Source organism: Cervus elaphus, chromosome 13 (assembly GCF_910594005.1).
Source record: "Cervus elaphus chromosome 13, mCerEla1.1, whole genome shotgun sequence".
NCBI lineage: Eukaryota > Metazoa > Chordata > Mammalia > Artiodactyla > Cervidae > Cervus > Cervus elaphus.
In genome coordinates this window covers 24,739,390-24,810,328 of record NC_057827.1, presented here as the reverse complement: position 1 = coordinate 24,810,328, position 70,939 = coordinate 24,739,390, and the positions used below count along the sequence as shown (strand labels likewise).

General features: G+C 44.7%; 2 protein-coding genes and 1 non-coding gene across 5 annotated transcripts; 2 read left to right on the top strand and 1 right to left on the bottom strand.

Annotated features, from left to right (window-relative positions):
• Nucleotides 1-3,635: 3,635 nt before the first annotated feature.
• LOC122707285 lies at nucleotides 3,636-3,742 on the bottom strand. Its single transcript, XR_006344797.1, has one exon. It is a non-coding gene; the product is annotated as a U6 spliceosomal RNA (small nuclear RNA).
• A 9,726-nt stretch (nucleotides 3,743-13,468) lies between these two features.
• ARPIN (actin related protein 2/3 complex inhibitor) lies at nucleotides 13,469-21,941 on the top strand. 3 transcript variants are annotated; one of them, XR_006344397.1, is made up of 7 exons: nucleotides 13,469-13,694; nucleotides 14,942-15,017; nucleotides 18,401-18,533; nucleotides 19,528-19,734; nucleotides 20,155-20,274; nucleotides 20,375-20,488; nucleotides 21,156-21,941. XR_006344397.1 is itself a non-coding variant. In XM_043921616.1 (6 exons), exons 1-6 carry the CDS (start codon nucleotides 13,603-13,605, stop codon nucleotides 21,162-21,164), a joined length of 681 nt encoding a protein of 226 aa, XP_043777551.1. In that variant the 5' UTR covers nucleotides 13,472-13,602; the 3' UTR covers nucleotides 21,165-21,941. The 3 variants fall into 3 exon arrangements, 1 of the variants encoding a protein (XP_043777551.1); XR_006344396.1 differs by having other exon boundaries at nucleotides 20,348-20,488; XM_043921616.1 differs by lacking the exon at nucleotides 20,375-20,488 and having other exon boundaries at nucleotides 13,472-13,694; nucleotides 20,155-20,318.
• Nucleotides 21,942-24,612: 2,671 nt separating this feature from the next.
• On the top strand, nucleotides 24,613-64,484 carry AP3S2 (adaptor related protein complex 3 subunit sigma 2). Its single transcript, XM_043921615.1, has 6 exons — nucleotides 24,613-25,607; nucleotides 27,763-27,854; nucleotides 28,264-28,375; nucleotides 34,382-34,453; nucleotides 61,148-61,255; nucleotides 62,845-64,484. The coding sequence occupies exons 1-6, from the start codon at nucleotides 25,428-25,430 to the stop codon at nucleotides 62,971-62,973; spliced, it is 693 nt and encodes a 230-aa protein (XP_043777550.1). The 5' UTR covers nucleotides 24,613-25,427; the 3' UTR covers nucleotides 62,974-64,484.
• Nucleotides 64,485-70,939: the final 6,455 nt, after the last annotated feature.

Below are 70,939 nucleotides of genomic sequence, written 5' to 3'. Positions count from 1 at the left end.
GTATCTGCTTCTCTGGTGGCTCAGTCGATAAAGAATCCGCCTGCAATCCAGGAGAACTGGGTTCAATCCCTGGGTCGGGAAGATCACCTGCAGAAGGAAATGGCAACCCACTCCAGTATTCTTGCCTGGAAAATTCCACAGACAGAGGAACCTGGCGGGCTACAGTCATGGGGTCACAAGAGTCAGACATATCTTAGTGACTAAACCACCACCATCACCATGGGGTATCTAAGACAAATATTTAAATACAATCAAACTGTGACCAGATCCCCAAGCAGATAGCCTGAGAAGAGTTACAATAGGGAACTTACCCTACTTGTTTTTGGAATATTTCATAGGACAACAAAAATTAAAACAGTATTGGTACTACACAGACGGATTAGCGGACCAGAATAAAAAAGCCAAGAACTATTTACACGTAGTTTCCACATTAGAAAAAGAAAAATGATATGACAAAGATGGTATTTCAAATAACCTCTCAGGGATGTATTTAGTTCTGAATCAGGAGGAGCTATTATAGATTCACAAGAATTAGCTCATATTTAATCACTGTGAGCTCATATTTAATCACTGTGGACTCCATGGCTTACATAAATGCTTTCCAAGACCCTACCTGCTTTGGTCTTATGTTCTAGTTTAAAGATTTGGGGGCTCAATTTTTAAAATTTTAGTTATATTTTTGTATTCTCTATTTTTATATTCTTATAAGCACTTCCAAATCTTTTATATAAAAGAACAAGACTTGTGGGGCATAACTAATTAAAAGTCATAAGTTTAAGGGCAACATTGTAAAGCAATCACTCTCCAATTAAAAATAAATTAAAATAAAAAATTCAGTGGAATTCCTTGGTTACATTGTACATTGTACATTCCGGTACAATGGTTAGGACTCCATGCTTCCACTGCAGGAGACACAGGTTCCATCTCTGGTTGGAAAACTAAGATCCCACATGCAAGGGGTTTGGCCAAAGATAAAGTCAAAAGTTCAAAAAGACAGATGTGATAAGTACAAAGTGCTATGAATATTCAAAGGAGGTTAGAATAAGTTTCAGGGGAAAGGTGGCATTCCAGATGAGTCTTGGAGGATAAGCCACATTTTAGGAGATGGAGATGGTGAGGGGATGGTGTTCCACGTAGGAGGAACAGAAAATGCAAAGGCACAGAGACAGAAAAGAACTCGGTTCTACGAGGTGCAGGAAGTGGTCCTGTGTGGTCATGTATTCATTCATTTACTTATTCCAAGACACTTGTCAAGGGCCTAATATGTGCCAGATCCTTGCTTCTAGAGTTGGTTCAGTTGTTCTGTGAATGTCATCAGAGACTTTAGTCCTTCACAGATTTCCAGTTGTCCATCTTCTGTGCATCAACAATGTTCCCCTCTGGGGACACAGTGGCTGCAGCAGCCCCTCGCATCAAATCCTTATATGACAATATGCAAGAAAGCAGTCTCCCCTCACTTGTCAATTATTGTTAAGGGAGAAACCTCAGCAGATTTCCCTGAGGCTCAAGGGCTTTTTCCCATGCCCATCTCTAATTATTGAATTGTCTGTTTCTCACATTCTGCTGAGAAGACACTTGAGAGTCCCTTTGACAGGAAGGAGATCAAACCAGTCAATTCTAAAGAAAATCAACCCTGAATATTCATTGGAAGGACTGATGCTGAAGCTGAAGCTCCAGTACTTTGGCCACCTGATGCGAAGAGGCAACTCATTGAAAAAGACCCTGATGCTGGGGAAGATTGAAGGCAGGAGGAGAAGGGGATGACAGAGGATGAGATGGTTGGCTGGCATCACTGACTCAATGGACATGAATTTGAGAAACTCTGGGAGATGGTGGAGGACAGAGGAGCCTGCTGTGCTGCAGTCCATGGGGTTGCAAAGAGTTGGACACAACTTAATGACTGAATAACAACATTCTGCCTCTGATACTCTGATAAATGGAACTGGACAAATGAATTATCTATATGGGGAAAAAAGTAATAAATTGCATCTCTCCCTCAAATCAATACCAAAAAATCAACTCAGTTTTATAGACCTGAATGCCTGGAGTAAAACTTAAAAACATTTTTTAAAAATATAGGGAATATCTTTCAAATTTTAGAATAGGGAAAGATTTCTTAGACAAGATGCCAAAAAATTCTAACTCTGAAAGAAAAGATTTGTATGTTGCATTTAAATTAAGAGCACTTATTCATCAGCAGACACTGTAAAAGAGAGGAAAAAAGGGAGAAAATATTTATAACATATGTATCCAAACAAAGAATTGCTGCCAAGAATGCATAAAGAATGTCTTCAAATCTATCAAGAAAAAAATAAACAACTTTATCAGAATATGGGCAAAAGACACAAACAGGCATTTTACAAAAAAGAAAATACATATGGTCAATAAGTACATTAATTTCCATATTAATCAGGGAAATGCAAATCAAGACCACAATGAGATAACATTTAACATCCATGACAAAAATTAAGAAATCTGACTATACCCAGTGTTAAGAAGATATGGATTAATATGACCGCATAAATATTGCTGGTGAGTGTGTAAATTGATTTAACTACTTTGAAATAATTTGGAATTATTGTGTACATTTGAGCATTCTTAAATCCTAGGGCCCGGTGACTCCTAGGTGGATAGCTGAGAGGACTCTTATACACATGCACCAAGAGACACATAGGAAGTGTTCACACATGTATTGTGCAGTGTAGAAAAAAACTAGAATTGATGCAATGCATGTTGGTAGAAGAATGAATGAATTAACTTTGGTATATTTACACCATAGACTATTATACAGCTCTGAAAATAAATGAACTATAGCTCTAGGTGTTAGACAATAGGTATGAAGCTGGAGAGCATAATGATGAGGGGGGAAAAGTACTTATCAGATGACCATATAGAATGCAATATACATTTTATAAGACTTTAAAGCAAAGAAAACAATACATTGTTTGAAAGTGAGAGTTGTTCAGTCATGTCCGACTCTTTGCAACCCCATGGACTATACAGTCCATGGAATTCTCCAGGCCAGAATACTGGAGTGGGTAGCCTTTCCCTTCTCCAAGGGATCTTCCCAACTCAGGGATTAAACCCAGGTCTCCTGCACTGCAGGCAGATTCTTTACCAGCTGAGCCACAAGTAGGCACCCATATACATGATAAACCATTTTTAAAAAGCAAGGGCTGTACGGATATGAAACCAGAAGCACAGATAAAAAAATAAATTGAACTACATCAAAATGAAAAACTTTTGTTCATCAAAGGACACAATCAACAGAGTGAAAACGTAACCCATAGATAAGGAGAAAAATTTTGCAAAGCGTTTATTTGATAAAGGATTAATATGAAGACTAGATAAAGAACCTCTACAACTCAACGACAACAACAAAAACCTACCCAATAAAACATGGGCAAATGGGAATTGCCTGGAGGTCCACTAGTTAGGTTAGTGGTTAGGACTCCGTGCTTTCACTGCTGGGGCCTGGATTCAATCCCTGGTCAGGGAACTAGATCCCTCATGCCGCAACTAAGACCTTGGCACAGCCAAATAAATAGTAAAGAAATAAATATTTTTAAAATGGTTAACACATTAAATTTTATGTGATGTGTATTTTACCACAATTTTTTTTTTTTTTTCTTTGTAAAAATATGGAACGCTTCACGAATCTGCGTGTCATCCTTGCGCAGGGGCCATGCTAATCTTCTCTGTATCGTTCCAATTTTAGTATATGTGCTGCCGAAGCGAGCACCACAATTTTTTTTTAAATGGAAAAAAGCAAAGCAATTGTAAGCTTGAAATTCAGGATGGTGTATCCTTTTGGTTTGGATGGGGATGGGAAAGGTGAGGAGCCGACTAGTTATAGGTAATATTCTAGCTCCATGGTGGATTCGTGGGAGTTCATTACAGAAATGCCTACATAAACAAATCAAAGTAAATAAAATGAAAATGATCATGCATGGACTAAACAATGATAGTGTGTTCTTATCTAAGAATTAAAATCTAAATACATGCATTTGAGGTCCAAAAAATAAAAATCATCTTTAAAATGCACTTTAAGCAGAGACTGTAAATCACTCCCTATTTACTATTGGAATATTTTTGCAGCCCTTTTATATGTGTGTGTGTATATACATACATATATTTGTGCTAACACTAGAAAATGGAACACTCTCTTTTGTACTTTTATTTTTGACCTAACGATAAGCTGATAACATATTTCCATGTCATTAAATATTTTGAGTATTTTAAATATAGTCATAAAATTCCATTGTATGGATATACCATAGTCTATTTAAATAAATTAATATTGTTAGAATTTAAATTGCTCCTAAAATTTCCCTATTAGTAACATGCTGGATTTAATATCCTGGTAGTTAATCTTTGTACCTATTTTTTCGTTTGTTTTTTTGGATTTTTTTTTTTTTTTCTTTTTGGCCACGCCAACTGGCTTGGGGCATTTTAGTTCCCCAGCCAGGGACTGAGCCCAGGCCACTGCAGTGAAAGTGCTGAGTCCTGACTACTGGACTGACGGAATTCTCTTTGTACCTGTTCTTAACTCTCTCCTCTGGGGAAATTCATAGACATTAAATAGCTGAGGCAAAGATACAGGAAAAAATTTAAGGACTTTGATATCAAAAAAAGTTCCATGATCCTTCGGAAAGGTTTACCAAGACTCATTCCCACCAATAAAATAAACAATCAATACACAAGTCCATTTTCTCATATCCTCATCAGCTCTGAGCTTTATGAGTTTTTAAATCCTTCCTAAAAAGTCTTATTTCCCTGAAGTTTTAATTTGCAATTCCCTGATTACAACTGACATTGAATATTAAGATGTTTTCATAGCTTAAAAATTAACCAGTTTTTAATTGAAAAAGTAATTCATGTACATGGTAAAAATATCGAACAGCATAAAAAGATATGCTGTGAAACATAAGTCTCCTTCCCACCTTGGACCGCAGTCCCCTCGCTGAGCAGCCACTAAGACCAGTTTCTTGTTTCTCCTTCCCAAAATACAATGTACATAAGCAAGCAAACATGTAAGAAGAAATGCATTTATGTACAACCATATTCTCCTTTCTATAAGCCAATCAGAGGGACTTCCCTGGTGGTCCAATGGCTAAGATTCTGTACTCTCAATATAGGAGGCCTGCATTCGACCCCTGATTGGGGAACTAGATGTCACAACTGAAAGAGGCCAAGAAGCCCTTTCAACTATGTTTCATCACAATCCGAACAGGGAGAGAAAGGAGGAAGAATTTGTCTGCCAGCTGCTGTTCCCCATTGGTCAAAGATTCTCTCCACAGTGTTCGCCCCTCTGCACGTAAGGCTTATACAAGCCCTGGTGCCCAGAGGGCCCCGCTGCCTCGTGCTTCAGCCTCAACAAGGACGCCCCAGGATAAGAGTGGGGACAAGCGACGCAGGAGCATCTGAGGCTCTGTTGGGCTGTACCCACATGAAGTGAGTTGAAGCACTCGTGGTTTGTTGCTATAGCAACAGCTGGAACAGAACAAGAGGCTAAAGTCCCCAGAGACCAGTGGGGCGGAAGGTCCAAGCCTAGCACGGACACTCAGATCTGCTTGGGCTGCCCCCCACCCACCTTGACTGCCACACTGCAACATGGGGTCTCCATTTCTGTTTTTCTTTTGGCCAGATCACATGGCATGTGGGATCTTAGTTTCCTGACCAGGCATCGAACCCATGCTCCCTGCAGTGGAACTGCCCAGGAAAGTTCCAGACATGAGAAAAGATTTCTTAGTCTTAGAGTTGCCTTCAAGGTGGTGGCCAGCTTCAATTCCCTGAAAAGACTTTTACTTCGGAGTCTAGTTTCCTGGTGGTACCCATGTATCTACTCCCATCAACCCCATGGGTCCTCTGAAAGATACTGACTGCTGGCCGTGTTCTTCCTCAGTGTCCCTGGGCCTTCCTGGGCCTAGTCAGATGGTGGGTGCTCAGTCTTACATAGTGAATTCCTTCTGACATTCTCCTCTCCCTGAGCCTTGTAATCACCTTGTCAAGGTGTGTGTCAAGGAGGTTCTGGCATCTCCACCTCATTGTTATGTACAAGTTTTGTAGCCATCTTCACATACAATTAAGACCAGCTCCAGGGCTTCCCTAGTGGCTCAGTGGTAAAGAACCCGTCTGCCAATGCAGGAGACATGAGTTCAATCTCTGGGTCGGGAAGATCTCATATGCCAGGGAGCAACTAAGCCTGTGCTCTGGAGCCCACATGCCCAACAGCTGAAGCCCATGCTCCACAACAAGAGAAGCCACCACAATGAGAGGCCTGCACACCGCAACTAGAGAGTAGCCCCTGCTCGCCACAACTAGAGAAAAGCCCACGCAGCAACCAAGTCCTGGTACAGTCAAAAACAAACAAATAAATTATTAAAAAAAAAAAAAAGACCAGCCAGGTATCTTCTGGAGAAGGCAATGGCACCCCACTCCAGTACTCTTGCCTGGAAAATCCCATGGATGGAGGAGCTTGGTGGGCTGCAGTCCATGGGGTCTTGAAGAATCGGACACGACTGAGTGACTTCACTTTCACTTTTCACTTTCATGCATTGGAGAAGGCAATGGCAACCCACTCCAGTGCTCTTGCCTGGAGAATCCCAGGGATGGCGGAGCCTGGTGGGCTGCTGTCTATGGGGTCGCACAGAGTCAGACACGACTGAAGTGACTTAGCAGCAGCAGCAGCCAGGCATCTTCACTATCATATTGAAGGCCATCTCGCAGGCAAATACCACATGGCAATACATTCTCTTAGGACTTCCCTGGTAGTCCAGTGGTTAGGACTCCACACTTCCAACGCAAGGGGCATGGATTTGGTTCCTGGGAACTAAGATCCTGCATGCTGCATGGCACAGCCAAAAATACACATGTTCTCTCCAACCTAGCTGTATGTTTTACTCCCCCTGGTCGATCACCTCGGATTCACTGCCACACAGCTTCCCTTTGTTCCAGATGGCACATGTGGACCAGGTCCTGTGATTCCTCGGATGAGTCAGCTGAGCCTCTAGGAGGAGGGACTGTGTAACCTCTTGCTCAGGTTGTGGTGAGTCCTGATTCTCATTATGGGCCTGGAGACAGTGAGTGGTGATGGAGGCAGATCGTAAGAAAAGCAAATGACATCTTGCGAGGCATCTGCTTCCAGTGAGGTCTGCACACTGTCTCCAGATTCCGGTGACAGGGGGCTGCTTCTGCTGGTCAGGAACACTCCTGGGAATCTGTGGGATCAAGGTTTCCATTTTCATCCACGCAACACCCCCACCCCAGAGTCCCATGCTTTTCTGAGCGGAGCCTGATTTTGACAGGAGATTTGTCAAAGCTACCCATTCAGCCTCCTTTGGCAGCGTGGGCACCCTTACAATCAGCTGCTGAGCCTGACTTTTAGCAGTTGGCCCTGAAGCTGCAGGAGATGAGAGTCTCCTTAAAAACTGCCATAAAGCTCTAGTGGCTTTTACACAGTCTTAAGTTGGCTGTGAGCTACTCGAAGCCTATCGGGGTTTTTTTTGCAAGGTTTCTTATGCTCTTACTAAAAGCCAGCCTATTCTACGTTTCTTATAATTATCATTGCCGACATACCATCAAATACTGTGTTCTGTTCTCCAGCTCAATCTCACCTTTCACTTGCACCCCACCCCCAATTAACCCCAGACGAAAACCTCAGTCATTCTGATGCCACTTCATGCCAAGGGTTATTACCACCACCCACTTACCGTGATCAATATTGTCCTTACTGCCGTCAGAACAATAGGAAATCCAGTGTCACAATCCTATCCTTTTGTGGGATCTTAGTTCCCTAACCAGGAACTGAACCCTCACTGGCAGCACGGAGCCTTAACTACAGACAACCAGGAAAGTCCCCATAGTCCTATCCTGAAAGTCTTCTTTTCAGGATCACCCTTGGGACCAACTGTCTTTGGGGGCAAGGGGCGCAGTGTGGCCTTGAGGTGATGTATGGGGCATTGTTTCTGCATGAAGTCAGTTGGAGCCCAGGTGGAGCTGGATCACCATGGAGGGGCTAGGACAGGACAGGTCAAAGACGCTGGAGGCTGCGAGGCTCTGATATGGCACTGAGAGATGTCTGCTACAAAGGCTCAGCATAGATTTTCTTTCCAAACTAGGTTTACCCCATTTGCATGTATTGATTCGATGTGATGGATAGGTTTAGTTCTCATTCTGGCATCCTGTTTTACGTTACGCTTTCCTCTCTTGAGTGCTCCCTTTGTTTTGCATCTTTTGCTCTGTGGTGGTGTGTATGTGTGTTTTCTTCAGGCTATTTCACTGCATTGGTGGTAATTTAGCACACTATTTCTTCTGGAACCTCCAGACTTTGTCAGGACAAGATGTGTCAGATATTCTAAAATGTGATCTCAGGCATAAAAGCCAAGAATCCACACACCCTCTGCCTCCTGGTTTGTTTTACTGTTACATATTTGTGCCCAATGGAAACCCTGACAAATTCTATTTTCGCTTTCCAGCAAAGGATAAAAAGAAATTTGGTGTGTTTATGATTACATGCACAGCTTTAGTGAGAACACTCCCCAAAGTGCTTCCATTTTGAGTAGGGTTTTTTGTTGTTGTTGTTTTCCTTTTTTTTTTCCTGGCCACTCTGCACAGCTTGTGGGATCTTAGTTCCTCAACCAGGAACTGAATTGAACCCACCAGGCCCACGGCAGAGAGAGCATGGAATCCTAACCACTGGACCACCAGGGAATTCCCTTGATTAGGGTAAATGAGAACTAAATCCTTTGCTTACAGTTTTACCTGTCTGCTAAGTGGAAGAATTCTCTTCGCAGCAGCTTCTGGCTCCTTAGTTTTACACTTTGTTCCCCGACACTCCCCACAGTCGGAGCATGTTTCCCTGTGATGGGGCCCTTTGACCTTCTCCCCGGTGTCACCCACTTTGTGCCCTATACCAGATGCATCATCACAGAGGGTGGCAGGGCACTCCTACACCAGGACAGCTGTCGAAAGCTGAATTATAGGTGGGAAGGACTACAGACCACATAAATTTATTCTACAAAACCCAAACTAGATGTATCTCATGTCAGCTTTCACTCCATTATCTGACATAAGGCAAATAAAAATTTGGGCAAAAGGAGGTAGTGTTCTTAATTGACTACACCAAAATTGCCTTCTTACCTACGAGAACAAAAGCAGATACCCACGTGAACACCTTGTTAGGGAACTTCAAACCCTCCTTAAAAGAGACCATGGAACTGAGGAAGCTTAAACTATCTCCATGTTGTACCTTGTGTGTGCACAGTTGTGCCCGACTGCTTCTGACCCCATGGACTGTAGCCTGCCAGTGCCTCTGTACACAGAATTATCCATGCAAGAATACTGGAGTGGGTTGCCATTTCCTCCTCCAGGGGATCTTTCCAACCCAGGGATTGAACATGAGTCTCCTGAATTGGCAGGTGCATTCTTTACCACTGAGCTACCTCGGAATCCTTATGCTGTACCTCATGGTTTATAATTTAATATAGAGTCATTGATAACCCACATAGTTGTAAGAAAGTCCAACGAAGCTCTTTTTTCCCCCCATGATGACTGATGCTTTTTTAGGAAACAAATATCAGAACTTAAAAAACATTCTTTTTTTCTTGTTCTTTTTGGTTCCCCGTCTTGCTGGTGCCTGGTCAGCTGACTGCTGATGGGATGAAGTCATAGAGCTCAATAAGCAGATTACCCTTCCTAAGAAAGGATTTCCAGCAGTGCAGTCTAATAGGACTTTCTGCAATGATGGAAAGGTTCTTATCAGAACTGTCCTACATGGTAGTCATTGATCACATGTTGCTAGCTTTTAAGCCCTTGAAATGTGGCTAATGAGACTGAAGAATTGAACTTTACATTTTATTTAGGTTTAATTAACTAAAAAATTCAGATGTTCAAGCTGGATTTAGAAGAGGCAGAGGAACCAGAGATCAAATTACGAACATCCGTTGGAACATAGAAAAACCAACAGAATTCCAGAAAAACATCTACTTCTGCTTTATTGACTACACCAAAGCCTTTGACTGTGTAGATCACAACAAACTGTGGAAAATTCTTAAAGAGATAGGAATACAAGACCTTACCTGCCTCCTCAGAAATCTGTATGCAGATCAAGAAGCAACAGTTAGAACTGGACAGGGAACAACAGACTGGTTCCAAATTGGGAAAGGAGTGTGTCAAGGCTGTATGTTGTCACCTTGCTTACTTAATTTATATGTAGAGTACATAATGCGAAATGCCAGACTGGATGAAGTACAAGCTGGAATCAAGATTGCTAGGAGAAATATCAGTAACCTCAGATATGCAGATAATACCACCCTTACGGCAGAAAGTGAAAAGGAACTAAAGAGCCTCTTGATGAAAGTGAAAGAGGAGAGTGAAAAAGCTGGTTTAAAACTCAACATTCAAAAAACTAAGATCATGGCATCCGGTCCCATCACTTCATGGCAATAAGATGGGGAAACGATGAAAACAGTGAGAGACTTTATTTTCTTGGGCTCCAAAATCATTGTAGATGGTGACTGCAGCCATGAAATTAAAAGATGCTTACTCCTTGGAAGAAAAGCTATGACCAACCTAGACAGCATATTAAAAGGCAGAGACATTACTTTGCCAACAAAGGTCCATCTAGTCAAAGTTATGTATGGTTTTTTCCAGTAGCCATGTATGGATGTGAGAGTTGCTCAGGAAGTATGCTCAGAGTATGCTCAGAAAGCTGAGCGCCGAAAAATTGATGCTTTTGAACTGTGGTGTTGGAGAAGACTCTTGAGAGTCCCTTGGACTGCAAGGAGATCCAACCAGTCCATCCTAAAGGAAATCAGTCCTGAATATTCATTGGAAGGACGGATGTTGAAGCTGAAACTCCAATACTTTGGCCACCTGATGCAAAGAACTGACTCATTTGAAAAGACCCTGATTCTGGGAAAGATTGAGAGCAGGAGGAGAAAGGAACAACAAAGGATGAGATGGTTGGATGGCATCACTGATTCGATGGACATGAGTTTGAGTAGGCTCCGGGAGTTGGTCATGGACAGGGAAGCCTGGCGTGCTACAGTCCATGAGGTTGCAAAGAGTCAGACACGACTGAACGACTGCACTGAACTAAAATTTAAATTTAAATAGCCACATATTTAGTGGCTGCCATAAAAGGTGGTGAAGATTTGGAGCCATTTAAGGAAAAAGATGATACAGAAAGGGGAAGGAGGTGGGGGGGGCGGTATTCTGGCCATGGGGCTGTGACCAACCTGAGAATATTTTGGTTGGTTTGTTTTTTAAATAATTTTATTCAGGTTTGTTTGTTGCCCCTTGGTGCAGCATGTGGTATCTTAATTCCCTGACCAGGGATTGAATCTGAGTCCCCTGCATTGGAAGCACAGGGTCCTAACCACTGGAGCACCAGGAAGTCCCCAGGTATGACTGACATACAAAAAGCTGTACATATTTAAGGTATACACCTCATGAGCTTGGAGATAAGCACACAGTCATGAAACCATCACTACAAGCTATGCTGTAAACATTGTCATCTCCAAGTTTCCTCAAGTCTTCTTATTTTGTAGTGTGTGTGTGTGTTTGTGAGTGTGCAAGAACATTCTATGTAAGATCTACCCTCAGTTAATGTTTAAGTATATAATACAATATTGTTAACTACAGGCATCTTGTAGTTATAGATCTCCAGGTATTACTCATCTTGTACACCTAAAACACTGTGCCCTTTGACTACTACCTGCCTGTTTCTCCCTCCCCCTTTCAGACCCTGACAGCCTCTCCACTCTCTGCTTCTATGAGTCTGATTATTTTAGATTTCCCATGTAAATGAGATCATGCACTACTTGTCTTTTTGTGCCTGGCTTCTTTCATTCCCAGGTTCATCCATTTTGCGGCAAATGGCAGGCTTCCCTGCTTTTTTCCAACCCAAATAATATTCCATAGTATGCATATACCGCATTTTCCTTTTCCATTCATCCACTGATGGACATTTAGGTTGCTTCTACTTTTTGGCTGTTGTGAAAGAAACATGGGCATGTGGACATTCCTTTGATGTCTTGATTTCAGTTTCCTTGTGCATATACCCAGAAGTGAGATTGCTGGATCATTTGGTGGTTTTCTTTTTAATTTCATGAGAAACTTCCATAAATGTCTTCCATAGTGGCTGTACCAATTTACATTCCCATCAATGCCATACAAGGGTTCCCTTTTCTTCATATCCTTGCTAACACTTACCTTTTGTTTTTTTGATAATAGCCATTCTAACAGGTGTGAGGTGATACCTTATTGTGGTTTTGGTTTGCATTTCTCTGATCATTAGTGATACTGAGCTGCTTTTCATACATCTTTTGTCCATCTGTATGTCTTCTTTGGAGAAATATCTATTTAGTTCATTGACCTATTTTTAAAAATCATTTCCCTCGACTTTTCTATTGAGTTATGTGAGTTCCTTACATCAGCCTGGGGAGTTTTTGTTTTTTCGGTTTGAAAACTGATTTTATTTATCACAGCTATGTGATTTTGGTTTAGTGACAAATTTTTATTTTTTAAAAAATTTTTATTGGAGTATAGTTGATTTACAATGTTGTGTTAGTTTCAGGTGTACGGCAAAGTGAATCAGTTCACATACACATATACCCACTCTTTGAGATTCTTTTTCTATGTCGGTCATTAGAGTGTTGCCTAGAGTTCCCTCTGCTCTACAGTAGGTCCTCGCTAGTTATCTAATTTATATATAGCAGTGCACAGCGTGCATGCTTAGTCGCTCAGTAGTGTCAGACAGTTTGCGACCCTGTGCACTGTAGGACCCGCCAGGCTCCTCAGTCCACGGAATTCTCCAGGCCAAAATACTGGAGTGTGTTGCCATTTCCTTCTCCAGGGGATCTTCCCAATTCAGCGATCGAATCTGCGTGTCCCGCATTGGCAGGCAGGGTTCTTTACCACTGAGCCACCAGGGAAGTCATTAAACCCTTACAACCCCTCTGATTTGACCCCGTTTTACAGAGTAAGAAGCTCAGAGAGGTTGAGGCACTTGCCCAAGCTCACACAGCACGGATTCCAGCCTTGGTAGGTCAGCTGATCTGACACCTAAGCCTAGGCTCCTTCGTGACAGATCCCAAGAACCCTTCCCTCGGCCATTATAGACCTCACCTGGGCAAAAAGAGCAGGAAGGCACTCTACAACGAGCCGCCTCAGGGGCCGTTCCCTTTTTCCTATTTCTGCTCTCTGGAAACGCATCCTATCAGAGCTGATCCTATGGGCTCTCTAAGCCTCGATTTGTGCATGTAGGGAGTAGGGGCCTCCCACTAGTAACAAGGACGAGGGAAAGAAAAGAGAAGAGAGTGGCTCTCTCCCTCATCCCACCCCTACCTCCGGGCTAAGGCCCCAGGCCGGTCCTCCCGGAAGCCCACTTCCCACCAAGCAAGGTACTGCGGACAGGAATGGGGCTCGGCCCCTTTAAATCCCGCGCGGGAACGCCCGGGGACGGGCCGCGCAGCCCCAGATCGGCCACCGGGAATTGCCGGCCTCCGCGCGTCCTCCGGAAGCTTCCCCTCGCGCTGCCCCAGCCCCGCGTGCCCGCTCGGTTCGCCAGCCCTCGAGCGCGCCGCGGCCGTGGGGAGGATGAGCCGTATCTACCACGATAGCGCCCTCCACAACAAGGCGGTGCGCAGCGCGCGGCTGCCGGGGGCCTGGGACCCAGCCGCCCACCAGCGGTAGGCTCCGCCCGCGTCTCTCCACCGCCTCCCGGCCCGGCCTCCGTCGGCTCGCGAGCATCTGCTTTGAATCCGGGCTCCCTGATTGCGCGCGGGGGTTGGGGTGGGGGTGGGAGGAAAGGCGGGGCTCGCCGAAGACCTCGAGGGCCTCGGGATCGTCTCTCACAGTGCTCCCCTCGGAACGCACCTCGGAGACACCGATCGGCGTGACGCTCACGGACGGTCGGTCTCGACTCCCAAACGGGTCTCAAAAGGCGGTGCTTACTCACCTCCACCTTTGTCTCTACCCCGCCCCGCTGACTCCACGCGCCACCACTTGCCCTTGCCTTGTCTTCAGGCCTTTGCACAGGCTGCCCCCCAGCTCCAGCAGGACAGTGTCCTCAGGGACGGGGACAGCGGGTGGGAGTCGGCCTGGAAGGGTTGGGGGAGCGCAAGGCCTGCCCGGAGGCGTGTTGTATCAGGAGGGCCCAGCCCTGCCATTATGGACGCGGAGGTTATGAGAAAGAATGGACCATTCCATTTGCAATGACCAAACCCAAAGAAAGGAGTTTGAGCAAACTCGGGGAGATGGTGAAGGACAGGGAAGCCTGGCGTGCTGCAGTCCATGGGGTCGCCAAAGGTCGGACACGACTTTAGCCACTGAACAACCAACAACCACCACCAAAGAATGAAGGGCTTAAGAGGGGTGGGTAGGGACAGGTAAGGTCCAGGGAGGTTTCATTTCATTCCCATCCCTTCAGTTGCCCCCACCCCTCTCCCATTTCCATGGTTCAGAAGGCGGAAGTCCCTAGGTTCTGCTTTTATGAAAACTGGAATTGGGAAGGGAGGGTCGAGTTCCTCTCAGTGAGGGACCCTGTGACCTTGGTCTTCTCAGGAAACTTCTGAGTCTGGGTTTCTCCATTCTAAAAATGGATAAGAACAGAAATATGAAAGTGCTTTAAAACGGGTGTAAAGGGAGGATACTTTATAGCAGCTTAGACCTTAGAACCCCACCCCCAAATTTGGTTAAGTAAAAAAGTAAAGTTCTTTATATTTCGTAAACGCTTAATAGTTTACAAAGCACCTTCACCGTATGTAGTCATATGTCACCTTCATAGAAGCGAGTGAGGTGGTTGTTACTCTTCTTTGGCGGATTTGAAGACTGAGGCTCTGGTTACAGTAATGCCCTGCAGGTGGGGCCGTTGCACTTGTGGTTCTTTCCTGGGGACGACAGAACCAGTGAAGCCCTCATTCTCTCTCATCCTCAGGGGAGATGGCGTCCTGCTGGAGGGAGAATTGCTCGATGTATCCCGGCACAGCATCTCAGATGCCCACGGCAGGAAGGTGAGGATGTTTCCCAGGGGGCACCCTCAGGGCACTGGCTTCAGGGTTCCCACCCACCAGGGTACCTCCCTCTGCTTGGCTCTGCCAGTGCCAAGACTTGGGGTCCAGCTCTTTCCTTGTGGGGCTCACAGGACAGGTAGAGGGTTGACTGGGAGATTGGCAACCAAAAGGGGCCATGGATGGAAGGGATCAGTAGGGCTGTGCTGGGTGGCAGACAGACCAGGGTTGGGGGTGGAGGGTGGGGACTGGATTCTTAATGAGAAGACAGACCAGGCCCTAAACCAAGGGGTGTGTTTGGGGTGGGACTGGGAGGGCTGAGAGCAGGACGGGGTGAGGTCAGTGGTTCAGGACTCAAGTTGTGGGTTCTGAGTGGGCTGGAAGGACGTCTGAAGAGGTCCTGTCTCCTGATGGAACAGAACTAGAATGCGGGGAACTTCTCTGGGTAGGCAGGATGAGTGGCTCTAGGCTGAGGGCCTGGCCCCTCTGCTCTGGTCTGGTGGTTCCCACTGCTTCCAGACCTGATGAACAAGGTCAGAGCAAAGTTACCTGCCTATATACGTGCAAGGTCAACAGTGACCTTCTCCTTTGGGGTACCAGCTGTGTGGCTGGGAAATCATGTGTACCTTGAGTTGTTTGGAGTTGAATTACTTTAAATGTACTGTTGGAGTTTGCTTTCAGAAGGAGCCCTGAAGCAACTCCATTTGCAGAGTGGTGAATATCTTAGCAGGGCTTTCACATCCTTTTTTTTTTTTTTTTTTTGGTCCACGTATAGCTTATTTTGCGGGGATCTTAGTTCCCCGACCAGGGATCAAACCCGGGTTCCCTGCAGTGGAAGCACGGAGTCCTAACCACTGTGCCGCCAGGGAATTCCCTTGCTCACCTTTTAATGTCCCTGTGTGGCTGGGTGTTCTGGAATGTTGGATTTTTATAAAGCAGGTCACCGGTGTGGACCTGGACATTCGCGTGTGCATGAGTGTGGAGCCGTGAGGTGGGAGGAGGGTTGCTGTATTCTGGGCCTCTGTTTCCAGCTCAAATGTGAAGTCTGCCTTGCTGATACCACCTGGGGCTTCAGTCCCACGTCCATGCCCTTCTCTTGTCCTCTCAGCCTCCTGGTGTCACGCCCTTTATCATCCCCCATCTCAGGTATCCATGGACACACCTGGCTGGCATTCACCATTCCCTACTAGCAAGGGTTTCTTTCCTGAGCACTAGTTCTGAAAAGCTCTTTGGAAGAAAAGCTATGAGAAACGTAGACAGCATATTAAAAAGCAAAGACATCACTATGCTGACAAAGGTCCGTATTGTCAAAGCTATGGTTTTTCCAGTAGTCGTGTATGGATGTGGGAGTTGGATCTTAAAGAAGGCTGAGTGCTGAAGAACTGAGGCCTTCAAACTGTGGTGCTGAAGAAGACTCTTGAGAGTCCCTTGGACTGCAAGGAGATCAAACCAGTCAATCCTAAAGGAAATCAACCCTGAATGTTCACTGGAAGGACTGATGTTCAAGCTGAAGCTCCATAACTTTGGCTACCTGATGCAAAGGGCCAACTCACTGGAAAAGACCCTAGTCACTGGAAAAGACCCTGATGCTGGGAAATATTGAGGGCAGGAGTAGAAGGGGGTGACAGTGTGAGATGGTTAGATAGTATCACCAACTCAATGGACATGAGTTTGAGCAAACTCTGGGAGATGGTGAAGGAAGGAAAGCCTGGTGTGCTGCAGTCCATGGGGTTACAAAGAGTCAGACACAACTTAGCAACTGAACAACAAGTTCTGAATCTGTATCCTTCCCCCCTTCCAAATAACCCCACCCAGATGTACTGACCGATTTATCTCCCTGATCTCTAGACCTGAGCTCAGCAAGTTCCAGAGGCCTGCAGCTACCTGGAGCCAGTTTCTCACCCACACCCCTCGTGAACCCTCAGCTTCCAGCTCAGCATTAGTTTCAGGCCAGGAGATGCTTTGCTTCGCCCTCCCTTCCTTAGCATGTGGGTCAGCAGAATGAGCACCCCAGTCTATAACCCCAGCCAGCCTTCCCAGCAGAGCCCAGCAGGAGCTGATGTGGGGCTGGACTGCCCCAGCTGTCCTCTGCAGGCAGGGTGTTCTCCAGTCCCTCTCCAAACCTTCCGCCTCCTCATTCCTTGTTCCTAATGACAATCACTGTATGCCCGCGACCACCAGCCTGCAAGCCTCCAGTCTCCTCCCCCGGTCCCCCAAGTGAGTAATGCTTGGTCCTACCGGTTTCCTACCTTGACCATGTCACACCCTGCCTTCCATGTCCCCACATGGGCCCTTAGGAACTCAGCCTGTCCTGATTAAACCTTGCAGCTCCTCTCCTGCCTTCTGGCTGCACCTGGCTCCCATCCCTGCCCTGCAGCCTGCTGGTCTCCTGAAAGACATTTGTCATAGTCTAGGTGCTGTTCAGAAACCTTTCAGGATTCCCTCTGGTCCGCCATGTAAAACCCAAATTCCAGATGCCAACTCAAGGCCTATCTTACATCATCCCCCATGTGCTTCTGCTGCTCAGACTCCCATGAGGCTTCCAAGGCCCCTCCACTGTTCAGACGTCCACGTGGATGTTTACTTTTGTTTTCTGTACCTGTCCAGGCCTTTAAAATCCTTCCTACACCCTTCCTCGCACAGTTGCAGGTTTCTCCACACCATGAGAACTTGCTCCCTGTTTGTCCCAGGTGGTGGGTTCCTCTTCTTCAATCTCTAGTTTTTGTTTTGGATTATAGTGTTTATTTAAAATTTTCTTGATGTATATTTGACTTACAACGTTGTTGTCTCCTGTTTTGATTAGGACAGCTGGCAGACAGCATGTATCGCACACTTCACGTTTACACTGTGCTTGCTCCTCTCTTCTATCTTGAATCTTTACAACATGTCTGAAAGTAGACCTCATGTTGTCTCCAGGCAACAGGGGAAACTGAGGCTAAGCGTCACATGCTGCTGCAGAGCCCACATTTGTTGGAAGGGAAACAGTGGCAGTCCTCACTCAGAACTCCATTTCAGAGCCCTTTTCGTGGCATCTTGGCTGCTACTACTCCTGCTTCGTGGTATTTGGGGTCCATGGGTTATGGTTTTCTATTCTTTCTGGCTCTGACCGTGTGGAGGCTGTGGGGTTGGGCTCAGAACCTGCCCTCTCATGAACGTGTAGCCATGGTTCATCACGTGTGGCACATGCTCTACTAAACATATGAATGAATGAATGAATGAATATTGGGAGTGGGGGCCCTTTGGCCAACTTGAATACCTTTTGGAGTCAAGGTGGGATTCTAGGGTAGAGAGTGAGGCTGGGGGGTTGCAGCCGGAGCATGTGGGGAGTGTGTGCGTTGTGGGGTGAAGGGAGTGAACAGCCCCTCACTCTCTCTGCTTGGCCCCAGGAGCGCTACTACGTGCTGTATATCCGGCCAAGTCGCATCCATCGCCGTAAGTTCGACTCCAAGGGAAACGAAATTGAGCCCAACTTCAGCGCCACCAGGAAGGTGAACACGGGCTTCCTCATGTCCTCTTACAGTAGGTACCCCCTGCCCTTCCTCCCCTGGGGCCGTCCTATACTGTGGCCTTCCTTTGCCTCCAGAGGTCTCTTAGGTGCCAGAAGTGTCTTCTCAGCATGATTGAAGTCGACGTCTGGTCTGAGGGCCATCTGGCTGAACTCTTCCTGCCCTCCGTTCACTCAGAGGGTCCCCAGTGCCCCACCTCAGTGCTGAGGGCTTGGTGCCTTCCCAGCATCTCCTGTCTCCTGCAGTCTGGTGGGATCATTCTCCCCACCCCCAAGCTGAGATCAGCAGATTTGGGACTTCCAGGGTAGGCAGTGAGAGGCTGTTGGAACCCTGGCTGAGCCCCTGTGCTCTGCCCAGGCCAGGATAAGCAGGCCAGTAGAGAATCTGAGAACCATCCAAGTTTGCTGCTGGTTCCAGCAGACCCCATCCCAGCCAGGGGAGACCTCTGCCTGGTCCCTGGGATGGCAGAATTGTGTGAAGGGCTTGAATCCTGCCTCGTCCGCCGACTAGCTGTGTAACCTTGGGCAAATTACTTAACCTGTCTAAACCCTAGTTTTCTCATTTGTAAATAGGGACAGTAAAAACACTGACGCCTGCTGAGGGTTTGCAGTGCTGGGCCTCATGCTAAGCATTTTATACACACTAGATCTTTCTTTTATACCTCGTGTCAGTCCCATTGGGTTAGTACCATGTTTCACCCTATTTGTCAGGCACAGAGAGGTTAAGTAGCTTGCCTGTGGTCACACAGCATGTAAAGCAGAGGTGCGCCAGGCAGCCTGGCTCCAGAGCCCTTACCCACAATCCTCTGCATGCGCTCCTTAATGAGCAGGGGCAGGATGGGAGTGCGGGTGTTTGTGAGCAGGTACAACAGTCAGCCCTCAGCTGGCTTCTAAAGAGCCCTCCCAGAGTGCTTGCTGTTAAGTGGTAATGACCACCTCGTGCTGGTGGAAGCCCAGGGGGACAGCTGGCAGAGAGTATTTATCGCACACTTCACATTTACACTGCAGAGGTGGAAGCCAAGGGTGACTCGGACAGACTGACGCTCGAGGTGCTGAAGGGGCTGGTGAATAAGCCGGAGCTGCTCGCGCTGACAGACAGCCTCACCCCCGCTGAGACAGTGGCCTTCTGGATGCCCGAGTCAGAGATGGAGGCCATGGAGCTTGAACTCGGGGCTGGGGTACGGCTGAAAACTCGAGGCGACAGCCCCTTCCTGGGTGAGCAGTGCAGCCCTCGCTGTGGCCTGATGCCCCTGTATGGCCTGTGGGGGCTCCTGGCTTCCTGCCTGAGGGTCCCCCACCCCTCCTGCTTAGGGCTCATGGAGCAGGTCAGGTCCGGCCTCCCTGCAGACATGACTTCTTGAGATTGATCCTCAGTTCCCTGGACAAGTGGCCTGGGGGACAACAGCCTGGACGTTCTGGATCCTGGGGTGCTGCTCAATCCTCTGGTTCCTGTGGGTGACCTCTCCTATCTGGGGTCCCCTCCACGGGCTCCCTGAGCAACCTCAAGCCTAGAGGACCCCAGCAGAAGGGCCGGGCCCCGCTAGGTTTCCACCACATGGAGAGAGGCAAGACAGAATGAGGGAATTCTGAGGGAAAGGAGGAGAGTATGAGGGAATTCTGAATTTCTGCTTTCAGATTCATTAGCCAAACTTGAGGCTGGAACAGTGACCAAGTGTAATTTCGCTGGAGACGGGAAGACGGGAGCATCCTGGACGGACAACATCATGGCCCAAAAGTCTTCGGGAGCGGCTGCAAGTGAGACCCGAGAGCAGGGGGATGGCGCAGAGGATGAGGAGTGGGTAGGTCCAGGGAGATGACCGTGGACCAGGCGTTGGTGTGGTTTATCTCTTGGCAGGAGTTTTGTATGGACTGGTTGTGGCTGGGTGGTAGGAGAAAGAGACAGCAACTTAACTTTACTCCCAGCTTTGGTGGAATTCCTGAGTGTGAGCCTGATGAAAAGCCCCTCAAGGTATGAAGGGACCTTTCTTCCTGGTGGGCCTGAACTGTGCCAATCAACAAGAGAGCCCCACAGATTTATAAAAGTAAGGGACAGAAAAAGGGAGCGCAGAGGGGAACCAAGGAGACTTAATGCCAGGAAGGCTCCAAACATTTCCACTTCAAGTGAATACATTAGCCGTGTTGAGCCGCTGAATGAACATTTCCCCCCAACTCTGTTCTGGGCTTCCTGCCCAGAGTGGCTGGAAGATGGCTGACTTGGACCTTAAAAGCTTTTTTGGCTCAAAGGTCAGCCCCCGAGTTGATCCTCAACCGATTCACAGTTGATTTGGTTTTTTGAGCTGTATTTCACCCAAAGATTTGAATTGGTGTCAAAAGACTCCCAAATTGAACATTTAAAACCAAGTCTCAGAAAAACGGGCTATCTAGCTGATGAAGTGAAGACATTAGCCAGAGAAAACAGGGGCAGATAGAGAAAATGGATTCCCTTTTGTCTTAATAAAGTGAGTCTTGGACTATCAAATAATGGGAATTGCCAAGCTGGCTCCTTGGGCCAATGCTAATGAGATGAGGCCAAGGCAGGTAGCCGAGGGCTTGACCAGTACCACTCGATAGAACACTTGTTTGATGACAATAGAAGACGTTTATGAAATATACTGTTCATCTCTCTTTACCTCTAGGATGACTGAGGTCAAGGAGAGATGGGGTACCTCCAGGACCCACTGGCACCATTGAGCATTTCTTCCATCAACTTTCACTCTGGAGCTCAGGGGACCAGGTCCACCAAACCTTACCTGGTTCTTCCCTACAGCCGCCGTGAAATATACTCTTCGAACAAGCTCTGCTAAAATCAAATCTCAGGCCCCGATGTTAACCGTGGGGCGCGAGGCTGTGGCTCGTGTAGGGTCCCTCCCTGGATGTGAATCTAGCCTTCCCCAGACATTTTCATGGTGGCCCTTGCCCTGAGTGGCAGCCTTGTTTGTGGAGGCAGGCACAGGGCGAGCCCCCCTGGGGCAATCAGAAGATCTGGACTTGCTGCAGAACTGGGGGGAATCCCTCATCTGTACGCAGAATGGCTCTGAGAAGTTAGCGGGGCCTCCTCCTTCTGTCCTATCTCCTGCTTTCCTCCTGCAGCTGCCCTCCTCCCAGTCCTCTGTGCTGGGGGCCTCTGCCCTCCTGCTCAGGCCTCCTCTGCCCTCCTGCCGTTCTCGGCCCCCAGCACTGCCAGTTCTTTTTCTTCCTCTGGTTCTCTGCTACCTTGGGGGTTCCTGTCTCCCGACCTCCCTTGGCTGTTTTCCTGGGGATGATCTTTTTACAGAGGCTGAGCTCGTTCATAGGTATGGCCAGCTGGTCTCCTTCTCTCTGACTCCTTCCACCAGGCCACAGGCCACATTTTGGATAACCCCTTTTTTTCTTGTTTTGTACCTTGAGAATTTTTTATGAATGAGTAAAATTTAAGGAAAGGATTCCTCTACACTGACTGTTTTATTATTAGGTATAAACTGAGCAACCTCCCTATAAGACAGCCATATCTTTTTTTTTTTTTGGCCACACCACGTAGCATGTGGGATCTTAGTGCCCCAACCAGGGATCGAACCAGCATCCTCTGCATTGGAAGCTCAGAGTCTTAACCACTGGACCATCAGAGAAGTTCTAAAAGCCATATGCTTTTGATCATGATTATCTTGTGGGGTAATGTGCCCACATCCACATCGATGAAGAGATCAGGTGTTTAAATCTACATATCCTAAGAATGGGTAGGGACTTAGAATGTAGATCCTGCTTGCCTCAGGGAAAAGGGGGTGATGGTAAACTAACGCAGTCCCCTAATGGGTCAAACACAACACTAGATGCTTTCCATGATGATAATTATAGTCACTGACTGCAGAGGGCCTCTTGGTTCTAGTACTTGTGCCAAGCACTTGCAGTGTTTTACTTGTTTTACCATCCCAAGAGGCACAAGTGATTATTATCTCCATTTTTTTTCATATGGTTTTCATGGTTGAGGTCCCAGCATGTATTATCATGGTTCAACCTGTCATTTGCCTTCCTGTGTATCTGAGCCTGGGCTCAACAATATGGCTGTGAGGCTTGGGATTAACACTTCATTTAGACTGACCGAAGTTACAGGTGGCTGGAGCGCTCCTGGGTCTCTTCTGTTCTTGCTGCCCTTGTCTCAGTTCACAGCTTGTTCTCTCATTCCGGCTACTGTAGAAGCTGCTTCCCTAGTGTCCTGTGCCTGAATGGGGCTGGCTCACCGTTGAGCATGCTGAGACCTCAAGCATGCGGTGGCCAGGGAGGGCTTGAACAGGAGGAGGACTGGGGACACTGACTTGGGGAGAGGCACCCAGGGAGGGCATCCTGCTGCCCAAAGGGTAGGGCAAGCTTCTGTGGGCGGGCCACCATCCTAAAGAAGCAGGCACAGTGGGTCAATCGGGGAAGCCGGGGGCAACAGCTAGGCTCCAGGGTCTCAGCAGGTTGGGGACAGGCTCCTGGAAGGAAAAGGCCATCATGGCTGGAGCTCTGAGAGTGATGGGAGTGGAAATGCATTGGAGGAGAGGCTGAAGGTCAGGCATGGCATCTTCAGCATGTTAAGTGTTGATGTTTTGGGACTTTATCCTTAATATCTTGGAAGCCAGTGATCCCAGGGAGAGTAATATAATCTGATTTGTATATTTCAAAGATTGCTTGACTGCAGAGGAACTGAAGGGAATGAGCCCAGATAGGAGTTTGCTGCCATGGCGGGGGTGAGAGCCTAGAGTGATCTGGTCTATAGCAGCAGCAGGGGAGATGGGAAGATATTTAGGCAGGCAGGTGGAAAGGGACTTTGCAGCAAGAGAGGAGGGCCTACAAAGCCATGGAGATAGGGGAGTGGCCTGACCTTCGAATATACAATCTCTGTACATGGTTACTGCACTATTATACCAACACATAAAATTTGATAATCCTTTTTCAACTGATGTTATATAACCATTGTCTATATCTATATTGTTACATAGTCTTCATACCATTGTTTTTAAGATTGATTTCCTTAATGAAGAGCCCCTGGAGGAGGTCATGGCAACCCACTCCAGTATTCTTGCCTGAAGAATCTTATGGACAGAGGAGCCTGGACAGGACTGAAGCAACTAAACAGCAGAAGCAGCCTTAATAGTTCTGTCATTTTCCAAAATTTGGGTAATTAACTGATCCCTATTTGGAGCTGTGTCAAAAACTATTTTAAGCTACATAGTTCTCTCACCTGCCTACCCCTCCCCCGTGACTATATTTTGGGGGTTATTTCCTTAGGGATGGATTCCCAGGAGTTAGATTACTGGAAATCTAGGAATTCTTCGTAAAGATCTTGTCATATTGCCAGATTGCTTTACTAAATTATCTCACCAGCAAGGCAGAAAAGGACTATTTTCATGCTACTCTTGGCAGATTTGGATGTGATAATATTTTAACAATTGATATTGACAAGGTGAAAATAATACTTTAATTTTAAAGTTAATACTTTAATTTTAATTAGCCTTTCCCCCCATTAATAGTGAGCTTAAATATATTTTTCATCTTTGTTTCCTAGATGTATATCCTTGTTTGTTATTCAGTCCCTTTGCCCATTTATTACTGAGGGGGAAGGTCTTTTGGGTTGGTCAGTTATATTTTAAATATAACCATTTTCCATATTTTAAAAACTTTTCTATTAAAAAATTGATTTACAAACATAAAAATTTTATATGTTAATAGCTATGCTGATGCTGCTGTTTAGTTGCTAAGTCATGTCCAACTCTCTTCGACCTCATGGATTGTAGTCTGCCAGGCTCCTCTGTCCATGGAATTTCCCAGGCAAGAATATTGGAGTGGATTGCCATTTTTAGCCCCAGGGGCATCTTCCCCACCCAGGGATCAAACCTGCCTCTCCTGCTTGGCAGGTGGATTCTTAACCATTGAGCCACCAGGCAAGCCCTTTGGGGTATATACTTACAATCTTTTACAAAAAGTACGGTGTCCCTGTATATACTTCGTGTAATCTTTCCACTTACAGCTATAACATGAACATTTCCGTAGACCATAAGCCTTTCACAACATGATTTTTTATAACTTTAATATTTCTCATATGCACGTGGATCAATGCATTTAACCAATTTTTCATTTGAATAATGAGTTGTTGCTTCCCATTTCCCCAGAAATAAGACTGCTGAGATGCACGTTCCTGAGGCTAAATCTTTTCACACATCCACAGTCGTTGTATTATAAATTCTAAGCTGCAAATGCTGGGTCTAATGTTCAATATATTTTAAAGGCTTTTTTATACATATCGTCAACTGTCCTTTGGGCAGGTAATTCCCATTTGCAGCTCTATCTGCAATATAAGGACGTGCTCCACTCACCCCCCACTAAGGTATTAAAATACAAACCCTACCAATTTGGGGTCGCAGGTACCTTTTAAAAGGAATTGCATTAAAGATCCCTTAATTCCACCATTCGCTATCTACCATGGAGAGACAGCCCTTTTGCACGAGGAGGCACATATATAATTCACTACGGCACTGTTTGTAATACTAAAAAGTAAAGATGTTCCCTAATTTTCGGAACGTTCTGCAGTATCAAGCGAAAGGCATGACCGTGTGTGTTAACGCAGACCACGATAAAGGGAGGTCTTCACCTGGGAGCGCGGCTGCTTTTGCGGTTTCTGCTTCTCCATCCCATCCTTTTCCGACGGGCTCGGCTTTGCGCGGGGCCGGGATTCTGCGGAAAGCAGTCGTTCTAGACAAAGGGCAGACAGCCGGGTTCGTGTCCTGGCCAGGCCCTTAGTGGGCAACCAACGCCAGCCGAGATGACGGCCTTCCCCAACCTCAGTGTCCGCAGCAGCCTTTACCCCGCCAGCCAGCCACCCATCCTACAGAGCTTTCCTCCAAGGCTTGCCGGGAAGCCGGACTTTTCGTGGTCAGGCCTCTGGGCGCCAGGACATGTTTCCGGGGACCACTCTCAGCAGCGCACCAGCCGGAAGCGTCCTTGTTGTGGCGGAAGGAGAGGCTCTCTGGAAGCAGACGGTGGTGAAAGGAGCGTGGCAGGCAAAGATGATTCAGGCGATTCTGGTTTTCAATAACCACGGGAAGCCGCGGCTGGTCCGCTTCTACCAGCGTTTCGTGAGTGCGCAGCTTCGTCACGTCTTTTCAGGGCGCCTGCGCCCCCTTCCCTTTCTTTGGGCCGTACGGCGCACGCTGGCAGCGCCCGCTGACCTCGGGGTCCGGCAGCATGAGTGACCCCAGACTCAGCCTTCTGAAGACGGGAAGTCCCGGAAGGACTCTTCCAGTCTCAGGCCTTGGGTCCCACTAGACTCTTCACCGGCTCTTTCCTCCCTCTTCCTGGACCCCGGCATTTCTGTGCCATTCTGGGACACTTCTCCCAGAGTCTCCGGGCACTTTAAATGGTGGTGGGGGTGTGCCTCCTTGACAGCTTGAACGAAGTCTTACTAATCTTGTTGGTCGCTAAACGACCTGTTTCCCGAGGAGGAAGAAATACACAGCTTTTTAATGGTTTTGCTTTAGCCAGAGGATTTGAAAAATGCTTTCTTGGAATTGTTTTACTTCAGTGTAGGCTAGGAGTGCCCAGGGACTAGACATCTTTTATTCTGTAGAATTGAAGAAAGTTTCAAAGTGGGAAATATTGAGAAATTATAAATCCTGCCGCGTGAGGGCTCAGTGAGTGATAATGCAAGTTCGAATTTTACAAAGACGTTCCTCTGAAAAAATAAGCATCATTATTTGCCTCCTGCATCCCGACGTTTTATTTCTTCGTGGCTAGGTTTCAAAATGTTACATACATAATTGGTGGACTGAGAAAACCATAAAGGGGAAAGTGTCCGAAAGTTCAGGCCTCAGCAACACGTTTTTTTTTTTTTAACCCTTATGTTAATAAACCTCTTTCAGACTTTATTTCCTCTTGTTAAATAGAATGAATAGAAATGAAATTTTGGGGGGTACCTTTTAAATAGAATTTTTAGCTTGGTTACATTTTATTAAATCATATCGATTTATATTAACATTCAGTGACACTATTCAGTTTGCATTTGTGTGTGAATTTTTCTCAGGTTTTTAAAAGTGGTATTGTGATACGTTACATACCATACAGTTCACCTTTTAAAAATATACAGTGGAATGGTTTTTAGTACTTTAAAAGTTATGCAACCATCACCACAATTTCAGAATATTTTTATTATCCCCAAAAGAATCCTACCCATTAGCAATTATTCTGTATTTCCTCCTCAGTTCCCCTAGTCTTAGGCAACCAATGATCCATTTTCTCTGTAAATTTGTCTGTTCTGGACATTTCATGTAAAATGGAGTCATACAATATGTGGTCTTTTATTACTGACTTCTTTCTTTTAGTATAACGTTTTCAGGGTTCATCCATGTTGTAGTGTTACTAGTTCTTTATTCCTTTTTATTGCCAAGTTACATTCCATAGATAGGTTTCCCCGGTGGTGCTAGTGATAAAGAACCTGCTTGCCGATGCAGGAGACATAAGAGACCTGGGTTCAGTGACTGGGTGGGGCAGATCCCCTGGAGGAGGAAATGGCAACCCACTCCAGTATTCTTGCCTGGAGAATCCCATGGACAGAGGAACCTGGTGGGCTACAGTCCCCAGGGTAGTAATGAGTCAGACGCTAGTAAAGTGACTTGGCACATAATCCATTGAGTGGATCTATCACATTTTGATTACCCATTCATCAGATGCTATTTCTACCCCTGGCTCTTGTGAATAATGCAGCTATAAACATTCCTGTATAAGCTTTCTGTGTGAGTGTGTATTTTCATTTCTCTTGGGTATGTATCTCGGAGTAGAATTGCTGAGTCACATAGTGACTTTGTAGTTGTCGTTTGGATGAACTGCCAAACTGGTTTCTAAAGTGGCTATGCCATTTTACATTCCTATCAACAATATATAAGAAATACAGCTTGGAACTTCCCTGATGGTCCAGAGGTTGAGAATCCACCTTCCAATGCAGGGGACTCAGGTTGAATCCTTGATTGGGGATCTAAGATCCCATGTGCCCTGGGGCAACTAAGCCAATGCCGCAACTACTGAGCCTGTGTGCTGCGACTAAGACTCAACGCAGCCAAAAATAAATATTTTTTTAAATTCTAATTTTTCTACCTCTCTGTCAACATTTTCTATTATCTTTTTGATTAAAGATATTTTAGTAGGTGTTAAGTGGATTCTTCTTGTGGTTTTGCTTTTTTCCTAATGACTGATTTTTTCGTGCCCTTACTGACTCAGTTTATTTCTTTTATTCCATAGCCAGAAGAAATTCAGCAGCAGATTGTTCGAGAGACCTTTCATTTAGTTCTCAAACGGGATGACAACATCTGTAACTTCTTGGAGGGTGGAAGGTAAATCATCAGTTTTCTCCCCATATATCCACTTTTGGGTGCCCGTCATCATGCCATTATTGCTTCCTCAGGCAGTGCTTAAGTGTTGGGTGAGTATCTGATGCAGTTGAGCTGAGCTAAGCATGGTCTGCTCAGGGAGAGACTCAGCTCTGTTTGGGAAGCTATTAAATGATTGTGCTTCAGATATTTAAATGTTTGGTTCCTGGGAGGATGGGTAGAAGAAAAAATGAAGTAAAATGGCTTTAAGCACCTCTGCAAAATTTGGCTGCCCTTCACCTGGTGGAAATGGCCTATTGTTTGGCCTACCCTCCCTCTTTCTTTTGGGCCCATTTTCATTCCTTGGCACAGAGTTTGTCTTTGATATGTTCAATTCAAATACAAGCTTTTAAATGTTTCCCATCTTCTGCAGTTTGATTGGTGGCTCTGACTACAAACTGATTTATCGGCATTATGCTACCCTTTACTTTGTATTTTGTGTGGATTCCTCAGAGAGTGAACTTGGGATCTTGGACCTCATCCAGGTATGTGTAGCACATAATGATAGTAGCCACTTCAGAGAGTTTGGTATGGATTTTTAGTAGCTAAAAATCTGTAGTAGCTAAAAATTTTTGATCTGTATGTAGATCCTTTAGTCAGTCCTTTATTGATACTGGTAAACATTGCTGCATGTCCACCAGGTGGTGCTATGAGAAAGCTCCTTAGCAACCCTCAACCATTCTTAGCGCTTTTAGGTTCTTTGCTTCTCCAGCTCTCTCACTGCCCTTGGTTTTCTTATGAGTCTGACACCAATTCCTATATGTATACTCCCCCCACCCCGCACCTGAAGCAGGTAACTCAGTTCTCCGTGGACACTCACCAGGGGTCCCACAAATTTACTCAATTCTGACACTTATCTCCCTGAAGGTGGATACCGATGTCAGGTCCGGGTTGTCTGTCACCTGTGCATTTGACTGACAGCCTGTAGATTGAATATGCCCAAGATTGCCTCCCCACATGATTTCCTCCTCAGGTTCAGTTAATTTGCTAGAGTGGCTCACAGAACTTTATAGAGAAACATTTTACTCTCTACTAGCTTACTGTGAAAGGATATAACTTAGGAACAGTCAGATGGAAGAGATGCATAGTACAAGGTAGGGGAAAAGGGCATGGAGCTTCTGTGCCCTCTCCTGGCACGCCACTCTCCTCAAATCTCCATGTTTACTCACCTAGAAGCTCTCTGAAACCTGTCCCTTTTGGTTTTATGGAGGCCTCTTTACATAGACATGATTAATTGAGTCATTGCCCATTGGTGATTGATTGAGTCTGCATCCCCTCTCCCCTCCCAGAGATCAGTAAGTGGGACTCAAAGTTTCCAGTCATACAGTTGGTTCCCATGGCAACCAGCCCCCATTCTTTGGTGCTTTCCAAAAGTTAACCTTATTAGCAGAACAAGACAACCCTGTCACTTTGGAAATTCCAAGGTTTTTAGGAGCCAGCAACAAGGATGGATACCAAATACTTGTCATTATAAATTATACTATCATGTCATGTTTTGAAATTTTTTTTCAAGTATCAAACTAAATGATATTTTAAAATACATACTTTATATTTTCACTTGTAATTCTAGCCTGAAACAAAGGAACTTGATATTTTGTCTACTATGTACAGTCTTGACATAGGTAAACATGATATTTTAGGCTTTTTGAAATTTAGAAATGGCTTACAGATTTGTTTTCGTTACTTTCATAGAAATTGAGGTATGTGGGACCCTGTACTCGGAACCATTAATTAGGACAATTCCATTATTTGGTATATTATATTCTAGATAGACTTTGTGTGACTTCAACAAGTCACTTAAGTTCAAAGCACTCAAAAAGAGCTTGTGTAAAACCTAATAACACCAATTATAGAAAACTCTAGCTATAAAATATAAACTTTACTTATTTACAACTGTATTTTGTTTTGTTAAGAAAAAATTAAAGAAGCTAAATTTAATAAACTTTAGGATAAAGAAATGGAAATTTTGAGTGTGTATTTTTATTTTACATATACTGTTCTCTTCCAAAAAGTTATATTCTTGGATATAGCAACTTTTCATTTTATTTATATATTTTACCCATTCACATCGAGAAAATGATTTAGTATTAGTTTAAAATTTTCGTATATCATATTCACTTATCATATATAGAAGTATAAATAAATACTGGAAACAGCCAAAAAGACTCATCTCTGTGGTAATTTTAAATGCTTTCTTAACACCCGAGTCAGATTGGATATTGAGAGTCAATGTGGTATAATGGAAAGAGCTCAAGATCTAGAATCAGAAAACCTGGGTTTGAGTCATGGATCCACCATCTGATATTGAAATCTTAGGTTGTAAAAATGGAAACAGACTTGCAGAGAATGGTTGTCTCTGCAAGTGGATGGTTGTCAGGGAAGGACGATAGGGGGAGGGCAGCACAGGTAGAGAGGACTAAGAGTGCAGACCTCTGGATGTAAAACAGATGAGCCGGGGATATAATATACAACTTAAGGAATATGACCCATAATATTTCAATAACTGTGTTTGGAAACAGATGGTTACTAGTCTTAATTGTGTTGATTGTATCATAATATATGCAAAAGTCAAATCACTATGTAGTATATCGGAAGCTAATATCATATTATATGTCAACTATATTTTAACTAAAAAAATCTAAAATACTATGTCATAGAATTCAATTGTGACAATGTATTAAGTATTTTACACTATAGAATGCTATAGGAATGTGCATGTAACAAATGTATTAGAAAATAAATGAAATATAGTGATAATAGATTTTTTAAATTGAGCTCCAGTTTTTGGAGGAGATGTAATTCAGATATCTATTTAACAAGACAGAGAAATGTAACTTTTTAATATTATGGACATTTATTAAATACTTAGGGTGTATTAGATTTGGGAAGATAGATAAATAAAAGGTGAAAATAATAGGAAGTAAGAGGTTTGATCTTTTTTTTTTTTTTTTTTTTTTTAGGTTTGATCTTTTAAAAGACAATAAAATCAATAGTTATCCTAATAAAAAGAGAATAAAAGTCAGAAAAAGTAACCATCAAAATGTTTTTAGAGGTTGAAATACATAGTTATAATGCCAATGTATTTGAAATAACTGACTCCAAAAAATAAATATCCAAAGTAGGTCCACAGAAAGACCTTGAATCCAATATCCTAATGAAATAAGAAAGGTTAAATGAAAAACTGACTCCCTAATAGACTCAGTAGATTTTTTTTTAAATGTTAAAGTACAAGAAAGCCTCTATTATGTAAGTTATTTTTTAAACTCAGACTAAAAAAAGTCGTACTGCTTATTTTATGGAGTAGATTGGTTATGATCCAAAAGCCTCTCAAAAAGAAAATATTAATCAGATATTATGTATTACTATTAGACAGAATCATTAAATAAAATCTTAGCCGGTTATTTGTTGAAGCAAGGAGTCATGAGACCTGTCTCTTGTTTTGGATTCTCCCATTAACAAGCAGTATGATCTTAAATCACTCATGTTTTGTTGGTGTAAGGGTTTTTGTTTGATGTTTTGGCTTTGTGTGTATGAGCAGTTGTTTTGATTTATAAGTAAGATGTTCTTTTCTAACTAAATTTTTTTCTCTCTGGAATACTGCATACTAAAAGAATTATCCATTATACCTTAATAGTCTTTATTCCAAGGATACAAGTCAGTTTAACAATGAAATATTCTTGTGTGTGTGCTTAGTCGCTCAGTCATGTCCAACTCTTTGTGACCCCATGGACTGTAGCCCGCCAAGCTCCTCTGTCCATGGGGATTCTCCAGGCAAGAATACTGGAGTGGGTTGCCATTTCTTCCTCCAAGGGATCTTCCCACCCCAGAAATCGAACCCAGGTCTCCTGCATTGCAGGTGAACTCTTCACCATCTGAGCCACATCTCTGTTACAGCAATAAGAAAGATAGTAGAAACTAATGTAATTTCATCCAGTAGATGCTCAGAGAAATAATTACCCAAATTATTTTTCTGAAGTACTCTTAAATTGAAATAGGAAGTATTTTTACTTGGTTATGTAGTGCATGTTTATTCAGTTTTTATTGTTGAAGAAATAATACACTTATGTGGCTCAAAATTCAAAAGGTATACCAAGAGTATATAGTGAAAACATCTTTCTTCTCCTCTCCCCCAGTCACCCAGAAACAGCCAATTTTAGTTTTAAAACCAAGAGCCAGAGTTTTCTCAGGGGAGAAATTATAGGCATTTATCAAAAGGGTGTCTCTTAACGTTCACTCTAATTTGAGCAAACATTTGTAATGAGTGATTAGAAAAGAAATGAATAAATAACATAGTTAAGGAGGAGAGAGGTAAGTTATCACTGTAAGATGGCCTGATATTGTACCTAGAAAACCTTAAAAAAAGAAAAAAGTGAGCGGAGATTGTAATAGGTAATGAATGATACGAGCAAAATGGCAGAATATGAGACCAGTATATCAAAATTGAATTTCCTCTTATGAAAGCAGCTAGAAAATTCGTAATTAAAATTTCACTTACAGTAGTGACAAAGGATATTTAATGTTTGGAAATTAGCTTAGTATGGAATACTTGACATTGAGTCCAATAAAACTGAAAAATCCTAAAGGAAGAACATAAAGGAATTCTTGAAGTAAGTAGAGCTACAAGTGTTCTCCTTACTGGGAAGAGAATAAAGAGAGCAAAGATGACAGTAGTGATCAATAGGTGAAATGGGAAACCGAGTGTAAATCCAGGAGATCTTGTTGAACTTGGTGAAGAGAAAGTTTATCAGGAAAAATGAATGGCCAAGAAATGCAGAAATATGTTTTGAGAAGAAAAGGGCAGTGATGAGTGATTGGCTTTACTAGGCTTCAGAATATGTAATGGTTGCAGATGAAATTCTTATCCACCTGGAAAATCCAAAACAATTGGAAAACAACTATCAGTAGAATTCAGGGACTGGATACAGGTTTAATGTATGAAAATTAGTAGCTTTCCCTTAGCAATAATAACTTAGAAAACATAAAATTTAAAAGGGGCCCACTCATGATAGCAAAAATTTCCTTCAGGTACCTAGGGATAAATGTAAAAATGTAAGATCTATATGGAGAAAACTTTGAAATTCTGCTGAAAATATGATAAAAGAGCAAAATAAATTAAAGCATACCCTTTGCCTTTGAGAAAATGATTAAATTATACATATACATACATAAGTTACTTTTAAAATGTCAGTGCAGTTGACCGTTGAATAACACAGGGGCCGGGATGCTGACTCTCCATGCTGTTAAAAATCTGCATGTAACTTACGGTGGACCCTTCTGTATACCCAGTTCCTCTGTATACACAGTTCTTCTGTGTACACATTTCCTCTATGTCCATGGTTCCTCATCTTTGGATTCAATCAGCTAGAGATTGTGTAGTACTACAGTGCTTACTATTGAAAAAAATCTGAGCGTAAGTGGACCCACACTGTTCAAACCTGTGTTGCCCAAGGGTCACCTGTACTTCCAGTTTATAAATTACTAAAACCCAGTCAGAATCCCAATAAGACTACTGTTGTTTTTAAGTAATTTTTATTGTGAAACTTGTTTATATAACAAATATGGAAAACATGACTATATAGTTTGAAGAATACCAATTTAAAGAAGAAACTCACCCAGATTAAGAAACAGTACGTTGCTAGGGCCTTAAATCTCCTATATGTCCCTCCTCAATTCTATCCTTCTCATTCACTTTTTCAGAATTTTAAGTTGATCATTGCTTTGCTTCTCTGTATAGTTTTATCATGTGATATGTATTCCCTAAGTGATACTTTGCTAGTTTGGAAAAACTTGAGTGTAAGTAGCAGTGTAAGGAAAGGTTAATTTGCCACCTTTTATGTAGATTCAGGGGCTGGCAAAACTAAATTGATGGTAAGAGTTAGGATGGTGGTTACCTTTGGAGAGGGGGCTTCTAGGGAGCTCTAATGACTGCATTTCAGAATCAGGATGGCGTTTACATGGTATGTTCATTCTGAACTCATTAAGCTGTACCCTTATCATTTGTATACTTTTCTGTTTTAAGTCTTATATTTAAAGGTAAACTAAAATTGTTAAGCATGTTAATTAAGTTGATTCATGGAAAAATATTTTAAAGTTAACGTTCATTGAAATTAGCTGGACAGCTGTTAACACCATCATAATGAAAAAATTTTTTTGCATGTGTAAGTGGCGGCTTGGGGAAAGGACGTAATATAAGTAGTTATTTTTTTATTCTTTTGTATATTAATAAACTAGCATCTTATAAAAGGGGAAAGAAAGCTACATGTCTCTGCTGGTTGTGTTTAAACTGAAAACAAGGTGGTCCTGTCCTCAGTTGCCCCCTTCAGATTGGGATAAGTAGGGTGATCAGCTGGGAGGTTTGGAGTGCATTGGGGTTTTTTGTTGGTTTTTGAGATTTATCATAAGGCAAATAGTATCTTGACTGCCCCCTTTACTTTCTCATGTGACATTTTATGAAGATAGGAATTGTGTATCTATTTCTACTTGTTTCCTAGGTTTTCGTGGAGACTCTGGACAAGTGTTTCGAAAATGTTTGTGAATTGGATTTGATCTTCCATATGGATAAGGTACTACTCTCCCAAGCCAGGGTCATGGGAAGCTAAGAACTTTGACCATCTCTAACCATCTGTACACTTGCATGTTCTTTCATTTTTTTTTTTTAACTTTGGAGATAGTCTTAGAACTTGTTTTATTTAATAACTTAAGTTTATAGTTTTGGGAGTACTTTGCTAAGATTTGTTACCAGTTTTAACACACACAGGATTATTACTGGGCCTATATTATGGTTCATTTTTCATAGACAGACTTGTTGGTTTAGGGCAGTGATGGCTACCAGGCCAATGGTGAGATAAATAGGTTTATGTTGATTTTGAAATGAGTTTCCTAAGTATAGTCCAGTCACAGTGAAGCTTTGAAATAAACACGGCATGGAGTTGTTTTGGGTTTTTTCTTTGGCTACTCCGCAGGGCATCTTAGTTCCCCGACCAGGGGTCAAACCCATGCTCCCTATGCTGGAAGCACAGTCTTAACCACCAGAATGCCAGGGAAGCCCCGACACAAGGGTTTTTGACTTAGTGAAATTTACATTTTTCCTAAAGAGTAATATAGTGACTGAGACATCAGTAACATATTTTGAGGTCAGGTCATTGATATTCTGTAGCCTGCCAGGCAGAATTGAAGTGGGCCAAAGTACATGTCTGCAGTTACGAGTTGCTAGCATCTAACAGTGACATGGCTAACATCCTCATGTGCAAAATTATATGTGGGATATAGCCAGCAAGGGGATAGATAGGGGCTTCTTTTATCCAGCTCAGCACACGCTGTACCCAGTGCTGTTCACTGGTGGAGGTGGGTACATCTTAGGTTTGCTTGGCTCTGGTCTTTCTCTCACCGATTATCATTTCTATGATCCATGGCCCTTGGAGGGAGATAAAGATGTTTAGGAGACTATTCCTCATTGCTAAGCCATGATACTTTATTAATCTGTTTTCATCATGACAAGGCAGGTTATTTTTAGATCCATCATTGCCATCTTGAGGACTTTGACATCTCAGAATCTTCAGTTTCAGTTAACTTTCCCAGGGTTTTCCTGGGGCACTTCCTGGGCCAGTGCAGTGGGTGTGGGAATGGAGTAACGTTTTCTCTCTCAGCATCTGGCTTGGCTGCGGGCTCCCTGAGCAGCCTGGTACAGGAGAATCACAGAACCCCATTCCTTTTGGATTAATAGGTACTTGACTTGGGGCTCCCTGATAGCCTCACAAGGCTTCCGGGGCTCACCAGTTCTTTTGAGGTGGTCAGTCTCTCTTTTCATATGAAAGGATCTTAGAAACTTCAGAGACCTCTTACCCCTCCTCTTTGCAGCTAATAAGAGTTGTTGTAGACCAGGGCTTCCCCGGTAGCTCAGCTGGTAAAGAATCCGCCTGCAATGCAGGTGACCACAGTTCGATTCCTGGGTTGGGAAGATCGCCTGGAGAAGTGAACGGCTACCCACTCCAGTATTCTTGCCTGGAGAATTCCATGGACAGAGGAGCCTGGCAGGCCCCAGTCCATGGGGTTACAGAGTCAGACACGACTAAGTGACTTTCACTGTCAGTTGCTAAAGATGCTGCTATCTGGTAATTATTGTCAAGGAGAGGCATATCAATGTCAAATGTCAAATCCATTTTCCTTCTGTACCAGTGGGGAAAAAGGTTAAGATTAAAGAGACTTGAGAATATAGAGGGGATGGAGGAATGCCTTCCATAGGCCTTATTGTTACTATTATTTTAAAGCAATTTAAAAAAAAAAATTGTGAAATAAGGTGTTACCTTTGGGTTACCACCTGGTTTCAAAGGGGATTCCTTTTCAGTTGTCACCTGTTGCTTACCAAGCCAGATCCACATCTCAGATCATGATTTAAGGGATAGATTTTACCAGGGAAAGGAAATTCTCAAGCAGTAGAAGAAGAGGCACTGGTCTTCCATCCTCCCGTTGTCCCCATGGGGAGGGCCTGTCTCTGCTAGAGTGGTGTCCCCCACCTCCCTCCCATACCCTCCCCCTTCCCCATAATGCCCTCTCTTTTTATCAGGCAGCTAAGGGAGCAAACTTACTAGTGAGATACACAAACTGCCTGGATACTAGACAATCTGTGTTTGGGTGCCAGTTTTCTGTAGAAGCTGTCTCAGAATGCCAGCTGCCTAACACCTGAAAACTCGGGGGCCTATGGGATGATATACCTGGAGGAGGCAGTTGAGGGTCCTGTGGGAAGTTGAGCTTGGGTCCTTTGCATTTTAGTTTACAATTTAGGGTCAGTTTTTAAGTTACACATGTGCTCATGCACACACATACACGCCTGTTGGAATTTTGATTGGAATTGCATTGAATCTATAAAACATTGAGGAGAATTTACTTTTTATAATATCATTTTATCCATGTTATGGTATATCTGTTTCTTTAGGTCTTTGAGGTTTCTCTGAACTGTTACAGTTTTTCCCATAGAGATTTTACATATCTTTTATTAAATTTGTTCTTAGATACCTGTTTTTTTATGTACTGATGTTTTAAATATTCATTTTTTCCTTTATTGCTACTATCATCATATAGAAGTCACTTTATTTCTGCATGTTGATGTTCAGTTCAGAATTATGTTAGACACTTATTAATTCTGATATTTTATCTGTAAACATTTTGCTCATTTCTTTTCAATCCTGTACATTTCATGTCTTTTTCTTGCTCTACTCTACTGACTAGGAGCTCCAATGTCAGGTTGAATAGAAGTGGTGATAGTGCTCATCTCATTTTGATCCTGATTTAAAAGGGAAGCCCTCTTCTTGTCAGTATTTGCTGTATATATAGTATTTGAAGTATAGTAAACTTGGAGGTAAATGTTCTTTATTAAGTTAAAGGGAATGTCTTCTTTTTTTAGTGGCTAAGAATTTTTAGTCATGAAAAGTTGTTAAAATATATCGAGAGCTCTTTCTCCATCTCCCGTGGGAATCACTTTTTTTTTTCTGATTATTCTAATATTTTTTTTTAATTATTTGTGAGGATACCTGCTAAAGCAGTAAAGTAATCTCAGTCCCATCTATTTTATTGCACATGACTTTTGCAGGAAATAAAAGGCCATAAAAATGTTGTTCTTTCTCATATGTCTTATCTTCAGATGAGTTCTATACAGTGTTTTGCTGTGGCTGCACATTTCTTTTAAAGGTTGTAAAACTGTTTTATTTTTAGTTGCTCTATGACATCAGGAAATTGCTATCCATATCTCCTAAGGTTTTTGAAAAGTGATGATCCAAGGAACCCGAATCTCACTCTACTCGCCGTATAATGTCAGCAGGTATCTTCCAACAGGTGGCTTTCTTTCAGTGGGATTTCAAGCTCACCTTTGCCCTCAATGTAGAGCAGCTGCTAATCCAGGCATATCTTCTGTTGATAGAAGAAAATGGTCTTTTTTACTCAGATAGGTAAAGGATCTATCATAAGACAATAAGAATGTCACCTCTAAAGCCATCCTTCTTAATTGAAAGTCTCTCCACCTCAAGTCAGGATTCCCCTCAGATGGTGTTACACTGTGCATTGGGTCATCACGGGTAGCTGCCCCATTCCCCTATGCAGTGGTGGCTGGAGCAGGAGGCCTGTGTAAGGACCAGAAATGGCTGAATTCCTACTGTCCTGGCAGTTGTTTTTTTTTTCTTCCTAATCTTGAGATTTCTTTCTCAGCTTCTAAGTTATTTTTGTAAATGTCCTGTTTTTATTACTGCAGCTCTCTTCACCTCTTTTCTCACCCTTTCTTCCTGTATTAAAGAAAGTTTAATCCATTCCATTTCTAGAACTAAGTTCTCTTCCTGTCCCTAATATGCATCATAAATCTCACTTCTTCAGCTCACCTCTGAGATGTCTTTATTTGCTCTTTCTTCTGTAACTACAGATTTCCCCAGCTTGCCCCAATCTCTTACAGAATACAGCTCTCCCATGCTTTTGCTGCTCCTTTTAACTGTCATTTCATTTCCATCATTTCATTTAAGGTAAACTTCTTCAGTGAGTGAGTGATTTATACCCAGTCTTGCATTTCTACTTTATCTGTTCTTTTTCTGGAGCCTATAGCCTGGTTTTCACTTGTACCCCAAATTCACTGATTATTTCCTAATTGCATTTGCCAGTCATCACCTTTAATGTTTCTGCAGCATTTGATGCTGTTGATCATTCCATCGAGCACTGCCTTAATCCTTTTCCTGCCTTAGTTTCTGTCACATAGAACTCTCCTGGTTTTTCTCTTACTCTCTTCCCACCTTCTACCAGTAAATTATGATGTCAGTCCTCTCTCCCTTTACTCTTTTCCCTCTCATGCTTCTCTCTTAGGTCCCAGTTGCTCAGACATTTATTTCTCATTTCATTCTAGTGTGTTGTTTCTTCTTGCCACTTCTTATCCGGAGCCAGGTTCAACGTGCGTCTCCTGAAAACTGTTTCTTCTTAGCTTCCCTTTTTGGGTGGCAGTACCAGCATTCTGTGTCATGTACATGCAAAGCGTTTCCTTCTTCTTCTGTGCCCCCAGCAGCCAGTCAATCCCTAAAACCTGTGCTTCTTTCCATAGAGTCCTTCTTATATCTTGTTCTTAGATTCACCGATTATTAACATTTGTCACACTTGCATTTGTATTAATCTCTCTATATGTATATCTACTTTTTTTTCCTGAACCATTTGAGAGTTAGTTGCAGACATTATAACTTTTCAACCCAAAGTACTTCAGCACACATCTCTTAAGGACAAGGACGGCATGTTATGTAATACATTGTGCATAATTCTCTAACATACTTAATTATAGCATAATTAATTATTAACCACAACATAATTAGCTCTCAGGAAATTTAACATTAATAAATACTGTTATCCAATATATAGTTTATGTTTAATTTTCCACATTTGTCCCAGTAATGTCCTTTATATGTATGTATATTTTATGATCCTAGTTTCAGTTATGAGTCAAGCACTGTCTTTAGTTATGGTAGCTCTTGATTTCAGTTGTGTCTGTCAGATTTTCTAACCTTATTTTCTCTTATTGTTGGTCCTACACACTGGAATTAGATTCATTTTCTTTCTTTTCTTTTTTTCCTTAGATGTTTTCAGTTCATTTATTTTTATTTATTCATTCATTTATTTTTTGTGCCATGTGGGGTCTTAGTTCCCTAAGGAGGGATTGAACCAGTGCCCCCTGCAGTGGAAAGCATGGAGTCATAACCACTGGACTGACAGGAAGTCCCCTAGATTCATTTTCCAAACCCTCTAAATGAGCTCCCTTGATCACAAACCTGTTTTGGTCCCCCATTATCAAGGTTTGACACCGTGGCCGGGCATGCAAGGCTCTCCACAATTTGTCCCTGTTCTATCTTGTCCTCACTTACCATTACTTCTAGCCAGATGCCTTCTGCTCTAGCCAGACTGAATCAGTCTTCATCTCTTTGTAATTCCTGCTCCAGAGCCTCTGCCTGAATTGCCTTTCAACATCTTAAACAACTGAATCAGCTTGTCTTCTAAGCTCAGCTCAAGTTCTACCGCCCTAAAGATTGTCCTGGTTACCCTGGCCTGTTGTCTCTGTGAACAATATGTAGTGCTATTTCTGATTTGTGTACCTTAGTTTATGTAAGTTTGTATGTTTTTCCTTCTTCATTAGACTGTTTTTTTCTTTGTGTTTGCCCTTTTCTCCCACACTGGATCTAGCGTGGCCCCTTTCACTGTGGGAGGTGTTCCAGGTGTGTGTCAATAAAGAGTTCTCATGCCTTAGCCTCACAGATTTCTTCATGACTTAAAGTGCTGCAGGTTGGAGTCGAGTTTGTTTTCATAGCCTCTGGCACAGTCGCCAGCTCTCTAGACTGTGCCATTTGGAGCTCCCCTTGCCTGGGGCAGTTGGTTCCCTTCTGCTTTCAGAAATCCCAAGTACATCCTGGCTGAAGTGGGAATTGGCGTTGATCTTGGTGAATTGAGTTTTGTTCAAAGAAAGTCATGTGAGTAGCCTCACATTCTGTTCTACTGGTGTCTCAGCAGCAAAGCTGGAACTCAGCTGTGCTTTCAGTTTTGGTCATCAGAGTCATGATTTAGTGGCTGTGTCAAGGTAGTGCATCTGGTTTTTATAGATTTCAGTTTGCAGTGGGCTGTCTCAGGAGATTTGGAACATATGTTTTGGGGCAGGTCTGAACCTAAGAAATCTTATAGTATAGAATTTAAAATCTCTGCTAAGTATAGGCTGCTGAAATGGGAAAATGCTGATGGCTCAAAATTGAAATGAACTGTTGAGCCTTAAGATGAAAGGATTGTAGATAGTAATAATGCATGGTCCTCCTGAAATGTCCCTTCTGAGAACAGAGGCTGTGATAAGAAAGCTCATTAATGCCCTCTACACCAGTGACGTTTGAGGAGATATCCTGATTTCTATCTCAAAAACTGGAGGAAGAGTAAAGGACACACGTTTTGTGTGGTTTCAGTGAGGAAGGAGGGCCTGTTTGGGCCCAAAAGGACAAGACATTCTGTTTGAGTTTCAGTTCTTACTAAAGGTGGTAGTTGGCGTATCTGGCTACCTGTGTTTCTCTTTCTGAATGGTCCCAAGAGAGTGGAGGGGAGCTGAGGCCTGCCTTTTGTCCCATTGCATCCTGGGCCCTTCTCTACTGATGCTTGAGAGAGAATTTTATGGCAGAATATTTTTCAGAGGCTATTATCTCATTCCATCAGGACAGCTCAGAGATTAGCAATAATGATTTCTTAAATTTCTAACATTGCTGTATTTGGTTTAAAAAAAAAGGAAAGAAAAGCTCAGACTACACTTAACACTGGCTACAGTACACACTATCACCTTGCTTACTTGACCTTTGCCCTGCCTCAGCGTGCAGTGTCATTGATTCCCACTTGAAATTGCAGAGAACCCTTTTGGTTTGTTTAATTGTTCCTTATTGCCGGTTAAGGGCATTAGGATGACAGTGTACACAAAACAGCCAAATTTGACCTTTAGAGCTATCTGTTTGTATCCAGCCTTTTCAGTAAAACCAGTGTTTGACATGACTGTAGTTAGAGCAGAGCGTATTACCGGTGATGTTACTTGGTTGTGTTGCAGATAAAACAAATTGCATATCCCTTTGATAGCTAATGTGTAGGTGCCCTAGAAGTCTGGAACAGAGATTTAGTTGTGTTTTTCTTGCTGTTATCCTTTAGGATACACAAGAGGATTGGCCTGCTCTGGGATAAAAAACAGAATTTCTTGATCCCTAGTTGAGAACCCTTTTTCAGACTTGATGTTTGTATCAGTCTAGATAGACTTGGTCATGTGTGCTGTGTGTGCTGTTTCTTCAGTTGTGTTCAACTCTGTGTGACCCCATGGACTGTAGCCCTCCAGGCTCCTCTGCCCATGGGATTCTTCAGGCAAGGATACTGGAGTGGGTTACCATTTCCTTCTCCAGGGGATCTTCCCGACCCAGGGATTGAACCCATGTCTCCTGGAACTCCTGCGTTGCAGGTGACTTCTTTGCTGCTGAGCCACTGACTTCAAATTTTCAATAGCTTATAGCAGAAAGGTTCACTTCTCACTCATGCTGTGTGGCCATTGTAGTGTCTTTGCCACTGTAGTTACCCCGGGGTCCAGGCTGATGGAAATCTTCGTCAACATGTACTTCCACCTGGGCACTTGATGTGTTGGCTCTTAAAGTGGCATATCCATCACATTCACATTTCATCGGCCAAAGGCAAGTCACACGGCCATGCTTAGAAACCTGGGGAAGTGCAGTCCTACCCGTGTGCCCAAGATGCGGGAGAACCTGAAATAGTTTTGAATATACTAATGACTACTACAGGGTTTTTTGTTGTTGTTGTCTTTATTTTCTTAGAGGAAAAATAAATCTGACATTTGCTTCGGTATCACTTTATAAATGAAAACTTAGAAATTTTTAGTATCAGAAAAATAGAAGAACACACCTGTAAGAAGGAAACATGATTGACTCTTAGTAAAAGGCATCTAGTGTAGCTGCTTTTCACTTGATCTAGTGAAATACTTGGTATTTGTCTCTTCTATAGTTCTCAAATGAATTTCAGGTGACTTACCAAATTAAAATTCCCTAATAGAATAAATTGCTTCCATATCTACAAATACTATAAGATATGATATGTAAAAATTTACTGAATTTGTTGATTTCTGTTTCCAAAACCAGAATTTCAGGAGGCCAAATGGTAGGAACAAAGGTTAAAGGTATGGCAGGGGATAAGGAGGCATGGGAACATTGGGGGTGAAGGCCACTGGGACTGGGAACTTTGCATAAACTCCAGCTAGTCAGAGGGTCTGCCAGCAGAGGCATTAGTGGTGTTTTGATGCAGTGCAATTTCTCACTGAATTGCTGATATTCTTTGACCCCCCTCTGCTGAATGCCAGTGGGGCCTCTGCCTGATGTATTTCCAGATGCCCTCTGGGATGGGAACAATGCTGTCCTAGATGAAGAGCAGTGAGTTAGAGTATGGAGTTTATGTATGGAGTTGGTCAGAGAGAAGTTTGAAGAAGTAGTTGACGATCAGATTGTGGAGGGCCTCGACTCTTGGCATTTCTGAGTCCAGTGTACACTCCCCACTGCCCTTCTCGTCAAGCACTTTTGATATTTCCTCATTCTTAAGGTGCTGTTTGTTTCTAGTTTCCATGGTACCCATTCACCTGATGTTTTTCTACCTTTCCGGCTGTTTCATCTGGCACTCTGAGCTTCTTAGCTCTTAAATGGTCTCTCTTTTCTTTTAGACATTCACTTCTTAGGACATCTCACACAGTCCCATGATTTCAGTTATCTGTCTGCTGATAGTTCCTAAAGTACCATCTGAACTCACTTCAGATGGTTATGTCCAAAACAGAATCTCTAGCCCCTTCCATTTCCAGACTGACAGTTCTGGAAAGGTTTTTAGGGAAGCCTTTTTTGGCAGTCCCCTTCCTGCCCATAGACTGAAACAGGTGTGTGCGTGTGTGTGCTCAGTCACTTCAATCATGTCTGACTCTGTGACCCTATGAATCGTAGCCCACAAGGCTCCTCTGTCCATGGTATTCTCCAGGCAGAAATATTGGAGTGGGTTTGCCATGCTCTCCCCCAGGGGATTTCCCGACCCAGGGATCAAGCCCATGTCTCTATGTCTCCTGCATTGGCAGACGGGTTCTTTACACTAGCACTGCCATTTCCCCAGCACCCTCAACTGCTTTTGCTGTGACGTTTAACAGTGTATTGTTTTTGCTTACTTGCCTGGTTCAGAGCACACACCCTTTGTGTGCTGGGACCTGATTCCTGGCTCTGCCACTTAAGAACTGTATGGCTTGTGCCTTTGGAACTTATATGTAGACAGGAACTTGTGATAGCCCCTGGCTTTTATGGTAGATAGCAGCTAACTTATATGGAGCATTAAATATACAGCAAGTGCTTAGAGCAAGGCCTATACATAGTAAGTATTTCATTCTTTTGTTTGTTGCCCATCCCCACTTCAAGATACTGTTAAGGTAAGGACAGACTGTCTTGTTCACCCATGTATTTCCAGATAATAGCACAATACTTGACACATACTGCTTATTCATTGTTGACCTCATTTGTCCATCTGCTAATAGGGAAATAGTTAATCAAACTTTCATTTTCTCATGAACCGTTTATCTACTAGAGGAGAGACAGTAAATGGGTGGTAATAAGTTCAGAGGAGAAAATAAGAAAATAAAGTGTGGGTTGGTAAGGCTTGATGTTTTATACAGGGTGCTTAGGGAAGGCATCACTGATACAATGGCATTTGAGCAAAAACTGGAAGAAAGTAAGAGAAGTCAGAGATGGGTTCTTCCCTGGAGAGTTCCAGGTCAGTGGATCCAGTCCAGAGACCTTGGGGCCAATACACCTGAGTGGAAGTGAGAAAGGGGGAAAGTAACAGGAGATGAGGGAGGGATGGGAAAAGAGCGGCAGGTAGGTCATTGTAGATCATCATTACAGAAGAGATTGACATGAGTCCCTGCCTCTGGAGAGGACAGCTGGGTATGTGTGGGGGCTCGCTTTTCCAAAATGTTGGGCCATGTGCCATTTATTGCCAGCTTATCACCCTGGGGCTTTAGGCCCAGTGCACTGAAGAGAACAATCCTCTCTCGATTCAGGCTTTATTGCCTAGGACAGTAAACAGTTTAGATTGCTCTCTGCTGCTCTGAGACAAAGTCTGAGCTTGAAGCCAGATAAGTTGATAGGTTGTCTACAGATGACCCCTTTCCCCTAGCCTAGGAGCTGTGATTAACTCCAGAGGACGAGTGGGGAGGGCCAGTGAGTGTGCACAGCAGTGGTCATGGCCCGGAGTACACCTCAGGACACAGTTATGAGTCTGGAAGATCGCTCCTGATTGGGGAAAACAGTACACTACATCTTGGTCCTTGATAAATCTTTGTGGCCTTATCTGCGTATGACCTCAAAAATTAAAGTCCACATTCTGTAGAGAATAAGTTGCTCTCTCTGTTTCTGAAGTTAGCCAAGTCTGTACCACGAGACATATTAAGTAGCTTAGGGGCAGAGGGAAGCCCAGGCCCGTCTGCCTGAGGTTTAACTCCAGACAGCCCTGAAGGGAGGTCACCCTCTCATAGCCTGGAGCCGAGCACTTGCTGTTTTTTGCCCAGTTGCTACACAAGTACATCCTTTTGGATTTTCGGGATCCATATATCTGAATTTACCCTAGAAGAATCATGTTCATGTTGATTAGAGAAACCTCAGGAAAGGAGTGGACAGTTCCTTGCTGACTGTGCCCGACTCCTTGGGCTTTAAAACTGCTGCTTCTTATCCTACTTACAGAGTGAGAGAAATGGGCACGTTCTGCACAGGTCTGTCCCTGGCACCCTGCTGGCTTTCTCCTCATACCTTCGCCCTTGGGCACGCGTCTGCTTTGATGCAGATAGAGAACAGATCCACCTCTCATTCTGACCCAGGCTAAAGGCCTGTGTTTCCATCGGTGTTCAGCACCTTTCCATCTTTTTGAGCTGGCACCACTTCCAGCTTTGTGTTCACCCACAAGTCCACTCACTTTCTCCTCTCCGCCTCACCTCCTTTCCTGCCCCCCTCCACCCACTTACCCACTAAGCCACTGTCTTCCCTTCTTAACTTTCATTCCGCCAGTGTATCAATACTGTCTTTCTTCAAGGTATGAAATCTCAGGGATGCCTGCTTTGCTTTCTGTTTCCAGGTGGTGACAAAATGATACTGGTTCTTCCTTCAGTGTTTGCTTCAGGCCCACCTCTGCCTTTCCTTTGCCTTTTCTTTTCCTTGCCAGATAACTAACAGATCAGCTCTAGGTAACTACAGCAGCTAAGCCAGTCTTTCTCCCAACTGTTTTCACTCAGTCTAATCTTTCATAGAAACAGTTTCTCCATTTTCCCTTCAGTCTACATTCTTCCCTCTGGCCTCAGAGGATCTCTGGCTTGTTGATTCTTTCACCCCTTGGGCTCCCTCTGCTTTAGAACATAGACCCCCTCAGGCCCATCGGACACATTTTCCTGCTTTCCGTGTGTACTGTGATTCACTCCCACCTTTCTGCCTTTACCCTTGCCTTGTCGCCACCCTGAAATACCCTCATCTTCCCCCCCCAACAAGCTTTTGAGATTTCAGAACCCAACTCAAGTTTTACATTTGATGAAGTCTTTGAACTCCACTATTGTAGGTCTCCAACCTATTTCTCTTCTTACTCTTGCTTTAAAGTTTGTATTCCTAATTCTTTCCAGTAGGTTTTAAAGTCTTGGAATAATGTCAGTATGTGATTCTTTGTTGGTCATCTGAACAGGACAGGGCACTCAAATATAATTGATGGGTTGATTATTACGGTTGATTGATTGTCCAAATTTGGTGTGGTTTTTAATTTTCAAAGCACTTTTCAGATATAATGTCTGATTCACACAGCTAAAGGCTTGTTTTTAAAAACTGGATTCTAATTAGACCTCCACTTTCAAGGTGACCTGTGTGTGCCCACTGGTTTCAGGGCATACATCAATGTATCACTTAACTTTGCCTTTGCTCCCTTGGGAGGTAACGTGTGGTGGACTCAGGAGAAGCCCTGTTTTCCTTGAGTGGGATTCTGCTTGAAATGGCTTCATGGGTTCTGGCTCTGACGGACTCTGTGTGACTTAGGCAACCCTCTTGAAACCTCCTTGTACCTCAGGTTTTTTGGTTGTAAAACAGGGGTGACACCATCTTTACTTGACTCTTAGACTCCCTTTTTTGGGTAATATTTACAGGTTTAGCACATCAAATCCAGATTTGTCTTACAGGCAATGGCATTTCATAGTTTAATAGCGTTTCAACCTTACCCTTTTTAGTGATACATAAAATAATGGTATGATTTATAATCAAAGACTCTTTGCTTTGATTAAATACATTAATATTCACCATTCATGGTTATTTTGAGGATTGAAGTTGGTGAGTAGTTGCTTAGCTTAATAAATGATGACTTCTGTCTTTATTTTTACATTTTTCCTAATGTTCTCTCTGCTTTCAGAATTACCCCCTTAAATCCGTCCTTTACACACCTGCCTCGTGACGTATTACAAGTGTGTTTTTGACTGACTGCCTCCCTTGTTTGAATTATTCAGTGGCTCTCTATCCCCACAGCAGTGACTCTTAACGGGAAGAAGTATGTGCCTCATTCCTTCTCGCACCTTCCTCAGAACCCTTATAAATACTGAATGACACTGGGTGCTAGAGAGGAGTGTGTTCTACAGGTGAACTTTTGTGAATGTAGGAAGAGGTGGGGACCACTGCCACAACGATTGAGCTGAGGCCCTTTAACATCATCTACAAAGATCTCCAAGACCTTCTTCAGCCTGCTTCTCCAGCCTCACCTCCTGCCATTTCCTCCCTGAACTCCGTGTTCCAGCAACACTGACTGTTTATGTAACTTGCCTTTAGGGATGTTACAGCTTTGTAAATTTTTGACTCAGCATGTAAAGGGCTAGAGAAGATGGGCAAGGTCCAGGGCCGTTCCAGGAGCAGTGCTTTAGAAGGAACAGGAACTGTGGGGATGGGGATCATCTCCTCAGAGACAGGTTTGTGGACCCAGGCATGGCATTTGGAACTTTTTCTTGATGGTCAAATAAATTGTGCTTCCTTTTCCTGACGGCCTGCCATTTGTTCAGATTAGAGAGAGTGCTAGTACTCCAGGGGAGAAGGCAGGGACTTACTCTTTGCAACTCCAGAGGGCACAGGTAGGGTCAGGGGATGGAAATGGTTCCACGCACATTGTATCTCAGTGTAGTTAAGAACTTTCTAGCAGGTATCGCTGTTCACAGCAGACGGGACAGTTTAGGAACAGCAGTGAACTCTTCACCACAGTGAAGGCTCCGTTCTGTCTCAGACCCAAAGAATAAATTCCTGCGTTGGAAAGGAGACTGGAAAAGATGACTTAAATTATCATCAGTACCAGTTTCCATCAAGTCTTTACTTAAGTGTGAGGCACATAATAGCTAAGTATCTTAAATAGAGAGTCTCACTTATTTCCTGCATCATTTTATTTTATCTTTAGAGTAGGTATGTCAAATAAGAATTCTAGTTCTCCACATTTTACAGTTGAAGAAACTGAGTTTTAGAGCTGAGATGAATTCAGCTCTAAAGTGGCAGTAAGTAAGTGGCAGAGGCAGAATTCAGACCCGGGACTGTGGTTTCAGAGCCTGTAGTCTCACAGCTATGCTACCTATAGTGTCCTCTCCTGATTTAGCATCCTCAACGTGGTAAGAAATATATTAAGCTCATGTTTTGCTTTGTTTTTTATTATTTTTATTTGGTTTCACTGCAGCTTAGTTGGAGCATGTGGGATGTAGTTCCCCAACCAGGGATCAAATCTGGGCCCTGTGCGTTGCACACGTGGAGTCTTACCCACTGGACCAGGAAGTCCCTAAGCTCATGTTTTGTTAGCAGATAATCAGCCAGAGAGAGGATAAAATTGTGGAGAACAGTCCTGGACCATTTTTTTTACCCAGTGTTGTACTTAGAGCATTTGAGACCAATGTTACAAACAGGCAGGAAATGGGGGAGGATGAAACAGTAGACAATAAAGAAAAGGTCCTGCTAGAACATTTTTAAAAATTACTTTAGAGAGAACTCTGACTCATAATAGGAAGTTTTTTTTTAAGGAAGGAATAACATGCAATGAGTATAATTTGCTAGTCAACGATATACACGTCAGGGCACAAAACATAAGCCTGCACGTGAGGGACTTCCCTGGCGGTCCGATGCCTTAGGCTGCATGCTTCCACCACAGGGCCGTGGGTGCCATCCCTGTTCCGGGAACTAGGATTGCACATGCTGCACAGCATGGCCAAGGGAAAAAGCAGAAGGTGAGTAATCCTTTTTTAAAGAAGAAGAATCGCTAGCAGAGCACACAGATAGTTAATGAGTTACTGGGTAGCTTTCTATTCCCCCTGCCTGGATAGCTTCTCTTTCATTTACCAGTAAAGGCCCACCCTCATCCAGACTTCCATAGCATTTTATACTTAGGTCATAGTACTGATCACAGTCTTTCCTTTTATTATAGTTATTTCTATACATGCTTTATCTCCCCTACTTGACTATAAGCCCTTTGAGGACAGGGTCCAAATCTTATCTTCGTTTCTTCCTTCTGGCTCTTAACAATCTGTGATGTTAAGCATATTTAAAAATAGACATTGTTACAGATCACATTCTTTTGGTGAAAACCAGTGATTACTTGAATCTAATACATTATCTTATGTGTGTGTATACAGTGGACTCACAAATATTTAGTTTATACAAATTCATCTCTAAACCATTTGGCAAAAAGAAAGAGAATAAAAATAGTAAATACACAATAATTCTGCCCACAGTTCTCCTCCCTTTGTCTGTGTCTGGAGTGAGTGTGAGATGGAAGATTTGAATCTTTGCCTCTGCCCTCTTGTGCCTGTCATGTGCCTCCCATGAGCATCTTATGGTCTTTGGAGTGATTTTAATGCTTAAAGATACAGTGCAGATTTTCAATCTGTGTAGTCCTTTAAGGAACCAACTACTTCATCTAGTACTTAACTGGAAAAAAAGAAAAGAAAAAGTAATCAGGGGGAAACACTATCTGGGTTGGACCTTAGGTGATTTTAAGGACTTTTGGCCATGTATGTTTTCCATCTTACTTACTTAGAATTTAAACCTTACATAAGATGAGACTCCACTATTTTCTTGGTTTTTCCATTGAAAGTATGTGTGATCATGTGAGTAAAAGAGAATGAAAGACAGGAAGTCGGGGGCTAAGTATTGAGTCTTATGGAATTTCATGACAAGGCATCTGAAGAAAACTGTGGGAAAAGTCCAGTCCAGAGACCAAGGAAGTTCATAAGGGGTTCAGGAGACACTAAGAGCAAGGAAAAGAGAAAAACAGAACTTTATTAAACAGGTTGCTTTGTTTGCCTGTTTTCTTTACTTTAGCAGAGGATGCCACGTTTCTGGAAGGTGTTTTTATGCCCTCTTCCCCTTTTTCATTTATTTTTAAAATGGATAATACGGGAACTAGAGACTGGCTCTGGGCAAAATGACTCTCAGACGATTTTCCCTTCCCCTATCAGTGAGGGTCCTCCTACCCATTGACCTGTTAAGAGCCACTACACCCGCTAACACAGGCAAGGAGATGATGCATGCACACTCCATCTTACCTAGAATCTCTTCCTTCCTTACTCTCTGGAGGCGTTTCCTAGGAATTGGTGAAATCAAGCAGGCTTTGTGACTTGGGGTGGTAAAGTTATCAGCACTTAGCGTTTGTATAGCAGACTAGCTGTGTTATTAGTGGTTAACAGGTCTCTTTCAGAACCTGAGTGTTGCAGTGTTGGCATCCTCCTGTTCCAGCGCAGGCTCTGTAACCATGCCCTCTTGTTTGATTAGTGTCTTACTGTCTTCTCTGTGGTGATCATTGTTTTTAAAAAGATATGGGAGTATGGATAGCCAGTGGGGATGTGAACCCTTGTCTTTTGTGCACAGCAGGCTTCTGTCCTCCAGTGTGAAATACCTGAAGAGAATTAACCTAGTTGAGAGGTTTCTGTGGATATGAGTGAACTTGTAGCGTGGTATGTGTTAATGTGCCACTAGTGTCCTGGAAGATCTTGCCTCCCCCTTCTGCCTGTGGAGTTCCTCCGGAAGAGTTCCTGCCATTCCCATGTAGAACTGCGTTTTTCTGTAGGAACAGTGTTCCTCGTGGTGCTTCGTTGTCACTGCCTGACTGCTCTGTGGTACTGTGTCCTGAGTCAGCCTTTGTGTCCTTCTGACATGAAAGCCTTGTTTATTATATCTGTAGAAAACTACATCGTTAAGTTTAATACTTAAACGTTTGGAATATGGCCCACAATCCCTGGAGACAATATTTTTACTGGAGGAAAAAGAGTAATGTTTGTTACCAGGCTCCAGATCACTTTGCTTATAGTGATTCCTGGAGGACCGTGGGAAGGAAAAGTGTCCACTGAACTGAGAAGGTATCTTGAGACCGAAAGACAAGGCAGGTGGCTCTGTATAATCAGCAGATCAGTTTATTATTATAGGGTAACTTACTCACAGGGTGGGGTTGGGCAGACAGTGTTCCGGAAGCTTTTGTAGCTGCAGTCCATATAGCTGAGAGGGCACTGAGACAGTCTCATAGCTTACCTTGTACAGGAGGGGGTGTACCCTTGAAAACGGTCATGCGTTCCTAAATCAAGACTTATGAATGGGTTACTAGTCTCATGGGTGCTAAGTATAAGTGAGCAAAGGTCTTCATCATTGTTTGGGAACTAACGGAACATAGAGGCTACCTGGTTCTAATGATTATTAAACACTATCTATTACATACAAATCCCCAACAACAGAGAAGTGATTACCACATAGTACACTCTTGGGAAGGGTCAGCAGAAGGACAGTAGGAACTGTGTGGGCCCACAATGGCATCAGTTATGCTAATGGCCATAGACATTGGTTGCTTCTGTTCACCTGGGATTGGATTCAGAATGTTTTTGACTTAAGTGAGAAACATAACCAAGGATGAACTTTTGAATATCCTAGAATCCTCTGTTCTTGGATAGGGTTGTTGAAAGTTACTTGCCTCCATTCCCTGGAGTTCCAGAGCTGTGTCCCCAAGGAGCACATCTGTCCTTGAAGTGACACTTTTATTTTCCCTCTTAGATTGCATCAATCCTGGCATGAAACAGGCAAGCTCATTTTAACCCACTTTTACTTGTAGAGGTTAACTCCTATGTCCAGGCAGTAGGGGGTGCTTCTCATTGCCAGAGTAGGAAGCCAGACCAACTCAAAAGGCCTGTGTCTCCTCAAAATCAGGACTTGTGAACCATATAAGCCTCTTTCATCCATTCAGCCAGATTTGTGAAGTACTGCTGTAACCACCACAGCGCTTGGCAGTGCGGACCCAGAGATGAATGTGACATAGACTCTGCCCTCAAGATCATGAACTCTTTATTGCAAAATTCAGACTTAAATTGAAGGAAGTAGGGAAAACCACTAGACCATTCAGGTATGATCTAAATCAAATCCCTTATGATTATACAGTGGAAACGACAAATAGATTCAAGGGATTAGATCCAATAGACAGTGCCTGGAGAACTATGGACAGAGGTTCGTAAAACTGTACAGGAAGCGTTGATCAAAACCATCCCCAAGAAAAGAAACGCAAAAAGGCAAAATGGCTGTCTGAGGAGGCCTTACAAATAGTTGAGAAAAGAAGAGAAGTGAAAGGCAAAGGAAAAAATCCATCTGAATACAGAGTTCCAAAGAATAGCAAGGAGAGACAAGAAAGCTTTCCTTAGTGATCAGTGCAAAGAAATAGAGGAAAGCAACAGAATGGGAAAGAGTAGAGATCTCTTCAAGAAAATTAGAGATACTGAGGGAACATTTCATGCAAAGATGGGCTCAATATAAAGGACAGAAATGGTATGGACCTAACAGAAGCAGAAGATATTAAGAAGAGGTGGCAAGAATACACAGAAGAACTGTACAAAAAAGATCTTCGCGACCCAGATAATCACAGTGGTGTGATCACTCACCTGGAGCCAGACATCTTGGAATGTGAAGTCAGGTGGGCCTTAGGAAGCATCACTACGAACAAAGCTAGTGGGGGTGATGGAATTCCAGTTGAGCTATTTCAAACCCTGAAAGATGATGCTGTGAAAGTGCTGCACTCAACATGCCAGCAAATTTGAAAAACTCAGTAGTGGCCACAGGACTGGAAAAGGTCAGTTTTCATTCCAGTCCCTAAGGAAGGCAAAGCCAAAGACTGCTGAAACTACCACACAATTGTGCTCATCTCATATGGTAGTAAAGTAATGCTTTACTAGCTTTACCGTGAACTTCCAGATGTTCAAGCTGACTTTAGAAAAGGCAGAGGAACCAGAAATCAAATTGCCAACATCTGTTGGATCATCGAAAAAGCAAAAGAGTTCCAGGAAAACATCTACTTCTGCTTCATTGATTTTGCTAAAGCCTTTGACTGTGTGGATCTCAACAAAGTGTGGAAAATTCTTACAGATGGGAATACCAGACCACCTGACCTGCCTCTTGAGAAACCTGTATGCAGGTCAAGAAGCAACAGTTAGAACTGGACACAGAACAACAGACTGATTCCAAATTGGGAAAGGAGTACGTCAAGGCTACATATTGTCACCTTTCTTATTTAACATACATGCAGAGTACATCATGTGAAATACCAGACTGGATGAAACACAGGCTGGAATCAAGATTACTGGGAGAAATATCAATAACCTCAGATATGCAGATGACATATCTGTGACACTTATGGCAGAAAGCGAAGAGGAAGTAAAGAACCTCTTGATGAAAAGAGGAGAGTGAAAAAACTGACTTAAAGCTCAACATTCAGAAAACTAAGATCATGGTGTCCAGTCCCATCACTTAATGGCAAATAGATGGAGAAACAATGGAAAGAAGAAACAGTGACAGACTTTATTTTCTTGGGCTCCAGGATCACTGCAGATGGTGACTGCAGCCATGAAATTAAAAGACACTTGCTCCTTGGAAGAAAAGCTACGACTAACCTAGACAGCACATTAAAAAGCAGAGACATTACTTTGCCAACAAAGGTCCGTCTAGTCACAGCTATGGTTTTTTTCAGTAGTCATGTATGGTTGTGAGAGTTGGACCATAAATAAAGCTGAGCACTGAAGAATTGATGCTTCTGAACTGTGGTGTTGGAGAAGACTCTTGAGAGTCCCTTGGCCTGCAAGGAGATCAAACCAGTCAGTTTTAAAGGAAATCAACCCAGAATATTCATTGGAAAGACTGATGCTGAAGCTCCAATACTTCGGCGCCCTGATGTGAAGCACTGACTCATTGGAAAAGACCCTGATGCTGGAAAAGATTAAAGGCAGGAGGAGAAGGGGACTGCAGAGGATGAGATGGTTGGATGGCATCACCGACTCGATGGACATGAGTTTGAGTAAACTCTGGGAGTTGGTGATGGACAGGGAGGCCTGGCGTGCTGCAGTCCATGGGGTCGCAAAGAATGGGCACAGCTGAGCAACTGAACTGAACTGAAGGACTCCCTTCAAGGAGAAGAACAGACAAGTGAAAAAGATGACAGTGCGCTGAGCTGAGTGCCTTGGGCGAAATGCATACTGGACTCAGCAGTATCACTGAGAAGAGGTCTCCTCAGCCTGGAGAGGTCGTTATCTTTCTTGAATTTACTTCATCCAAGTCTTGGGTGTTCCATCACATCAAATCTTGGAAGGCTCCTTTTGCAATCTCTGATTTTTACAGAACTGCTTAAGAAGATCAGCATGAAGAATAGTGGAAGGTAGTGAGGGTTAGGATTAGCAGTTCTCAGCAGAGTCGGCAGCACCATAAGCCCTTGTTCCAATTAGAGAAGTGCTTTCTTTCCATCAGGAAGTCCCAGCAGGTTAGACAGTCATTTAACTCTCCTTTGGTACCTCCCAGGGCTGTTTTCCCCTTTCTGTGCATTTTCACAGTGCAACTGCTTACCAAGCCTTTGTTGGCACAGAACCTCTGATTCAGATCCTTCGGAACAGAAGAATCACGCCTTCCAGGAGTCCCAGAGCTGTACCTAAGCACTAGTGAATGCTCAGCACGCACCAGATTTACTCTTCTTATTTTCTCTATCAGTAAACTGGGTCACCGGAAAACTTCTGAGGGAGCCCAGGGTACAAACTTACAGGTCTCCATTCTGGTCAGGACCTTCATCTTGCCTCTGGGGAGTGAGACGGGGAAGGCCTCAAACAGTTAGCTTATGCTGACAGAAGAGAATAGAGGGGGCCACACTGGATGCCTGGCGGGGCCACTTACAGAAGCAGGTACCTCCTCTGGAGGGAGGGTGATGTGACAGCTTCCTGGAAAAGAAGAATGGGAGACAGGTGTCCACATGTGGGGTCGGGGGAGGGAAATAGTCTTGATAGCATGTTAGATTGCTTTTCAGAACTATACACCTCTTGACTTTTAGTCATTCCTACTTTTTGACCATTTTGAGGAAACTCTTGAAGACCTTCACCTCTGCTTTCTTCTGTGTTTGTGCCCCCTCCATGATTCAGGTTTTGAAATTCTTCCTCCACCTCCCTTTGTTGGTTTGATCCTTTAACTCTCAGTGTTCTCTGAGGTTTTACTTACATTTACCTACGTTGCTGCTGGTATCCTCAAGTTTAGTCCATCAGTCAGCTCTTGTCATTTATCAGAACCATTCTTTGTGATCTGTTATACCTAGTTTTTTAGGTACATGAGTTTGGTGCTGATTCTCCACTGCCTTCTCCCCACACTCATGCTTGGCAACCTCCAACTTTCTCAAGGCTCCTCTATCTCCACTCAAAGAAAGCTCACCCACCTTCCATGGTTTGCTGCAGATTCAGTGAAAGAAGGTCTTCACCAACTTGTCAGGTTAACCTGGGCAGCTGGTGAGCTAATCCCCTGTGGCTCATCCTCGGTTCATTCATCATGAGTCACTGTGGTTACCAAAGGTCAGTTGTGATAGCTCCAGACCGGTTGATGCCAGTTATATTGGTATTGTGGTTAAGTCAGTTATCATAATTAATAATATACAGATAAACCATACGTGAGAAAAGAGATTTGTTCTATAAAACTTATCTTGCTTTGGAAAGACAAGTTACTTAAAAGAGGAAATGAAGTTGAATTTGGTTTGGGCAGGATAACTAAAGGAGATGAGAGCAGGAGGACTTCTAAAGTCTAGAAAAATTCCATACTTCCTGTTTCGCAGGAATCTGAGTCCTCCCTCTCCTTTAGAGAAACTGGAAATTGTAGGTGATACATTATGAGTGAATTTTATACAAGAGAAATTGCATAGACGTTGTTTAGTTGCCAAGTCGTGTCAGACTCTTTGCAACCCCCGTGGATTGTGGCCCACCAGGCTCCTCTGTCCATGGGATTTCCCAGGCAAGAATACTGGAGTGGGTTGCCGTTTCCTTCTCCAGCGGGAGCTTCCCAACCCAGAGATTGAACCCATGTTCACTGCCTTGGTAGATGGCTTCTTTACTGCTGAGCCAGCAGGGAAGAAGCCCCCATTGATGTCTAACTAGCAGAAAAGATCCTGTGGGCTCTACACCAAAAGTTTGGTGGCTCTCAGAGTAGTGTCTGTAGTAGATGATTGTAGTAGAAACTTGGACTTTGAAAAGTCACAGTCATAGTCAAAATAACTATCTTTATTACATGAGTTGCTGGTATTAAATGCTCTTCATTGGGGGTAGAGAAATCAGTGTTACTGACTGCTGCCTCCCTCTTTCCCCCCATCTTCCTAATTCTGCTAGCTGTTTTTCTGCATTGTCAAAGCATATAGCATTGACATTCTCTTGTCACTCTTAACCCCATTTGTCTTAGTCCTACCAGTAAGGAAATTCAGTGCTCACTGCCAGTCTTTCTGCCATGGTTTTTCCAGTCACCTCTTGGTTGGCAGAAGTGTTTTCTTCAAAGCAGAGGAATTTCTATTCTGTTACTCTTAATTGATGGTCACCTAGGTGTAAAATTCTTGAGTTACCTTTTTTTTCCTTGGGAATTTTTGTAAATACTCCTCCTTTTTCTGTCAACATTGAATTTTACTGTGGGAATTTTCAAGCTTGTGTCCCTCTTTTAAATGATTTGATCATTTCACCTGCTTGTGGAAATTGAGAAACCTTACCTTCAAGGCCTTGGCACTGACTGTTCTGGGTCAGTTTTTCCCTGGGATGCAATGTGCGTTTTTGGGAACATCTTGAATTACATTTTTACATCATTTTTATGAGCTGAGTCTTTACATACCTCTTCTGTTCCATGTTACAGTTTTCTTTTACATATGTTTTATCTCCTTTGCTGTCTTCTGTAACTCATTTTCTCCCTATTGCTGTTAACTCTTCTTTGCGTCTGTTTCATTTTATTTGCTTTTTAAAAATTTCTCTCCTTTTTGTTCCTTCCTGTGTTTTTAGCAGTCTCTTCTCCCTTTTCTTCCTTCCAGATTCTTCTTCATTTCTCTGTGTTTTTTTTCCCTTTCATTTATGTCTTCTCTTCTTGTCTCCCTGTTTCTCCCATATAAGCTCTTACACTTCGGCTTTGAGCTTTTGCTTCATAGTTTCCTTTTTTCAATTCTGTAAAATATTTTGTTGCATTTTATCTGCTGTATGACAGCATTTTTCTGGTGTGTAGTCTTAGTCTGCCCTTTGGTTTTCCTGTTTCTTTCCTAATTTTTTTCTGGTTATATCTTTATATAGATCCCATGCAGATTTCATTTTTATAACTCATCTTTAAATAGGTGGGTTTTTCAGGGACCAGCTATTTGCAGGATGCTGTTTAGGGGAAGTACCATGTCTATGTTCCAGGCTGACTGTGGTTGTTCTCATGATTTCATGTTCCAGGTGAGTTTCTTTACGTTTATTTTTACCCAGCCATGAGATTTTTCTACCATGCAAAGGCTGCCCTCTCTGCTCCACAGAGACCAGCTCTGTGAGGCAAAATAGAGCTCATTTGGATGACTTCTCATTTAGCCCCAACTTCAGGTCCAAGGAAGTGGCTATCTTCCAAAAATCAGGAAACTATTGGGTCACAGAGGGTGTGTCCTTCACCTACAAGAAGCTTGTTTTTCCAGGTCTTCCTGAGCTCTCCAGCTCCCATGTCCTCTCTATAGCATCCTTTCTTTTCAAAAGGAAAGGAGCCCTTGCTTGGGCTCCCTGTTTTTGACAGCTTTTATACCCATTTGGGGGCCTGTTAGTCAGTCATTCAGTCATGTCCAACTCTTTGCAATCCCATGGACTACAGCACGCCAGGCTTCCCTGTCCTTCACTATCTCTCAGAGTTGGCTCAGACTCATGTCCATTGAGCTGGTGATGCCATCCAACCATCTCATCCTCTGCAGTCCCCTTCTCCTCCTGCCTTCAATCTTTCCCAGCATCAGGGTCTTTTCCAATGAGTCAGCTCTTCACATCAGGTGGTCAAAGTATTGGAGCTTTAACATCAGTCCTTCCAATGAACATTCAGGGTTGATTTCCTTTAGGATTGACTGGTTGGATCTCCTTGCTGTCCAAGGGACTCTCTAGAGTCTTTCCCAGCACCACAATTCAAAAGCATCAATTCTTTAGCACTCAGCCTTCTTTATGGTCCAACTCTCACATCCATACATGACTACTGGAAAAACCATAGCTTTGACTAAACAGAGCTTCATGGGCAAAGTGATGTCTCTGCCTTTTAATTGGGAGCCTGAGATTATGGTTATCTTCAGTTTGTTGAAAATGGAGTTTGCACTTTTGTTTATTTCTCCTTCTTGCACTTGAATACCTTTTTGAATAACATTTAAAAATTATGACTTTACAATGCAGTGTTCAAATCAGACTAATATTTTCTATTAACCAACCGCTGGTCCCCTGTATCCTCTGTTAGGCCTTTTACTACACCTTCCTCATAAAGCCTCTCCACCACACTGTCATCCGTCTTCTAAGCGCTAAAGCCCAAGGAGGATTCTGTTCAGATTTATGAAAAGCCTGTTATTCATTCAACACGCCTACTCCACACTGGGCATTGTTCTAGGCCTTGGTAAGAAAACATGGAAGAATTCCTGCTTTATCTTTGACACACCAAAGGCAAGTCATGAAACAACTCCATGTAGAATGCTCTTCTCTGTTTAGATGAAGAGGGTAAAAGACTCACTTTGGGATTTTGAGGAGGTATGGTGGAAACATGAGCTCTGGAGTCAGACCTAGATTCAGTGGTCAGTTCAGCTGCTAAATATGTGAGGTTGGGACAGTTTACTGACTTTTGCATGTATTAGTTTCCACATACCAGTTTACCTCAGGTGGATGTTATAAAGTTGAAGTAAGTTACATATAAAGTGTTCAGCACATAGTAGATGCTCAACAAGTACCACTCCCCCCATGAAAAATGGATTCATTAAAAAGAATAAATACTAGGAGTACTGGTATAGAGACCCCTATTTGTTAATTGTGGTAACATTCTCATAACATAAAGCTTACTATCTTCATTTTTAAATGTACTGTTCAGTAGTGTTAAATGAGTTCACATTTTTGTGCAGCCCATCTCTAGAGCTCTTTGTCTTGCAAACCTGAAACTGCGTACCCACTGAAGAACATCCCCATTCCCTCCTCCACACAGCTCCTGGCAGTCACCATTCTACTTTCTGCCTCTGTGATTTTAACCACCTTATATAAATGGAATCATACTGAATTTGTCCTTTTATGTCTGGCTTATTTCACTTAGCATGATGTCCTCAAGACTCATCTATGTTGTAGCATGTTGCAAGATTTTCTTGTAATGCTGAATAATATTCCATTGCCATGTATATGCCACATTTTATTTATCTGCTCAGTCATTGGTTGGGTTGCTTTCTACTTTTGACTATTGTGAGTAATGCTGCTGTGAAGATAGGTGTACAAATCTCTCTTTGAATCTTTTGAGGATAATCCCAGAAGTAATAAGGTAATTCTATGTTTAATTTTTTAAGGAAACATCATACTGTTTTCTGAAGCCTATTTCTTGATGGGGAAGTATAAACAGTGTAGTTCCCCAGAGACTAATTTTAAAACCAGTCTTGTTTAACGTTTTATAAACTATCTATATATGAGAGTTTCACTATTAAATCTCCTTTGCATAGAGATAATGAAATAATTCATATTGTGTAAAATATAAGAACACCTCATGTGAGTGTAGACAGAAAAGTGGGTTAAGGGCTTAATTAGTGTAGGGAAACATATTTGTATTTGAATGTATGCTTTAGTATACTCCCTTGAGGTCAGAAGTACTCTAGTTGCAGCTGTTAGTGTATTTCCCCACTTACTGTGAACAAAACGTGGAGAACTGATGGGCCAGTACACTTCATAGGTCAGAAGTACACAGACACACAGAACGTCTTTTTTCTTGACTCTCCATAGCGAGACTCTCCACACTGTGGAGTATATTGGCCTCAGATCCTCCGTAGTCTAGTCTAGTCTAGACCAGTGTGGTCTCAACTGAAGACAGTTCTTGCCCCTGCAGACATTTGACCATACCTGGAGACATTTTTGTTTTCTCAGCTGAAGGGGTGCTCTGGAATCTAGTGGACAGAGACCAGGAGTGCTGCTAGACCTGCCACAGTGCACAGAGCAGCCCCCCCACCACAGGGAACTCTCCGGCCCCAAAGGGCAGGTTGAGAGACCTTGCCTTAGACCCAGACTACCTCCTCAGCTTTCTTCTCAGCCTCTCTCTCATGTAAACCTGACATTCTAGCCAGACCCAGGTGCGCCTCAGACCGTACACCAGCTGAAATCTTCCTCCCTGCTTCTCTGGTGTCAGACCCAACTTCAGGTCCCTCACTGTCTCAGTGAAGCTAGCTCTGGCCTCTCTGACCACCACTGTCTCCCCTCTTGGACTTGCTGTAGGACTGTCCCACTGATTTGGCACTTGGTTGACCATACAAGGTGGTCTCTTTCCAAGTTGACCAAAGTGCCTTGAAGGCCATGTTGACATGACTTGATGTGAAATGTGACATACCAACCCTTACATACCCCAGTAGGCACTTGTGACCTGACCCACCTGGGGCTCCATGAACGCTTTCCTGCATGCGTAGTGTAGAGTTGCTGAGTCAGCACAGTACTTGGCCATCACCGCAGTCTGAGAACTGTGAGCCGGGTGGAAGGCCCACATGGGAGCCCCGTGACCAGAGAGGTGTTCGTGCTGAACCTGGTTTCCTCGCTTAACTAGAACATATGAGGAGGGTGCCAGAGGATGGGCCTGTTATGACCTAGCTTATGAAGCCTGGAGGATAATGTATTTCACATGGAAATATGTGTAGACAGGAATTGTTCTATCATAGCTGGGCTAGTTGAATACCAGTCGGTATTTATGATGATCACACTTGTAATGAAAGCCATCATTATTTATTTAGAGCCCAGTGTGTGCCAGGCACCAGTCAGGTGCTTTATACAGGTTATCTCATTCAGCCCTCACCACAGTCCTGGAAGGAATCTGAAGCACTGAAAGGATCATCTGCCCAAGGTCACTCAGCTCACAAATAGCAGAGCTGAAATTTACACACAGTCTGACTTCATACAGCACCACCCTGCCTTGAGTGTAGCCAGGCCCTCCTGCCACTGGTCCTGGGGGAGGTCTGTGTCTTGACACGCTGAAATAGGGGGAGTCCCCCATGGCCTCACCTGAGAGGTGGGTGATCCACGGGGCTGAGGCGTTCATTGCGCATCAGGTGCCAGTGTCGTGTCTGGCCTCTCTGCTGCTGCAGGAGAGCCCACAGGTTTTCCTCTGGGGCCACAGCCTCACGACTACAAGGGGCTCTGACCCTTCTCACTTCTGTTTCCCCTGCAGGTACACTACATCCTTCAGGAGGTGGTAATGGGTGGGATGGTCCTGGAAACAAACATGAATGAGATCGTGGCTCAGATTGAAGCCCAGAACAGGCTGGAGAAGTCCGAGGTGAGACACTGCTGGAATTTTTCCCTGACTGGGTAGAGAAGACCTGGGAAGAGGGGGGAATGGCTGCTGTGTGGAGTTGGGTTATTGTGGAACCTTAGGAGTGTTTTCTGCTCCATCCTCTTTTTCCCTGAGTCCATTGACGCTCATTGGTTCAAAGATTAAACAGGTGAGAATGAGGCTAAAAGTGTGAATGGAAAGCCAGGTGGCACAGGAAGGCAGACAGCTTCTGGCTTGGGGGAATATGTGGGTTGTAATTCCTCCTTTCATAACCACATGTTCCCTGGGGGACCCAGAATCACCCTCTCAGATTCCAGTGTGGTTTCCTAGCTTGTGTGTCTGAGAGTCTGTCCCCCAGCAGCCACTTCTCATGGTGTCTGTCAAACCTCAGAGTGGCCAGTTTCCAGTTAGCCTGATAAAAAGCTACAGTAGAGTTTGGGCTGAGTTTGAAAATAGCTTCCTCCCAGTCCACCCCCTCATAGTGCTGAGTCTGATACAGATGCTCCCAGTACATTCTACCCTGTTCCCCTGAGGTCTCTCCATCACCTTCATCAGCCTTAGCAGGGAGCAGAGGTTACCGGCACACACCTTCACAAACAGGAGAGCAAGCACAGCAGATTACCTCTGTAGTTATCTGAGTGTCTTAAAGAGCTTCACCACTTTGTGTATCATCTTGCGAAACTGGGGATTCTTTCTGTGAGGACTGGAAGTCCTGCTGAAGAAGCTTTTCCAAACCGCAGCTATTGTGGCAACTAGAGTTCTCTTAGAAATGCAGGCTGGGAAGCTTCCAGGAATAGTGAGTGAGTCAGAGGCCAGGGGTTTAGAAACTAGAGGAAACGGAGACTTGCTGGGCAAGGGTGGGATTGGAGTCAGGATCCTGAAAGTGGTCGAGAAGGAGGAAGCGGTTTTGAGAACGTCCTCGTCAGCTCCTCCCCTTCTCTGCATGCCTGGGCCGAGCTGGAGGGCTGGGGCTCACCGCAGGCACCTTTCCCCCCCGCGCCGTTCCCAGCCCTTCCGTGTCTGTGTGTGCTCCACCTCCTCTGCGCCCTTCCCCCCATCTTGTGGCCACATGACATTTCCAAAGCCAGCTCTTCTCCATCTCACATTATTAGTTGGCAAGCAGTTGTCCTAAGCTGTGACATTCCTTTTTCCGTTAAGAATGTCCTTGTGACTGCACTCGTCTGTTAAGAGTCTTCAGTCTCTTGAGGAAAGTGTTGTATTTTTGTTTTGTGACCTGAAAAGTGACCCTGATACTGAAGACAACTTGGTTAAACCATGCTGGTTATTTTGGCGGGCATCTGTTGAGCAGCCCCTGTGTGCCAGGCACTGTGGGCGCTGGGGCCAGGAATCTGCACGAGACACAGCACATCTTCCGGGGTGCAGAGTGTGGGCCCCTTTACTGCGGAACCCACTGACCTGAAGAGTGGTGTTGCCCACCTTTGAGGCATAAGGATGGAAAAAGCAAAGCTTGTGTTACATGTACTCAGTTTGGACATTTTCCCTCTCTCTTTCGCTTGTTTTTTTTGTTGTTGTTGTGAAAACATTAAGCAGATGACAGAGTTTATCACACAGCCATCTTCATATCTCTGCAGGGTGGCCTTTCAGCCGCACCTGCCCGAGCAGTGTCCGCTGTGAAGAACATCAACCTGCCAGAGATGCCCCGGAACATCAACATTGGCGATCTCAACATCAAGGTCCCCAACCTGTCCCAGTTTGTCTGAGAATGGAGGACAGCTGAACTGAGTCCTTGGAGCAGGCAGAGCCGAGCCAGCCCTGCAGCACAACCCGCTCTGCGCCCTCAAGGAGTCCAGCCTTGGGCCCTGGCCCCTGCTGTCCTGGAACAGGAAAGAGTCCTGTGTCCACTGCCAGCCTGTGCTCCCTTCTCACACGCGCGGCCTTGCCCACCTCTCGGACACACGGCCACTGCATGTGTGAGGGGCCCTGGCTTCCTCAGTGGGGGTCAGGTGCCCAAGTCACATGCCCCCTTTCCCTCCCGTGTACAGCCACTCCAGGGGCTTGGGGACTGTAGTGAGAGCCCCCTCCCCACCCCGATCCCAGAACCCTACCACGAGGATGTGTGCTGACTCGAGGCTTCAACCTTGAGTTGAAGGCTCCCTGAGATCCTGCAGCATTGACTGTGATGGCGAGGTGCCATAGCTGGGAACACATTGACCCTCTAGATCTGGGAACGTGGTGCGTGGCAAACAAGGACAGGAGTTTAAGGTGATCCAGAGTGGGCCTGCTGGCTCTCCTAGGGTTGGCACATCCAGAATCCTTTGGCACAGTCCAGCCTTGTTACCCCCACCTACGTTCCCCACAGCCACAGTCCCAGCTCTGCTTGCCCAGCTGTGTGTGTGTACAGGACACAGTCCAAATTGTAAGCCTGTTGCTTGCCTGCCTGCACATTTCTGCCCATAGGGAGGGTACTCCCCATAGCTAGAGCAGTCCCTGTCAAAGGGCTGGGGCCCCATGTCTGTGGAAGGCAAAGCTGACAGCATGTGAAACATCTCAGAATTGTGACTGTTCCAGGTTTAAAATACATTCTCCTCCCGAGGAGCAGATGGGTCAGTTGCTGTGTTCTGAATGATGGGTATTCTCTGTACGGGAAACCCACTGCAATCTACACCAGCTTGTGGAGCGTGAGGGCCTGAGCTGGGGCCCCCTGTTCTGGACCTGGGTACTCAGGCAGCGTGCTGGCTGAGACCTGCGACAGCGCAGCATCTTTTCCCCACGTTCACAGGGTCCCTCCCTGAGCTCGCTGTGGAAACCTGTACATGTTTTCCATGTGGTGAGGTCTTTGTTCCTGTGGTTATCTTAGAGCTGGAGCTGCTCCTGGGAGCAGTGCCTCTTACCCCTGCACTGCCTCTGGGCCAGGGCTCAGGTGCCTTGTTGAGCTGCCTGAGGTTAGGGAGCTCGCTGTACCACGCTGTTAAGTCTCCCAGCCTGGGGACTTCTCGTGCCTGCTGGCTGGTGGCCCAGACTGTTTCCTCAGGCCTCCTGATGTCGCAGAGCCTGTCTGAGATGTGCCCAACAAGACCATGTGTCGGGTCACGTCTTCTCCGGCTTTGAACAGTGCTTCCTGTGGTGGGTGTCCTTTATTCCCTGTAGCCTCTTAACTTCAGTCTTTCGGAACCTCTCCGATAACCTCAGAGATGGGCATTGTTGCTCAGAAGGTAGATGCTCTTATGTGGGAAGAGAGAAATGTAGGTAAATATATCTATCCAAGGTCAAAGCCTCTGATGTTCTTTTCAGTTCAGTTCAGTTGCTCAATCGTGTCCGACTCTCTGCGACCTCATGAATCGCAGCATGCCAGGCCTCCCTGTCCATCACCAACTCCCGGAGTCTACTCAAACTCATGCCCATCGAGTCGGTGATGCCACCCAGCATCTCATCCTCTGTCATCCCCTTCTCCTCCTGCCCCCAGTCCCTCCCAGCATCAGGGTCTTTTCCAATGAGTCAACTCTTCGCATGAGGTGGCCAAAGTATTGGAGTTTCAGCTTCAGCATCAGTCCTTCCAATGAACACCCAGGACTGATCTCCTTTAAGGATGGACTGGTTGGATCTCCTTGCAGTCCAAGGGACTCTCATAGTCTTCTCCAACACCATAGTTCAAAAGCATCAATTTCTTTTAAAAAGTTAAAAAAAAATTTTTAACAGACATTTCAACCTATTCACATTCCTCTTTCATAATTTGCTTAAAGTGAAATAGGAACAAAGAAGGAAAGTAGTATTTATTTTATACCTTCTGTAAGATGGCATGAGCAAGATCCTTCCACAGTCCTTACAACAGACATTATTATCTCCCATTCTGCAGGTCAAGAAAATAAGACTCAGAGAGGTCAAGTAACTTGCTTTAGGTCACACAGGGCTAAAGAGTTGAGACTGACTGCCTAAATCCACGGTTCTTTTTTTTTTCCGCTGCTCAAGATGGCTTCTCCCAATTTTATTTTCTTTCTTATGGATAAGGAAACCTCAAAATTTTTAGATAGCTTCTCAGAAGCTGTGATTAAAAACAGCTTCGGTTTTCTAAAGTAGCCAGTGAGAGTATGAAAGAGTGTAAGAACTGGAAGGTCCTCCCCATGCCTGCAGTGAACTAATGAGGAAACCGAAGCCCAGGGTGTCATGTTGAGGGTCACAAAGCTAGAACCAAGTCTCCTCCTTTTTAAAATTTTTATTGGAGTATAGTTGATTTACAGTGTTGTGTTAGTTTCAGATGTACAGTAAAGTGAATCAGCTATGTGTATACTCACGAAGTTGTTTTTCTTGTTTGCTTTATGGCCCATTGCATTGCTATGGCACAGCCACATGTCCTGGATTTCCTGGGATACTCTTTGAATGTCTTGCCTGCCAGAAACCAGTGATTTCCCCCAAACCATTGACTGGCCTGGAGACTCCAGCAGTGGAAATTCCAGCCTCATCCCTTACACTGCCTCTAAAAAATGACGTAGAACTTGATCTTGATCTGTGGTTTGGAACACTTGATCCCTTTGGATGAGCCACAGTAATTGTTCATTAACTACTTGAGGTTGCCTGTAAATCAACCTTTCTGGCCTGGTATCAACAAAGCCATAAACTTTAATAATAAGGAAATTCTCATTGGCCTTTTTTCGGAGAGGGACACATATTGCTGCTGAGAGACGTCGGTTGTGAAAAGAGGGGCTAGGTTTGAATTTGGGGGTCCTTGGCCCTGCATGGCTCACACTGAGGATTTTCTAAAGTGGTACAGAACACTGGGTTTTCAGTGCTCACCGCCACTAACAAAACTCATATTCTTCAATCATTCAATTTCTAAGTGCCTGGTGAGTGCCAGGCCCAGTTCTAGGCCCCCAGAGATGGAGAGAAAAGAGGCTCTGCCCCCTGCAGCTGTCTCTACTGAGTGTCTAGTGCTCAGGTTACATCTGACTGGCAGCCTGAATTTGTGGAGACTGGAGTCAGTGACTTTGTGTTACGTGGAATATTTAACAGACAGTAACTCATCTCCCAACCCCAGCAGGACAACTGTGCCCTGCTGTCCATGCTCCAAACAGCCTGTCTTCAAGCTGCTATCTCAAAAATACCATAGACCAGGTAGCTTAAGGAACGCTGTCTCACAGTTCCACAGGCTGGTCACGGGCAGGGTGCCGGCAGATTTGCTGCCCAGTGTAGGCCAACTTCTCGTTTCACAGAAGGCCATATCCTTGCTCTGTCCTCACCTGCTGAAGAGAGAGCCCTGGGCTCCATCCCTGTATAAGGGCACCATGCCCACCGTCGGGGCGCCCCCTTGTGATGTCACCCAAACCTAATCACCTCTCAAAGGCCCCATCTCCAGATACATTCACACAGGGAACTGAATGTCAGCATATGAATCTGGGGGAGGACACAGTGAGATAGATGACATCACCAACTCAATGGACATGAATTTGAGCAAACTCCAGGAGATGAAGGACAGGGAAGCCTGGTGTGCTGCAGACCATGGAGTCACAAAGAGTCAGACATGACTCAGCAACTGAACACTACCACCAAGCATTGAGTCCACGCACTGTACCTAATGACCCCTTGTTCTGCTAGGCCTGGTCATGGCCCTGTGCTTGTCACATTGAGGATTGTTAGGATATCTTGAATCTAATCAAGTCCTTGTTACTCAGGCCTCTGCCACTTACAGAGCCAGCCTTTCGTCCCCACCACCTCTACCTCCATGGAGCCAGCCCAGGGAGAGAAGAAAGCAGAGAGTTAGGCTGAAACTAGGCTGCTGGCTAAATCCTGTCTTGTGGACCAGTATTTCGTAGGGAATGTCCTTAGTGTGATCTGTGGGTTTCCAGATAGGATGCAGCAGTGATTGGTGACCTCAGATAAGATCAGGAGCGAGCCTCTGAGGGATGGGCAAGACCTTGGGAGGAGGATGTTGGCTCCTAGCAAACATTCTGGTCTTCTGCTTCCCAAGTCTCCTGCCCTGCCACCAGAAGGGTGTCCATCTCACTGTGGTCACTGTGAGCCTGGTGCCACAGGCTAACGAACGGCTGACCTCGCAGTTAAATTGATGCTGCCTGGGGAGCACTGTTGAGCCAAATTCCCACTCAGTTCCCCCAAACCACCAAGCACCTCCCACCCCAATCGCTGGTAGCGACAAGTGTTTCCAATTTAAAAGATTAGGAAACAAAAGCCCCTGGAGTTTTATTACCAAAACAGAGTGTATGTTCCTGAATTCTGTTCCCTTTGACCTTGGTGGTTGACCCCAGCCCTCCAACCAGCCATCCTCTGTAGGGAGGCAGGGCCCCCCAGACCACCCCGTTTTCCGTGGGACTCTGATGTCCTGTGTGTTAGTTCATTGTCACCTCCCCTACTAGAATGTATGCCCCTCAAAGGTGGGCCCTTGTCTCTCCTGCTGAGTTCTGTGTCCCAGCTGCTATGAACAGTGTGCGTGGTATGTATCAGTAAATAACTATGGAATGAGTGAGCGGTTGAGACCAGTGGTAAATCATTCTAGCAGTCATTTGCAGCTTCTGCTTCTGGGGGCCCCATGCTCACTCAGCTTTTTGGGTAATGACATTGGGAACCGCTGGTAGAGAGGGGCCAGGTGATGCCTGTGGAGCGAGAGGGAGAGGAGAAAGGGACAGTTGATGACAGTGGAGCCCAGGTGACCATTACCCGAGGCGGGCAGGAGGTTTGGGAGGGAGGAAGACCAGAGTCTGGAAGTGGGTGTGTGAAACTGGACTTCCCTGACAGTATCTGGGGCAGATGTTTGCCAGCCAGTTGAGGACTGAGGAGAGGGCAAGAGAGGACATTAACATCCATCCCAGAGAGAGGGTGGTTGAAGCCTTGGGGGCAAGTCATGTGGCCAGGGGAGGAGAGGAGAGGGTTGAGGGCTCAGCCTGTGCCTAGAGGAAGGGAGAGGAGAGTCGAGATAGGAGCTGCTTCAAGTCAAGGGAGGACTCTCAGTGGGAAGGCCCCCTGTGAAAGGCCAAGGAGTGGAGGCTGAGAAGAGATGGCCTCTCTTGGTCCTGCTGTTGCCTCCACCAGGTTCCCTAAGGGAGGAAGCGAATGAGGGAACTTGGAAGGGGTGGTTAGCCTAGTGGTGAGGTGGGTCTAGACCACAAGGTGGTCGTGTGAGAGTGTGGGTCACAGTCCAGCTCTGTGATGTACAGAGCCTTCTTTGGAAGGTCAGCATCTGCATCTATAAAGGGGTGCCAGTGTTTGAGGGTTAACTGAGGATTGATGAAGACCACGGAAGAGTCCGTAAATACAGGCTGCTGTCACCACTGGGGCTTTTGCACAGGCAATGGAAACTGAAGTAGATGCAGTTATCTAGGAGAGGTTTGGTGGTGGTGGGATGCAGAGACCAAAGTCCATGGTGCTCAAGTCCTGGCAGAAGGCCTCAAAAGTGGGGCCGCAGATGGCTGCTGGGGACAGGACCTGCTGGCCTGTCCCCGCCCCCCCCCACCCCCACCCTCACAATGTACCCCATGGACTGCAGCCCGCCAGGCTCCTCTGTCCATGGGATTCTCAGGGCAAGAATACAGGAGTGGGTTGCCTTTCTCCACCAAGGGATCTTCCCAACCCAGGGATTGGACCCAGGTCTCCTGCACTGCAGACAGACTCTTGACCGTCTGTGCCACCAGGGAAGCGTACACCTAGGGGCCACCACTGGATAAAGTAGGGGTAGGGAAGCAGTGGAATCTGGAAAGTGAAGCTTCCCTTACACTGAGGGGTTTGAAGGCACCAGAGAACGAATGTGTGATTGGTGGGACCAGAAGCGCGGGGAACACAGCCTGGAACTCACGCCCCCCAGAATCAGGGCCATGGAGAGGCCCCGAAGGCACAGTGGCAGGAGTCGGCACTTGGCCAGGACTGGGGTGAGGACTTCTGGCCACGTGGGCCTGGCCGAGAGTTGGGGTCTTAGAGGGACTTCATGCTTCCCGGGAGACATGGGAGCTTTGGGCTTTCTCAGGAGCTAACCTGACTGTTTTTTTTTCAATACTGCTATCAGCCTGGCCTCCTGAGAACTCCTGCCACCTAGGATCCGGCCACACCTCTGAGAGGGTAGGTTGAAGGTTATCTCCTGTATTGGTGATAATATGCCTTTGACAGATTGAGGGAATAAAGGCACAGCTGACATAATCTGGAGAAGGAAATGGCAACCCACTCCAGTATTCTTGCCTGGTAAATCCCATGGATGGAGGAGCCTGGTAGGCTACAGTCCACGGGGGTCACAAAGAGTCGGATACGACTGAGCGATTTCACTGACATAATAGACAGGAGGAGGAGGTACTGGTCAATTTGTACTTTATTCTTTTTTTATTTTTTAAGAGTTCAGCTCTTTAGCGAACGTGTTACAAAAGAGGTTCAGTCAAAAGCCCAAAGCCCATGTCATGATCAGACTCCTCAGGCCCCTCTTTCTCAGCTGTCTTCTCAGCTGGTGGGGGCAGCAGGAACTCCTGCAGCTGAGCCCCAGGCACTGGGCAAGCCCACCAGCCCCTGCCCTGCACGTGAGGTTCACAGTGTCGACACTGGCCAGAGCCTTGGCAAACCGTCCTGGCCAGAAAGGGTCAATGTTTACACCAGCCACTTAATGAGGGCCTGGCTCCTCCGTGACCGTCACCCCGTTGTGCAGGGTGAGTTAGATGCAGGCGAGCTTCCAGATGGAGGCCCTGATACAAGCAAACATGAAGCATGCACTGCTGGGCAAGCTGCTGGACACGGGGTGAAGTGAGGGACCTCACTGCAGCGCGATCCGAGCTTCCTCCGAGGGACTGAGCACCTTAGTGGCAGCTGAGAAAGGGAGCCAGGTAAATTTCTCAAAGACTGGGTCCATGGACTCCCCAGGCTCAGATGATAATCAAAATATCTACCAACTAGGCCTGACTCAGGCACTGAAGAGTGGAGGTACTAGACTGGGGCTTGGCGATGCTACTGGTGGTCCATGATGCTCCTGCCTCTCCTGTGGCAACAGAGAGGAGAACCCAGGAGGCTGCCACACCTGGAGCTACTGCAGCTCCATCCTCCGTTGGCCTGTGTGAGGCCTGGTTGGTTGCAGTTATGGCTTGGTGACTCAGCGTGCCTCTTCCTGCTTGGGTCCTGAGGTGGGAGGGACAAAGAACCTTCTCATACCCCATCCCTTGACCCTTATGAACTGGCAGTGAAACTGAAGGTCAAGAGATAGCCGCAAGCCAGAGCACCCATTGCAGAAGGTCACTGCCTTGGCCCTGGGCAACCTGGGAGTGAAGGTTTCCTCTCGCCACCCAGACCCGAGCACTCAACACTGGGCCCCCTCTCCGAGCCTCCAAGTGGCTCCTCGGCTGGCCATAGACCTCACAAATCTCACTCTGGCTGGCAGGCAGAGGGTAGCTGCATGCCATAGACGGCAACATGTGTGGCCTGGGAGGTAAGCCTTTCTTGCTAGGAAAGAGCTTATCTAAACTGAAGCAAGGTAGGATTTGATCTGCTGAGTGCTGAGCCAGCTTTTCTGGAACTTCTGTTGTGTGTCCAGCAGGTACAGTTGCTCCACCGGGAAGTGGCTCCCACTCAGATGCTGGCCTGGGCACTTCTGGGTGTTTTCTGCTGAAATTTCCTCTTTTTTTTTGGCTGGGTTTCCCCAGCCTCTCCCTGCCTCTTTTCCACCAACTGGCTCCCTGCCTTGACCCTAGGAAGTGTCAACCAACCCATCTGCTGTTTAAAGTGCGCGATGATATTGCAAGATTAGGAGGAATCCTG

Excerpts from the sequence above, each read along its gene's own strand:
- AP3S2 (XM_043921615.1), top strand. The coding sequence starts at position 25,428 with ATGTTTCCGGGGACCACTCTCAGCAGCGCACCAGCCGGAAGCGTCCTT. Across the intron at positions 28,376-34,381 it reads GGATCTTGGACCTCATCCAG|GTTTTCGTGGAGACTCTGGA; the intron begins GTATGTGTAGCA and ends CTTGTTTCCTAG. Across the intron at positions 34,454-61,147 it reads TGATCTTCCATATGGATAAG|GTACACTACATCCTTCAGGA; the intron begins GTACTACTCTCC and ends TTTCCCCTGCAG.
- ARPIN (XM_043921616.1), top strand. The coding sequence starts at position 13,603 with ATGAGCCGTATCTACCACGATAGCGCCCTCCACAACAAGGCGGTGCGC. Across the intron at positions 15,018-18,400 it reads CAGATGCCCACGGCAGGAAG|GAGCGCTACTACGTGCTGTA; the intron begins GTGAGGATGTTT and ends GCTTGGCCCCAG. Across the intron at positions 19,735-20,154 it reads AGGCGACAGCCCCTTCCTGG|ATTCATTAGCCAAACTTGAG; the intron begins GTGAGCAGTGCA and ends TTCTGCTTTCAG.